Source organism: Musca vetustissima, unplaced genomic scaffold (genome assembly GCF_032173495.1).
Source record: "Musca vetustissima isolate MV318-11 ecotype Yass unplaced genomic scaffold, APGP_CSIRO_Mvet_v1 utg27727, whole genome shotgun sequence".
In the NCBI taxonomy this organism is placed as follows: Eukaryota; Metazoa; Arthropoda; class Insecta; order Diptera; family Muscidae; genus Musca; species Musca vetustissima.
In genome coordinates, this window is record NW_026880928.1 from 172,491 (window position 1) to 244,399 (window position 71,909).

The 71,909-nt window shown below is 32.5% G+C and overlaps 10 protein-coding genes across 11 annotated transcripts; 4 read left to right on the forward strand and 6 right to left on the reverse strand.

The window, feature by feature from the left end:
• Positions 1-11,065: 11,065 nt before the first annotated feature.
• LOC133326919 (ATP synthase subunit beta, mitochondrial) lies at positions 11,066-13,237 on the reverse strand. Its single transcript, XM_061535532.1, has 2 exons — positions 13,075-13,237; positions 11,066-12,961 (listed from the first exon to the last, which is right to left on the reverse strand). Exon 2 carries the CDS (start codon positions 12,903-12,905, stop codon positions 11,385-11,387), a length of 1,521 nt encoding a protein of 506 aa, XP_061391516.1. The 5' UTR covers positions 12,906-12,961; positions 13,075-13,237; the 3' UTR covers positions 11,066-11,384.
• A 2,708-nt stretch (positions 13,238-15,945) lies between these two features.
• LOC133326928 (augmin complex subunit msd5) lies at positions 15,946-16,716 on the forward strand. The gene has a single exon (XM_061535542.1). It carries the CDS (start codon positions 15,946-15,948, stop codon positions 16,714-16,716), a length of 771 nt encoding a protein of 256 aa, XP_061391526.1.
• An 18-nt stretch (positions 16,717-16,734) lies between these two features.
• On the reverse strand, positions 16,735-17,254 carry LOC133326929 (augmin complex subunit msd1). The gene is made up of 2 exons (XM_061535543.1): positions 17,209-17,254; positions 16,735-17,150 (listed from the first exon to the last, which is right to left on the reverse strand). The coding sequence occupies exons 1-2, from the start codon at positions 17,252-17,254 to the stop codon at positions 16,735-16,737; spliced, it is 462 nt and encodes a 153-aa protein (XP_061391527.1).
• Positions 17,255-19,539: 2,285 nt separating this feature from the next.
• On the reverse strand, positions 19,540-20,977 carry LOC133326924 (acyl carrier protein, mitochondrial). Of its 2 annotated transcripts, none has more exons than XM_061535536.1 (4): positions 20,859-20,977; positions 20,631-20,778; positions 20,019-20,144; positions 19,540-19,881 (listed from the first exon to the last, which is right to left on the reverse strand). In XM_061535536.1, the coding sequence occupies exons 2-4, from the start codon at positions 20,766-20,768 to the stop codon at positions 19,702-19,704; spliced, it is 444 nt and encodes a 147-aa protein (XP_061391520.1). In that variant the 5' UTR covers positions 20,769-20,778; positions 20,859-20,977; the 3' UTR covers positions 19,540-19,701. The 2 variants fall into 2 exon arrangements, with proteins under 2 accessions (XP_061391520.1, XP_061391521.1); XM_061535537.1 differs by lacking the exon at positions 20,019-20,144 and adding an exon at positions 20,200-20,325.
• A 2,761-nt stretch (positions 20,978-23,738) lies between these two features.
• LOC133326930 (5'-nucleotidase domain-containing protein 1) lies at positions 23,739-25,241 on the forward strand. Its single transcript, XM_061535544.1, has one exon. The coding sequence runs from the start codon at positions 23,739-23,741 to the stop codon at positions 25,239-25,241; it is 1,503 nt and encodes a 500-aa protein (XP_061391528.1).
• Positions 25,242-27,118: 1,877 nt separating this feature from the next.
• On the reverse strand, positions 27,119-28,720 carry LOC133326918 (acetyl-CoA acetyltransferase, cytosolic). Its single transcript, XM_061535531.1, has 6 exons — positions 28,662-28,720; positions 28,380-28,501; positions 28,206-28,318; positions 27,714-28,143; positions 27,463-27,648; positions 27,119-27,408 (listed from the first exon to the last, which is right to left on the reverse strand). Exons 1-6 carry the CDS (start codon positions 28,705-28,707, stop codon positions 27,127-27,129), a joined length of 1,179 nt encoding a protein of 392 aa, XP_061391515.1. The 5' UTR covers positions 28,708-28,720; the 3' UTR covers positions 27,119-27,126.
• Positions 28,721-30,224: 1,504 nt separating this feature from the next.
• LOC133326920 (ras-related protein Rac1) lies at positions 30,225-31,159 on the forward strand. The gene has a single exon (XM_061535533.1). The coding sequence runs from the start codon at positions 30,247-30,249 to the stop codon at positions 30,823-30,825; it is 579 nt and encodes a 192-aa protein (XP_061391517.1). The 5' UTR covers positions 30,225-30,246; the 3' UTR covers positions 30,826-31,159.
• A 5,152-nt stretch (positions 31,160-36,311) lies between these two features.
• LOC133326917 (probable E3 ubiquitin-protein ligase HERC4) lies at positions 36,312-41,686 on the reverse strand. The gene is made up of 15 exons (XM_061535530.1): positions 41,596-41,686; positions 41,362-41,527; positions 40,071-40,307; positions 39,434-40,011; positions 38,936-39,096; positions 38,600-38,861; positions 38,219-38,533; positions 37,978-38,151; positions 37,793-37,912; positions 37,596-37,730; positions 37,059-37,519; positions 36,911-36,998; positions 36,706-36,843; positions 36,527-36,640; positions 36,312-36,464 (listed from the first exon to the last, which is right to left on the reverse strand). The coding sequence occupies exons 1-15, from the start codon at positions 41,662-41,664 to the stop codon at positions 36,312-36,314; spliced, it is 3,171 nt and encodes a 1,056-aa protein (XP_061391514.1). The 5' UTR covers positions 41,665-41,686.
• A 6,355-nt stretch (positions 41,687-48,041) lies between these two features.
• On the reverse strand, positions 48,042-49,013 carry LOC133326923 (calumenin-B). The gene has a single exon (XM_061535535.1). It carries the CDS (start codon positions 49,011-49,013, stop codon positions 48,042-48,044), a length of 972 nt encoding a protein of 323 aa, XP_061391519.1.
• Positions 49,014-50,568: 1,555 nt separating this feature from the next.
• Positions 50,569-52,564, forward strand: LOC133326931 (membrane-associated tyrosine- and threonine-specific cdc2-inhibitory kinase). Its single transcript, XM_061535545.1, has 4 exons — positions 50,569-50,824; positions 50,892-51,875; positions 51,942-52,342; positions 52,411-52,564. Exons 1-4 carry the CDS (start codon positions 50,726-50,728, stop codon positions 52,562-52,564), a joined length of 1,638 nt encoding a protein of 545 aa, XP_061391529.1. The 5' UTR covers positions 50,569-50,725.
• The last annotated feature ends 19,345 nt before the right edge of the window (positions 52,565-71,909 follow it).

The following is a 71,909-nucleotide window of genomic DNA, read 5'->3' on the forward strand; positions in this document are numbered from 1 at the left end:
TATGTTATATTTATGGAAGGAACATTTTTGATTTTGCTAATGCTACACAATGATAATTTCTCGCAAATTCGAACAATTTACAAAATGTTTATATTTGACACATATTTCGTTCTGTAATAATCCATATTGGGTATCAGCAACAAATTTAACTTCCTCGTTTTTGCTTCAATAATTTTCAAAACAATTCCACAAACTTTCTGCCAAAATTTTCCATTTGTTACAATTTCAAATATTGGCGACATACATTATATGTTGGTATGTACTAATTTGTTAATTGCAAATTTAATTTTTATTAGGTGTTTAATTTAAAAATGTGAATAGTATATTAACGTTAAAACTTATGGCAATTATAATCATTAACAAATTGTTCGTTCGTTTGTTTTTTTTTTTATTTTCAATATTGTGACTCAACTAAGTATTACAATTAAATTATAAATTGATGTACGTGTATATGGTAATAATTTTCACAAAAAACTCCCGTAATTATAATTATGTTGTCTGTCATTCTGTTTATATTTTATTTAGTTCGCCCATTAAAATAGTTCCTAACATGTGTCATATTTTTTTGCAAATTATAGAAATAATTAGTAGCAATACAAACTATTTCTAAATACTAAAAACTAAACACTAAAAACTATTTATTTCTAAATAAAAATACAAGGTATTATCGATATTAGAAAATAAATTCTCTTCAAAAATATGTCGTTATTTTTGCATGTTTGTGAAAAAAACTTGGGTCTACTATTCAGTTGTCACATCTCGAAATAAGGTAAATATTCATAATGAGAATAATTGATTTTTCATCTGGTAGAGCTTTAAAATTTGGTACATTTGTGGTTAATACTCTTAAGATGTTTGGTATAGTGGTTATAGTGGTGGTAATTTAGCATTCCATGCTCTTGGAGTCTGATAAATATCTTTGTGCTACAGGGTATTATACCTTTGTGCATATGTTTGTAAGTTTCGTAAACATCGTTCCATATTTAGATATAGCTCCCATATATATTTTCGTCCGATTTAATGAAAATGGTGTACCAAAGTCCCCATATATCTTTCGATTTGCACGAAATTTGGCATAGCATAATGAATTAGGTCTATAATGATGTGTGTTAAATTTCCTGAAAATCGGTCCAGATTTAGATATAGCTCCCATATATATTTTCGTCCGATTTAATGTAAATGGTCCACCAAATACCCTATATATCATTCGATTTGCACGAAATTTGACACGGCGTAATGAAATAGGTCTAGAATGATGTGTGTTAAGTTTCCTGAAAATCGGTTCAGATTTAGATATAGCTCCCATATATATTTTCGTCCGATTTATTGTAAATGATCCACCAAATACCCTCTATATCTTTCGATTTGCACGAAATTTCACACGGCGTAATGAATTAGGTCTAGAATGATGTGTGTTAAGTTTCCTGAAAATCGGTTCAGATTTAGATATAGCTCCCATATATATTTTCGTCCGATTTATTGTAAATGATCCACCAAATACCCTCTATATCTTTCGATTTGTACGAAATTTGGTATAACGTACTGAATTAGGTGTAGAATGATGTGTGTTAAGTTTCGTGAAAATCGGTTCAGATTTAGATATAGCTCTCATATATATTTTCGTCCGAGTGTATGTAAATTGTGCACTAAAGACCCAAAGTTTGTCTGATTGCCACACAATTTGGTACAATGAACTGTATTAACATTTGTTAATCTCTGACAAGTCTCATTGAAATGGGTTCAGATTTTGATATAGCTTCTACAAGTATATTTTCGTCCGATTTTACACACAATTGACACAAATTTTGCACAACGTACTGAAGTTAGTATAACCTAGAAGTTGAATATAAATGCTTCGTCAACGTGGGTCCAATCGGAACAAAATTTTGCACTACGTACTGAAGTTACTATAACATAACTTGTGGCAAGTTTAGTTGAAATCGGTTTAGATTTAGATATAGCTGAATTTCTATGTACAGGGTGGCCCAAAAAGGACTGAAGAATTAAAAATAATGATAATTTTTTTAAGTTTGTAAATATTTAATTCATGGAAATTTTTACATTTAAGTGTGAAATATAACATTTCTCAAATGGTGTCCATTTTCTTGCAAACAAAAATTGACTCTTTTAACCGCATTTTCCATTACTGCCCGTAGGGTTTCTGGTTCCAAATTGCTTATTTCTGCTTGAAAGTTGTACTTAAGCTCTTGACTTGGTTGAGGTTTATTGATAAACACAACTCCCTTCAAATAGCCCCGCAAAAAAAGTCTGGAGCGGTCAAATCTGGTGAACGTGGAGGGCAAGCAAAATCACAATCTCTGGAAATTATTCGAAAAGCACATTGCAGGCCTGATGGTCTTGGGGCAGTTGCTGTGCCATTTGAATTTTATACGGAAACATTTTAAGATCCCGCTTCAAAATTCTTTGCAGGAATGTTCTGGAGATTCCCATCTGAGTACAACGACGACGAGTAGAGATGCTGTCGTACAGCATCCACAACTGCTTCATTGCGCACAGATCGATCTCTTCCTGGAAGATCTTCCATGTTCATCAAAACGGGAGACTAAGTTCCTAATCATGTTTGAGTGGGTGCTGGTCGGACATTAAAATGACGACGATATTTTAGTTGAGTTGTAATAATTCACCTTCCAGAAGAATAAGAAAAATTCAATGATTTTGACGCGTTTCTGCACAACATTTGTAGCCATGATTTATCACCAAAAATCAGTAAATAACTCGCAAGAGACAATTTTTAACCCATTTTTAATCCTTCAGTCTTTTTTTGGCCACCCTCTACCTTTTTGTTAATTTATATGTGTTAATCTTATCTATATATATGTGTTAATCTTATATGTGTTAATCTTATCTATATATTAATTGATAATAACAATAAAAATTGTATTAAAAAATATATAAAAAGTACAATCGGACTGAAAAAAGTACACATTTTATTGAAAGCCAGTACAATTTGAATAATTTCATTTCGCATCCTTGCATTGCACCCATATAAATCTCCCGTCCCTTCTTCGCACCGTTTTGGTTGTAATTAGGAATTCCTGCTTTTTGGAGGGTTTCGGATGCGTATAACGTAAGCATGATGCAATAATAAGGTGATGTATCAGAACAAAAACCGTTGTTTTTGTTTCGATTATCTGTCAAAATTTTCCATATAATATTTCAAATGATTGGCAACACTGCACATCGAATTCAAGTAGAAATTACCCACTACCTATTCATTGTGCCATGAACCTAAGTTTCTGTAATTCGGCGTTTCTTTGCTTTTTCAGGAAATAAAAACCTTCCGATAGACCAACTTAAAGCCGAACAGAAATATACGAACTTCATAAATTGGATATCTAAATGAACATGCATCATATTATTTCTATCAGTCAGTCTTACATGAGAGTGGCAACAATAACACAAATATGTTAGACTAAATAAAAGCATACTTTAGGGAGCTGCAATTAAAAAAAATATTCTCTACTGTTCTACCTAAACACATTTCGTTGTAGCTTGCAATAAAATATCGTTTAGGAAAAAAATAATGAATAATTTTTGCCCTGTTCAAAAATGAAAGTAATGTACAAATTCCTACTACGATTACACATTTTTCCTTTATAACACCGAAAGCAATAGTTAACATTCTTGCAGTTCTGGAACATGTCAATTATGAACCTCTATATCCGATAGTTGCATTAATCCACTCAATGTTTCTGATTTACAACTCTTGAAGAGAGTAACTAATTTCATCTAAAATTTGCCCATCGTAAGATTTCTTTTTAAATTTAAATTATGGTCATTCTAGTAGCTCCCTCATAAAATTGTCAAAAATTTTCTGAATATAAATTTTATAATAATATCCGACCGTATTATATGATTTTAACCAAACATCGCACAGAATAATATTTTAGTCTAATGTTTTTAGTACCTCAAATGAATGAAGCAATGGAATATTCAAATTCGTCCAAAAATGTTTAGCTAGCATAGATCAAATCCGATGAACCTTCTAATACCTCGCAAAGTGTCAATATTTATGCTATTTTATTCAAAGTTTGCAAATCATAATACTTTTATCAAACCTAGATCAAACCTGAAGAAGACAAGTAAATACATTTGTAAGCCACATTGCCCAATATGCCTGATGAGCCGCTTAACAAACGTCGAAACACGTCGCATAGTGGTGGGAATGTAGTATCTCTTTGGCTTTCCTTTTCATTGCAACTCCGATCATGTAGCTGATCTCGAAAGAGACATTAATAAAAAATATTTACATGAATAATGACTTCGACCTAAAAAGGAATAAAAACAAAACTCAAAAAATTCGGCTGGGATTTGAACCCTGGTTCCCATGGCATCTGCTGATGTCGGGCGCCTTATAAAAGTTGCATGTATAAACACAGACTAACTCAGCCAATTTTTCCGATCATCCCATAATATCGAAAGACTGGAAATCAACAAATCGAAGTGAATAACATATAGGTACGTGTAGAGGAGACTGTAGCACATTCGGCAATACGTTTTCGGTATGAAGTTCCCATTGTACATCACTAGGTTTGATCCATAAGTATCGAATATCGAAACAAATAACTGTCGCAAACGTTTGAAATCTCTAGCCAATATTTTTTAATTCAAGTTTTGTTGTATTTTTACAGATGTTTGTGTAATATTTCCATTCTTTTTCGTAAGTATTTCGTGTATACAACATTTAAAATTTTAAGGCAGTATTATTAAAAATTCGTTGATTACAATGTATATTCCTATGAAAATAATTTAAACCAGTGAGCAGTATAGTCGGACGGAGCCGATCATTTGATACCCTACACAACTTCCACGAAAATCTAACTTTATGTGGTTGTATATTCTGAGCTTGGGCAATAGACTAAATGTCAACAAATATTTCTAATATTCAATAGACGAGGGCTCTTTACCGTGGGTTATGTTGTGATGTTGGGCTTTCAATTGTGGCCTATAAATCGACTCGAAAAAAACACAAATAAATTAAGTTTTCGGACCACTTCATCCCAAAATTATTATCTGATCATCACCGAAAATTATAGACGTTGTCCTTGAACATAACTGGGATCTCATGGAAAATTTCAAAGCGATCAGCGTTATATTTCCGCCATAGACTAATGAAGATTTGACGACGAAATACTCAAAAAATGCGCGGTCAAGTGACTCAAAATAAAAAACTCAAAAATGTTAAAAGACTTTTTTGGGGAAAATGGCCTATTTTTCTTTAATCTTTTTATCTGAGGATATAGTTTTTGCTTAAAACTAACTATATTTAGTGGGATTCCAAATTAAAAAGTTCAAATATTTAAGTAAATCAGCATTTAAAATTGAGTAGCGCAATCAGCAGACTCAATTCAGAGAGGACTGGTGAGAGCATTTCGTCGTCTATATTTTCATTAGTCTATGGTGTAACTCCTACATACGTGTACATACGACCATATACTTGCTATCAATTTAAAGGTCAACCACTCCTCTTGAGCATACTACTTTATACGCCATACTGTGGCCACAAATTTTGTACAAATTTTTCAGGACAAAAGTCAGGGTCTATTTGATCTGCTAAATATGACAATCTATATGAAGGTGGGTCTAGGACTAATATTTGGCGGCGTTACAAACTCATGGGGCTGCACAAAGCTATAATACCCTAACAACATAGTTGTGTAGAGTATAAAGAGCCTAATTTCCAAATAACAAATCATTATTATCGGCCAAATACGAAATATATAATATACATACATTGAAGGGTAAGTACACCAATAGTCGGCACTTTAAGGATTTTCGCATTTTAAACGTTTCACCATTCCGAGACAATTTTTTCCACTATATTGAAATTAGGATCATATGTTTCCAAATTTTGTTTACTACCCGATGCAATTAAAATTTGTTTAATGAATTTGTATTATAGTAGATTAAATTGATAATTAGGTCAAATAGTGCCTTTGTGCCAATAGTAGGCACTTTTTTCCAATTGTGGGCATGTCATGCTCCAATAGTCGGTATGTCGTATTTTAGTTAAACAAAAAATATTTATTTAATTGATTTTTCTGTTATTTGGATTAAGAAATTATTATTATCTGACGATACCATCAGTTTTGTATTGAAAAAGTTATATAAAATAATTTTATTTATTAAATTATTACAATTGTAAAACATGGTGCCGACTTTGGGAACCTCTCATCCAATTATCGGCATGGCTAAATTAAGCATTTCAGAGGTTAAAAGAATTTAAGATTAAACCTAATTTTTCAATTATGTAAAATCACTTAAAACAGATTTTTTTATAAATTAATCGCTATTTAGAGCACTTATTTGACATTTTCCAATTTTGAGCCAAAGTGATCGAAAAGGTGCTTATTATTCACCCATATGCCGATAGGAAAACCTTAAAAATGTTTGTTCCTAAGGGCGGCATTAATAAAAATATGATAATTACAAATATTTTTTAATGATTTAAAATTCTTTACAATTACGAAAAAGATCCTGGTGAGAAATATATTATTTTAATATATTTACAAGTCTTTTGAAATCGACATGCCCACTAATTTTTTCTCAAGAAACTTGAGTTATCGCTAGTGATGACAGACCTCATTGACCAAATACAAAATTTTGACTTATGCCATGTTCTGACGGGCATCCGAACAACGTAGTTCGCTCTCAGAATTACGTACATGAATTAACCCGTTCATACAACACTATTCATAATTCATATCATCAGAGTTTTTTATTTCAAACTTTTTGTTTCTTGTTTTACACCAAATATGTAACATATTTTAGTGAATTACATAGGGATCTAAATAGAAAAAATAATTCTCTTTCTCCTGACTATAGTATGAACCCATATCTATTTACTTTTCATTCATGTTTTCCATTTTTTCTGAAAATGTTGTTGTTTTTAATACATTTTTATATTTTCTCAATTCAAATGTCACATACTGTCACAAATAAAATTTTGGGGAATTTTTTGTTTGAGTTGCCCCACATTTGTTTCTTGTTTTGTACGCTAATTAGAACCAAGGGAAAAGAAATGCATATTGCATTATATAGAAAACAAAATTTACATCCTGCTGCATATATAAAATCTATACAATTTTTTACTTTTCATTCATGATTTTCAATTTTACTGAAAAAGTTTGAAAATTTCATAAATATTTTCAAACTGTCAAAATTAATTTATTTTCGATAAATACTCTCAATTGTTAGGGATGGGACAAATTTATTGGTTATTCAGAGAGTGATTCGAATTGAACAACGTACAAAAGTCGGTGTTCGCTCAGACAATTTTGTATGGGGAACTAAGTAATTCCTTCATAATTAAGGGTCGAACAACGAATGAGAGAGCGAACAACGCTCGTCTGGACATGGCATTAATAAATGTAGTTAGCTCGATTAAATTTTATACAGAGAAAATTGAAATCGACATGCCCACCAATTTTTTCTCAAGAAACTTGAGTTATCGCTAGTGATGACAGATCTCATTGACCAAATACCAAATTTTGACTTAATAAATGTAGTTAGCTCGATTAAATTTTATACAGAGATAGATAGTTATAGAATTTTTTAGTTATTTGAAGTTATATAAAACATATGCCGACTATTGATACATGCCGGAATTAGGTTCGTTTACTCTATATAATATACAATGCAAAATAAAGCCAAATTGTAAATTCAATGGCCAATAGTTGCAACATATTCTCTGAAACACATGCTTATTTAATAATATGAACATGTTGAATATTAAATCTGCATTATTCCATGGCTATTAAAATATGAAAAACACTCTATAACTAAATTCTTATAAATAAACTTATAAATTAGTTTAGTTCTAGCCGGGATTATATATAAATATATACAAAAATATTTCGTCAGTAAGATTTTATATCAAATTCATAATGGAATGAAACCCTTCCTGCAATTCCACATTTGGAATTGACTAATTCTGAAATATTTGTGTTAAGGTCCGTAAATACATAACATTTTTGTATTTGTATAGTAAACTAGCTGGCCCGGCAAACGTTGTTTTGCCTTATCAATATTGCATCAATATAAGGTTGGTAAAAACCATTTGCCACTAAGTTTATGTCAATAAAAAGTATTAACTACTAAATTATTATGTGCTTAATTTAGTAGAACTTATTTCACCAAAGGTTTTCTTCAATAGAAGATCACATTTTATTATTGCTCCAACGTTTTTACATTATCTTATTTGTCCCTTCTTGAAGGATTCTTAATTACAATATCATTTTCTTCATTTCCAACTGTTCTATTGATTTGTATATTTCTCGACTTTTTGATGTTTTTCTCAACATTTTCTTGGAAAACCCTTCCCAATGCAATTACAAACAGCCGAAGGAAAACTTGAGTGAAATCGGTACAGTCAATATACCATGCAAACGTTATTCACATCTTTAAAAATACATTTGAGGAACCATAAAGGCACATATAGGTTAGACACAAACAGCATGTAATGCGGAATTGCCTCCATGTAGGATTCGAATTTAAATGTATTATTCCCGAATATAAGAAAATGTTCAATAATACCTTCGTTTCATTGAACTGTATTGAATACTTTGATATACGTTTTCGTTTACTAAAACATAAAAACATATGTCTATGTATTGGCAATTTCCTCAAAAATATTCCTGGTGGTGTTTCCTATTAAGGACACGATCACGTTTCGGTCAGTGGCCCAAATTGCCTTTAATTCGGTATTCCACATTGGGTAAGAAACTTCCCTCATAATTGCCGGTATAGTTTTTGGTACAGGCTCCACATAATGGAACCACTTAATCGGTTCGATATAAAACGTGTGGAAAAGCTAATATCTTTCAAAATATATTTTGCAAAATTTTCGCGGATTTTTCTCAAAATGTTCTTACATCAAAACCTTTCAACTTCAATTACAGACTACTAACAGAAACTTTAAGGCAAATCGGTCCAGCCGTTTTTTTAAAATAATTTTTTCGCGGATTTTTCTCAAAATTTTCTTTCATAAAAACCTTCCCACTGTAATTACCGGTCCAGTCGTTCTCAATTGATGCGTTAGTATACAATTTTCTTACTCCATTTTTATATATAGATTAAATTTTAACTAAATGGAAAAAATATTGAAAAGGCCATTTAAATTGCAGTAATATTAACAATTAATTTCCAAAGTACCTACATTTGTTATATTTTTTTGTTATCACTTTTTGCATTTCACGTAACATTTGACGCAAGAAACGAACATCTGTTGTGTGCGTGTGTGTGACGCTCATGCAAAACAGAAAACATGAAAATCAATTTGTTTGATAGGAATTAAAGTAACAACACAACAAAGAAATTAAATAAACGCATATATTTACAACATTTTTAGTTAAAATATCTGCAACGCTCCTACTACTATTAATGTATTAGTTCTTTGCAAAATTATTAATCAATCAGATTAGCTACAACTAAACTGTCAGTGTTCATTATTAGTATATTCCCCCTTTTGACGTAACCTTTTAAGGTTATGTTGAAGAATGTGAATATACTGCAAAAGAAGATGAAAAAGAAAAACAATGCTAAGATATATTAGCTACAATGAATTTTGTAATCATTTGCATACATTGTATGTACAATGGATTCTTTATATTTTAGAAATTATCAATAAAGCTGCACGGATTTTCCCCAATATTATTGTTCCCATAACACTATCATACAATTAGGAACATACATATGTACATACAAATCAAATTGTTACTACCAATGTTTTTAGTTAGTAAACAAATAATGCCGGATGAGTATCTAAAAAACAAGATTTTTTCCTGAAAATGTTTCAACTCTTCCCTAGAAAAACTCATGTTCTTATAAAGCCTACGGCTTATTACTTTTTCATATAACAGCTTTAATGTATTTCGGAATCTGCAGTATGTATGCGGAAAATAACTTCACTTGTAGGAAAACAACTTTGCTGTTTCTTCAACAATATTTTCGAAAATTCAATTTAAGTAAACTATATGTTTTTAAATCCAATTAGTACATACATAAATATATACAAGCCGAAATGATTGCCCCACTTTCCCCTATCCAATAACAAATTGCAGTCTTGGTTCATGGGAACTTCTAATTTCTGCAAACTTTACTTATACTATATAAATAAATCCTATTATTGCTGCTTTAGATTCCATTTACTGAATCACTTACGTATTTGCCTACAAACGAAAAATATTTGTGTAATAAAAATCTGTTCCCTTTAGTAAAAAAATCAATCAATAAACAATCTACATGTGTAATATTGTCCACATTTATAGCAGGGTATAATTTCAGATTTAAAAAAAATCGCCTTTAATCGCCCGCAAAACAAATTTAGGCCAAAAGTTGAAAATTAAAAAAAATAAGACTTTAGAAAAAAATATTTGTAAACATAACTATTAACCCGACTTTAACCTAACATTGTTAAAATTATACGCTTATTTCCACGATTGCTTCCTTACTATCCATTCTTTTGCATAATAAGTGCTAGTAAGTTCTACTAATCACGTAATAGGCATTTCATTGCATGATACCCCATCATAATTAAAGATAAAAAATCTACTCGTTGCAACATTTGGAAATGTACCAAAATTGTTCCTACACCGGCTTTATAGATTGAAAAAATAACAATGCCGGATACGCCTTTGTTACACAACAACTAAATTTTGCACTACTTGTAATTTGAAATAAATTGCATTTTTATATAAAAGATTCAACATTCCCTTGTATTTTCTTCAGAAATACTAACTGAATATTTGCAATCGAATAAAAAATATATATTTTCTTTAATATTTATTTCATCAAAAATTCTATTCATCATATGATTTCACATGCCAAGTCCCAGTTTTACCATGTTCGTTCACTTCTAAATTCATCAACACACACACACACATATTTCCCCCATCACGCGTACACACACTCACTCACACATGCCTGATACACACAAATGCCGACGACAGAAAAGAAAAAGTTCAAAGTAGTTGGTTATGCAACACCACATCTAATATGTAATCCACAATGAAAATTTTTTGGAAAAATTAAAAGTCCAGGAGGATTTTTTTTTGTTTTTTAGTTTTTATTATGATTTTCGTTTTGTTTTAGCATACATTTTTTCTGTTTCCGAAGATATTATAATCATGTTTTATCAGCACTTTAAGTTAAATAACATTTCATTTTTCTCTTACGAAATCGTTTTAAACGAACAATTACAGATTGAGGAAGGTTTTCCAATTGTCTGATGGCAGCAATCCTTCGGGCTATGTTGTATTTTAATTCAATTATTGAATTATAACTGTGTTGTTGGTTGTTTTTTGTTCTAGAACTAATGTTGATTTTATAGGTTATGTTGAAGAAGATGGTAATGGTGACGACGCTTAAGCGGCTTCCTTGGCGAGACGCTCGGCCTTTTCGACGACTTCTTCAATGGGGCCAACCATGTAGAAAGCAACTTCGGGAAGGTGATCGTATTCACCAGCCAAGATTTGGCTGAAGCCCTTGATGGTTTCTTCGAGGGGCACCAATTTACCGGCATGACCGGTGAAAACTTCAGCGACTTGGAAAGGTTGGGACAAGAAACGTTGGATCTTACGGGCACGGGCGACAGTCAATTTGTCTTCTTCAGACAATTCATCCATACCCAAGATAGCAATGATATCTTGAAGGGACTTGTAATCTTGCAAGATCTTTTGGACACCACGAGCAACGTTGTAGTGAGTGTGGCCAATGATGTTGGGATCCATAATACGTGAGGTGGAATCAAGAGGATCCACAGCTGGGTAGATACCCAATTCGGCGATAGCACGGGACAATACAGTGGTGGCGTCCAAGTGAGCGAATGTGGTGGCTGGGGCAGGATCAGTCAAATCGTCAGCAGGTACATAAATGGCCTGGACAGAAGTGATGGAACCCTTCTTGGTGGTGGTAATACGTTCCTGCATAGAACCCATATCAGTGGCCAAGGTTGGTTGGTAACCGACAGCAGATGGAATACGACCCAACAAGGCAGATACCTCAGAACCAGCCTGGGTGAAACGGAAAATGTTGTCAATGAAAAGCAATACATCTTGGCCTTCTTGATCACGGAAGTATTCGGCAACGGTCAAACCAGTCAAAGCGACACGAGCACGGGCGCCTGGGGGTTCGTTCATTTGACCGTAGACAAGAGCTACCTTGGAGGTCTTGTCCTTAAGGGAAATGACACCGGATTCAATCATTTCATTGTACAAATCGTTACCTTCACGGGTACGTTCACCGACACCAGCGAATACGGAGTAACCACCATGAGCCTTGGCGACATTGTTGATAAGTTCCATAATCAATACAGTCTTGCCGACACCAGCACCGCCGAACAGACCAATCTTACCACCCTTGGCGTAGGGAGCAAGCAAATCGACGACCTTGATACCGGTAACCAAGATTTCTTGTTCGACGCTCATGTCCACGAATTCGGGGGCTTCAGCGTGGATGGGGGCGGTCTTGTCGGTGGGGATGGGACCACGTTCATCGATGGGTTCACCGATGACGTTGATGATACGGCCCAAAGTTTCAGCACCGACAGGAATACGGATTGGGTAGCCAGTATCGTTGACCTTTTGTCCACGAACCAAACCTTCAGTACCGTCCATAGCAATAGTACGGACAGTGTTCTCACCCAAGTGCTGGGCTACTTCCAACACCAAACGGGGAGAGCGGTTGTCAACTTCCAAGGCATTCAAAATTGGGGGCAATTGATCCTCGAATTGGACATCGACGACGGCACCGATAACAGCCACAATTTTGCCATTACCAACAGCAGCCTTAGCGGCAGCCTTGGCGTACTCGCGTTGGCTTTGGGCAAGTAGTGATATAACTTTCTTATCTGACCTGCTTAAGGCCGTACGTGCGGCAGAGAACATTTTCTCGATTTTTTTATAATTTGCCCGTAAAGAAAGTAATTAAGGTGAACGCGCTCCTGAAACAGATAATTTTCATAAAATAATATTAATATTTTTTGCAATAATTACTTCAGAAAAAATCAAAAGAATTTTTTTCACACAGCAGCTACCTCTTAACTTATGCACTCACCGATTACGAAACAGCAAATTTTTGCAGGCAATGTGGCCGTCTTCGTTTTCAACTTACAGGGCAGTGTTGCCGAATGTAAGAACCTTCGTTGCGGGTACCGTTTTTCTTGTTCGAAAAATGGCTGCCAATTCACAATATGATGACATTTGGAAATTTGGCCAGATCGTTACTAGACTTATTAGATAATCAGTTGAGGGGATTTTCGGATGGAATATTTTAGGGGATATTTCAGTGACCACGGATTAGTGTGTGGCAAATAGAATATATTTAAAGAAATATAATTTGCAAATAATAACAAATGGGATACATTTTTTATTAATTTAATAAAATGTTGTGAGATTTTAAAAATTACGATATTGGGTGAATATAAATTTTACAACCCTGTTCCATATTCAAGATTTAAAAACACAATTTAAACATCGTTACGTTCGGGACGATTTTTTATGCCCTCCACAATGAATTGGAAGCCCAAAAAACTAAAATCGAACGGCTTATTTATATGTGTAGGAATATTAGATTATTCAAACATGCAAAAAAAAACAACTTCAAATTACTGCTACCGTAGAAAGTAGACCAATATAGATAATTTTTGTGGACCCAAATCGAATCCAAAATATAAAATTGGGTAAAAATATTCCAAACTCCCAAAATTACCGAAAGAAATGTACCGTAATACACTGCGTATCATAACAATAGCCGCACCTTTAATTCAATTGGTATGTTAGTTGACAAATAAAATGGACCCATTAAGTTATGGTTGACAATAAAACGATCAAAAACACATATTATTCAACAAAAATAATTAATTTATTCTTTGTGGTTTCGCCGAATTCTGCACTTTCAAAATTACTGGTGTTGCATAACTATAGACGCACTTTTACAAAATTAGAAAAATTTATTTTTTTAAACTTAAATAAAATAACTTTTATAAATAATGGGTAGGCCCTCCCTTATTTTGAATAAGTTCAAAAATTTTATCCATCACACTGTTGATCAAAATTGTTCGCAAGTTTGCATCGATTGACCGCCATTTATCGATATCACTTCTTGGAGGTAAAATACAGTTTGGTATTGGCGGTTTTCTGCATAGACACGATGAGTCAAGATTCCACACATGTTATCGATCGGATTCTGGTCGGAAATTTTAATATTTTTCGCTTTTAACCATACTTGAGTATGGCGACTTTTATGAACTGGTGCGTTGTGCTGCTAAAAAACGAGTCCTTCATTGTTCTTGCTTTCCCAAAATGGCAATAATTTGTCTTCTAAGACTTGAACGTACTCCATTGAATTCATCCGACAACATGAAAATGTCAAATAAAGGCTTCCGTGGCTATAAAATGCTCCCAAGACTGATTCACGATATTTCTTAAAACGATATTTCGGTGGCGGTTCCCTTAATGGTCTTTGAAGCATATTATAGCCACGGAATGCTTTATTAGACATTTTCATGTTGTCGGATGAATTCAATGGAGTACGTTTAAGTCTTAGAAGACAAATTATTGCCATTTTGGGAAAGCAACAACAATGAAGGACTCGTTTTTTAGCAGGACAACGCACTAGTTCATAAAAGTCGCCATACTCAAGTATGGTTAAAAGCGAAAAATATTAAAATTTCCGACCAGAATCCGATCGAGAACATGTGTGGAATCTTGAGTCATCGTGTCTATGCAGAAAACCGCCAATACTGAACTGTATTTTACCTCCAACAAGTGATTATCGATGAATGGCGGTCAATCGATGAAAACTTGCGAACAATTTTGATCAACAGTGTGATGGATAAAATTTTTGAACTTATTCAAAATAAGGGAGGCCCTACCCATTATTTATAAAAGTTATTTTATTTTATTTAAGTTTAAAAAAAAATAAATTTTTCTAATTTTGTAAAAGTGCGTCTATAGTTATGCAACACCAGTAATTTTGTAAGTGCAGAATTCGGCGAAACCATAAAGAACAAATTAATTATTTTTGTTGAATAATATGTGTTTTTGATCGTTTTATTGTCAATCATAACTTTATGGGTCCATTTTATTTGTCAACTAACATACCAATTGAATTAAAGGTGCGGCTATAGTTATGATACGCAGTGTATAAGCGCTACTCTACTTACAACCAATTCGGTTGAGATAGTTCTCAAAATAACAAGGGGGCTATACAAAACCGAGGACCGATGACATTCATTGTCTGGTTCTGCTTCCTCTACCTCAAAATTCAAACAAGTTTCTACATGAACGGTTGCGTCCAAAGAGAATTCGGCGATAGACGAGTGAGCTTAGATGGGCGCAACGTGTCGTGTGGTCCTAGTCCACATGCAGGACATGATTTAGGTATCGAGCCGTCAATTTTTGCCCAATATGAATTGTGCAAGATTACCAATTATGGTATTTACGCAATATTCGTCTTCTCATGAAGATGGTCCACGGGAGTCATGAGGAGATACCTTGTTGCAGTTCTCAGGGCAGTATTCTAGTAGGTCTGGATATTCTTTTACTGCGTATCACGAACATTCTCGAACCATCGCCATAGAATTTTTCTAATCAAGAATATATACTTTATGGTATATCCGGAATTGTTATATATTTTTTATATCCCCCGCGTCTTAAATATTTCTTCCACTTTTTCTGCAGATGCACTTCCTGCGTTCTACGTAAAGTATTTCCTAAAGGCGGGGAAAAGTGGCAACTCCAACATTCACAATAGTATCTTCGAAATCATAGCTGCTGAAAATTTTCGACTGAATTAAAATCCACATATTTGGATACAACACTGCCAATAGAGTTGATTCTGCAAGATGCCGACTGAATTGACGCCGTTAAATACCAACCATTCAACTCCGTATTTCTCCAATAAATTATTCGAATTAGCCGCAAAATGTCTTCGAGTGATTTTGATAAAATTGATTTGGCATTAACTGAAAAATATGAAGCTGTAGTTAAAACTGCTCTGGAGCAATCCACAATTACAGACCTCAAAGATTTCTACAATGTTTATCACGATGAGAAAAAGGCTATCGATGAGGAGTGTGTCACTCCCACAAAGAAGACACCAAAACTAGAGAATTTTGCAGAAGTTTTTAAACTTTTAGATGTGCACCCCCCTAATTTGCAAAAATCTAAACCTAAAGCTCCACCAATGCGCGAAAGGGCCAACTCCACAATATCGCGGTCTTCAACTTCCTCTCTCAATGATTTGTCATCGAGCTCAAGCCAAAAGGACTCGTCGACCAGTTCATTGAATCTGGTCACCAAATATGAAGAGCCGCCTACCATTAAACCATCGGATACCTATAAAAATTACATTACATTCCAAAAACAACTTAAGCAAGTTCAGCTGGAATTGGAGCAACAATCCGTGGAGAAGGGATATGAAACAAAACTTAAGCAGTTGGGTCATTTTTCACAGCAACTGGAAAAACTTTTACCCTCGGACAAGGTGGGCCAGGCAGCACTGACCCTTGAAGAGGAAAAAATTCTAAGCGAATTGGTTGAGAAAATGGATGATTTGAATTTTATACGTACAAATCATGGATTGTTCTGCCAGGAAAATAATCCAATATTTAACAATTCACAAAGATTGGAAAATGTTATTGATATATTATCTCATTGTTTAATTGCTGCCAATTCTTTTAATGTAAATATGTAAACAAATAAATTACTACCTCTAGCCATAATTATTTTCTTTTTCCTCGTCATCATCGTCGTTATCCATTTCCATGTCCTGGTGCAATAGCATAGTTCTCATTTGCTGCACCGTATCCCAAATGGCCAATAATTTCCGAACATTGCTGCCCAAATATTCAGCCCTTTGGCTTGCAGTTTCCAGATAGTCTTCAAAATTTGTCCCTGTATCTGTGGTATTACCGGTATTCGATATACTCAGCAACTGTGTGAACTTATCAACTATTTTTGTTAGATCATTGATAGTTTCTTTGTTGTATGTGTATGGTTGAGACTTCCCATAGTTTTGCATGGGTTTAATTGTGCGAGATGCTTCTATCTGAAGTAATGCATTATTGGATTTCTCCAGGACGTCAGCCATTTGCTGTGACTGCATTTCCATGGAACTACGGCTTGTTCCTATAACGATTACATTTGGTTAGACAATTAAGGCAATCGTATAAAGTCTAGAACATACTTAGCTCTTGCAGAACTTTATCAATTAAACAATTTTGCGTGGACATAATTTCTGAATCTAATTGGTTGGGCGGGTATTTAAAAAAAAAAAAAAAAAAAACAGGGATACCTAGGTCGAATAATAGATTGTCAAAAAAGTACCCAAAGCTGATAAGCAATCAAGTACTCGAAATCTTGGTGTCTATGTAAACGCTACCAATGACATAAAATCATAAAGACCAATATCTATTAGTGTATGTGACCTTATTAATAGATCATGGCCATGACCCAATAATAAAATCGTCCGATAAGGCCAGATGATTTCACCCGAGCTGTCAAAATGCTTTCAGTTTTGACTTAGTAGTGACATGATATAGTATTTTTCGGTTAATTGGCCCTACGGTTAATTGGTTTCCACGCTTAATTGAACCACATGATGGTGCAAAAAATATTTCATACGAAAATACATGTAAATTTTCTGAGATAATTAAACCCTGTTAATTGATTTTCCCGCATAATTGGTTCAAAATTCATGTCATCAAAAATAAATTTTCCTTTTATTTTTCTCCGGTTAATTGCACAACAATAATTGAATAATAATCTGCCATTTTTTTACATATATATTTGACATAATTTGTGAAAATACTATGTTTATTGCTAAGGAAAAACTTCGAGAAAGCGTAATTTGTATTTGACAATGGATTTTTTTAAATCATTAGTAGTTCCAATTATACGTGTATTACTGTAATTCAACTACTATTCAATTAATTCAATTTTCTTCAAGGAATAACTCGCTATTCCCAGCATTTTCATATGTGTTATACATATATATGGCAATGGCTCAATTATAGGAAAGATGTGGAATAGATAGAAATATAAATTTGATAGATTTTCATTCATGTTTTTCAATTTTTGTTTTGAGGATTCGAAAATATTTCATTTTCAAAATAAAAATAATTTGATGATAATTTGTTTGTTTATTTACATTTTTCTGTCAAATGAGTTGACAGTAGTAGAACTTACAAAAACAAATTTCCATGTGGTTGTTGTATCGTTTTTTGTACAACAACACTTGCTGTTACCTTCTATTATTATACCATGACCATGGGTAGTCTTCTAGGCCCTGATTGCAACGGGTCGTAGAGTAAAACATTTAAAGTTCTGATTACAAAAAAGTAAGAAGAAGATATAAGGGCTTAACTCTAGTTTAGTAAAAACGATCAGATTTTTTTATGTATTTTTACCCTAATTATGGGGATATCTTTTTGTCTGTTATTTGACCCGGAAGTTCGGGTACGGGTACCCGATTATATCCGGTTTTACGGATCCGGGTATATAATTTTTAAGCTTGTAAAAATACTTTTATATTGAGTGGTGATATAATGGATTATCTGAAACCGTTTTGTAGATACAGGCAAAAAACTGAGTTTTTGGCCCCGATTTTTTTAAAAACCCTAAAAGTCGATTATTTTTTCCATCTCAAATGATAGACCACAATTTGCCCTTTCCAAAATTGTGCGATATGTGGCTGTATCTGTTGTGGATCAAAAGATATGGGCTATAGAACCCTGTCTCGTAGTCGATGTTTATATCTGTCTATAGGAGAAAGTCTGAGTCCATCATTCCTGGTACTTTTATCTTTTAATTAAAAGTATGTGTGGATTTAAGTTCTCTTCCTATGGACAGATGGCAATTCCAGCTACGCGAAGAAACTCCTTTTGTGGTAGTAGCGCTATTCAATGGGCTGAGGTAACAGTCGTTGGCCGAGAAAGACTCGAGTCGTTTCGGATCTTAGACATCTCTATTGTGGAAACGAAGAATATCCTTTATATTAGATAGGTGGCCGGCCTTCATAATGGAGGCCCATATCTCTGTAAGTATGGTCTTCTTCGATAAGGAAATTACATTGTTGTAATCAGCATTTCAACCGCTTAAAATTGATAACCATAGTGAATTTAAAAAATCATGGACAAATACAAGGGTCCGAGCGGAAGTTTGGAAATACGGATGCATATTTTTAAATAACAGTAATAATAAGCTCTTTTCGACATGATCCTAGTTGTATATTTCCCATTCTGGAGTAAAAATTGTAGCCGCAGCAAATGTTCGGTATTGTTGTTCCATTTCTGACATAGACTCCATTCCAAACATTCTCTCTAACTTGATTTTAAGCACAATACACCATTTTTGAGGATAGGTATAGAAGTAGTAGGTTCTGTCCCAAACTTTTTCGGCAAAATTTTAGAATATTTTCGATTTCTTTTTGCTGTATGTATTTCACTTTTTGTTTTAAACACCACTTGATATTACAAAATTTTCCCACAAACAATGATTTTATATAAAATTAAAACTATTTGGTTATATATTTATGTTTTAACATTTAGAAGTAATTTTTACATGCTGTATTTTTCGAATAAGCTTTCTTTTGCCAGAAAAGTTCAAATTACATTTGCCTTCTAGTTTAAATTATTTATATTCTTATTGATGTTAAATTATTGTTTAACAATAAACACATTTATTCATATACATCTTCCTTGTCGGCGACGTACTTAATAATATCGGCAGGCCTCAAAAGTTTTTCGGCATCAGAATCTGGAATTTCAAAACCGAATTCATCTTCCATGGCCATGATAACTTCCACATGATCCAAGGAATCTAAACCCAAATCATTGATGAAATGAGACTCAACACGGAGCTGTCAAAAAGAAGTAAAAAACAAATATATTAATAACACTTAATACCGGTAAAAATTAATACAATATTCTAAGTCAATAAAATATTGCAATAGGAAGCAAAAAGTTGGCCTGGCAAAGGCATGGAATTAACATTTACCTTGCTAGGATCAATCTTGTCGTAGAGTTTCAAAACTAGCAAAACTCGTTCGTTTATCAATTGCAGGGTTAGTGGGGGTTTTGCTGAATAATTGCGTACCATTTGCCATTGCCAGCTTTTGCTACCCTAATAACAAAAAGAAAAAAACAAAACATTAGTAAAACTCAGCAGCATAAATTACCTGTTCTTTAGTGACTTTATCGTAAGAGGCGACCACTTTCAATACACGATCTTTAATATCCTCCATGGTCAATTTGGAGGAGTAACAACGCACCTGGGCTGTTACTGATTTAGGCTTCAAAATGCTCTACACAAAAATAAGTGATTACATATTAATACAATCTCAAATATATGTAGGTGCTCATGGACTGAATGTTCGATTAAAATACAACAAATTATAGCATCGTCTCCTTCGAATAACTTGTACATAACAGATGTCTTTATTATTGAACCTTTAACTGATAACACAATTTTCCAAACATCAATAATTGCCAATGTAAGTAAAGATGTTCGGTTTCAGATTTTATAGCCGAAAGTGAGGTTATGAAATTGTGTCTAGTATATTCTTGGAATGGGATATTTACAAATTGTTCTTTCCATTTAAACACTTACTTGTGTCACTCCATTGCACATGGCTGGTGCGACCAATCTGTGCAATAAACGCATCTGTGGTTGGGCAGTGATAGCACGGATTCCATTGGCTCTGACGGCCATACGGGCACAGTTACGGGCGATTTGAGTCAACGACATTTTTGTAGACCTACAATACAAAACCGGCAATAAGTAATCAGTTTTTAACGTCTATCAATACACGGCATAGAAAATTAACAAGAATTTTACCCGAAATTTACTAGAAGAATATTATGTAAAAACTTCTGCAAAACTTGTGCCTCCGCAACTGAAATGTCAAAATTAATGGGAAGTTCTTCTCATAAATGTTACCAGTATTTCATGTTTTTGGCCATTGTTACCAGATTTTTTCGAAAATATTACCATTATAATCATATGGTTATTGTTTTGTAAACAATGTTTACACGATGCCATAAATTCATAATTGGTAAATATCATAAAATATCATATATCTTATGGTGTTTTTACACGATATGTATTTTACATATGTGCTGTCACTTTTTCATCCATATGTAATTCCTTATGTGTGTCAAAATTAGCAGTGTACACAAAACATTTATTTTTGTGTTCAAATCGGCATATGTATTTTACATATGACATAACCTATAAACAAAAAAACACTTTTATTTTTTCTTAAATCAACATCATTTTGTTTATTAAACACCTACAAACGAAATAATAATTTGTAATTGTTGCCTTTTCATCCTTTTTTTTTGAATTGCAATTGAAATATTTTCTTCCAACAATGTGTTTCATTCAAACAGCTGATTTCCTTATGTTTCACATACGAAAATAGAGCGCGTCCTATTCGGAAAAAAATACTTATGTAATTGCATATCGTTTTGACACATTGAAATTTCCGTATGTTTCACATGACGAGTTCGATTTCCATATGTAAAAAAGTGACAGCACATATGTAAAATACATATCGTGTAGAAACACCATTAAATGGTCTGTTTTTTCGATATCATATTATAAAGGAAAAATTGTGCCACATGTCTCACAACTTGGGTAATAATTTTGAACATAGTATTTTTGACAGAAAGCGGACACAGCAGTAGTTTAGTCATCTGTTGTGTTATTTTTTTAAGATTTTATTTATTTAAAAAATGTAGTATTTTCGAATACCCATAATAAAATTAAAATACATGAACATGGTATAATAATAAAAGAAGGTAACAGTAAGTGTTGTACAACAAACGATACAAGTCGAGCATAATAAAATTAAAATACATGAACATGGTATAATAATAAAATAAGGTAACAGTAAGTGTTGTACAACAAACGATACAAGTCGAGCTTGATGATCTAAGAGTTTTGCAATGACTGGCTTTCCTTTTCATTGCAAAACTTAGATCATCAAGCTCGACTCGAAAGAGTATAAATAATCACTTAAAAATCACTTTCAAATGATCACTGCCCTTACAAGGCAAAATTCAAATAACAAAAATTAATTTCAGCCGAGCACGGCTAGGGCTCGAACCTAGGTCCTCGGAGCAACACAATTGCGAGTTATTTCACGAAGAAAGATTTGTTTCCTCAAACTTTCCCAGCAGGCAGATTGAGTACATTGAATACGGGTGGACATTTAATAAAGAAAAATTTCGAATTGTATGCGTTTCCAATATTCCTGTTGGTTGATGTTTAAAAACATAATTTGTCATATTCATATTGACACTAGCATTACGTTGGAATCAAATCAGCTGGGTTTTGCTGTTACCTTCTATAATTGTATCATGAATTATTCTATGAAAAAAGTTACACTGCTTCAAACATTCCCTAAATTGAATATAGGATGACATTTAGGGTATGTTCCCGTACTGAAAGAATTTATTGCTTTTTACACCGATAACGAATTTTCCTTTATGATATCGAAGAAAATTGTAAAATCTAGTACATTCTTTCAGTACGGGAGCAGACTATTAATAACGAACAATTTAGAATTTTATTCGTACCATGGTACAATTATACAAGGTAACTGCAATACTCAGCTGATATGATTGTATCGTAATACTCGTGTCAAGTTCGATATGACATGTTTGATTTGTGTAGAACGACCCATCAGGAAAATTGTGTACACTTCAAAATCTACAAGATTTTACTATTTTCTTCGATATCATAAAGGAAAAATTCGTTATCGTTGCAAAAAGTAGTAAATTCTTGCAGTACGGGAACAGACCAATTATATTTGAGATGAAAAATAGGCTAATAGGATTTCATCATTATAGTATACGCATTTAATTTTTTTTGTTCTGGCACGAGAATTCCATTTATATTAATTTGAAAGAATACAAACTGCGAGTTAACAATTTACATTCTCAAATCAACGAAATCGCAAGAGATGTTCTATGGCATAATTACACAAGGTAGTCTCATGCAGATATGATATGATTCCATTTTTTTTCATAATTTTACTTTTGACAACATTAAGCTTTCAAAATTTAAAGGGAAATATCCTCCTTCGCAGCCTCTATGTAACATCTATAGTTATATCTTTTTTTCCTCTTTAATACTGGAGGCAGATCCCCCTCCAGCTAGTCCATATTCTATTAAAATAGAAGGTATAGGACCATACACCATATGTAACGAAGTCTTCTTATATTTTAGTTTAGTTCGATAGTATAGAAATAGAATATATTTTTTATTCTTTTCAAAACATCACATGCACATTCACACACTTTGCATACGACTTTGGCATAACAAGCTACAATATGAAAAAAATGTATTTTATAGTTTTCTATGGCCTACCTTGGATGGGATAAGCATATAAAAATTAAAAAATCTGGTCAAAACTTGACGTTATGCATATTTTATATGGTTTACACATCTTCAAATTGACTTTAGACTGAGAAGTATCGATATTTAAATTGGGTTGCCACTATCATGGTATTCTAATTAGAATGTTGCCAATTTTGTTTGGCTTTAGTGACGTGCAAATAGTATTCGATTATTTAAACATGACGTCACAGATTTGTTTACAATTTTTTGTTAAATGAAAAAAGTGAATTCTAGAATTTTATTCTAATCGTAAATTAGAATTTGTATTTGTAGTTTAGTGTAATAGTACAATTTATTTGATATTTAATAAACATGATTAGTTCAAGTCTTCGTTGTGTGCAATACGGTAGCAATGTAGATAAGTTTTTGTTTACAGTTGTGAAGTTACGTAATAATGTTAGTTTGGCAACAGCTGGTCTGGTCCGCCGTAGTAGTAGTATTGTAAACAGTGACCTCCAACGACATCACCATAGGCCTAATCAACATTTAGTATCGCGGTTCAGTAGCACAATGTCAAGTTCGCAAGAGTTCCGTATAGCAGACTATGATATCATAGGCTTCGATCTGGACGGTACCCTTCTCAGGTACAACCTGAATACCATGGTGCCCCTGGTATACGAGTTGCTGGTTAAGTATTTAGTTGAGGAAAGAGGCTACCCACGTGTCATGCTTGAAAAGCCATTTAACAGTGATTACATGCAAAAAGGTTTGATTGTGGACGCTGAACGTGGAAATATACTGAAATTGAGTGCCGATGGTGTGATTTTAAAAGCTGCCCATGGTACGCGTTTTCTACAAGACTCGGAAATAGAAGCCATCTATGGAAAGGCGAGAACATGGAGTACAGCCATTGAATACATCGATGATCCTTTGTCGGCATGGAATGGCCCCGTATCAGAAAAATTAAGAAGTTTATTGGACTATTTTGATCTTGCAGCATCTTTGGTTTTTGGTCATGCCGTTGACGCTATTGACGAGGTATCACAGGCCAATGAAAATATTCTAGAAAAGAATAATTATAAAATTTGGCCAGACCTGTTATCGGGTTTAATAAAAATCTATACAAGGGAACATTTCGCCAATGGAGAAAGCCCGTACTTTAAAGCTTTAAAAGCCCAGCCAGAAAAATATATTATGAAAACTGACCGTAGCGTACTTAATTTGTTGCGTGACCTTAAATCTTCAGGCAAGGCTTTGTATTTATTGACTGGTTCTAATATAGATTTTGCAAATTTAACTGCCACCTACGCCTTGGGGCCCGACTGGAAAAGTCTTTTTAATGTGGTTGTTTCGTTTGGCAAAAAACCAGGATTCTTCTTTATGCAGCGACAATTTTTGCAGGTAAAGAATTTAATGGAAGTAGAGGGCAGTGAAATATCTCTGCAGGATACACTTACAACAGACGGTTCGTGCTTTAGTCAGGGAAATTGGCAACAATTGAAAGCTAGTCTAAGCAAAAACGTTATTGGAAAAGACGATCAGCAGACTCGTTGTCTCTATGTGGGTGATAATTTAATACAAGACGTGTATGCACCATTTACCAAAGCATCTATGGATACAATAGCACTGAGTGAAGAACTTCTAGAAAATGACGATAACTATGAATATAAAAATATTGTACATTCCACCATGTGGGGTTCATATTTTAGCGTAAATGGTACGGCAACTTTGTGGTCAAAGAATATAGAGAAATATTCTAGATTGTGCGTTTCGACTATGGATGTCGTTGCTGGCGTACCTGTTACCGATAAGATAATATCCGAAAATAAGCAAGGATTTTATCCGACAGCTCCTGAAAGTCTACTCGAGAGATAGAAGTATATTGATTTCAGACAAGACAAAAATATAACTATAACTGTATTAAATTTGAATACACAAAATTAATATATTGATATTTTTCGTACAAAGAAATAAATTAAATGTTTTTATCATATATGTAAATCGATAGTTCCCTTTATTATTAACACTGATTGAGATCTTTTATTTTATATATATAAAACAGGTATTCATAGATAATATTTTCAATGAAACAAACTAGTACAAATTATATTGATGTATTTGACACCTTTTTTAGTTAAAGTAAATATATCATCGTATATTGTTCCTTCAATTAAGTAGTAATAATTGTAAGTTAATTTGATATTACATGTTATAATAAAAACAATACATGTTTAAGTAAAGCCAACTTTAATTTTAACTAATATTCAAGCTATTATCGAAAAAATAAATAAATTGTTATGTTTCTGTACTCAATAGTTTATATTATAAACTTTATAAAAATTTTTAATGGCTTGTGTAAAAAAGATAATTAACATCACCAATAGAGATTCTTGGCTTTTAATGGAAAATACAGTTATTTTATAGTCGATGTAATCAACAGTTTTACTAACTGTCTTATTAAATATTTAATAAAATAAGTTTTCGTTTAATTTTTTGTCTTTTATATAGATGTTTTTGGATGAATCAGTTTTAATTGTTAAAATGTGAATGTAATCGATTTCTGTTCATTTTACACTTTTTAATGGATATATAAATATATAATGGGTAATAAATGTTAATCATGTGTAACATGTAATTTAATTCATATTCTCTGTTTTTGTGTTTTAATACATAACATTCATAACGACTCAAAACATATATTTATTAAAGGGTGTCAATTACAATTACCGCATATAAAAACAACTCTTTTTAATTTAATTATATTTGATTATATGATATATTTGATTGGTGTAAAATCTCAAAATAATATAAAAACACATATTATACGTCAATCAATAAATTATGTAAACGTGTTCATTAAATATCTATATGTACTCTAGTGAAATATTTCCTTTGTTACAGATAACAATAGTAATGTAAGCAATAGAATCTGTAAAATAAACTAAATGAATAACAACAATTAAGATTCCATAATGGTATTTGTTGTTTCCGTTGTGCCTCACATTGATAATATTGCAATAGATGTGATAAACAGATCTCAAGTTAAGTGTATTGTATTGAATAGACGTCAGTACACGATTTGCATACAGATAATAGGTTATTAAAAAATACATTGTTTTCATAGTCGAATGGTTTTTCGGTTAAAACTAAAAATGTTCACGACTAAAGAGGAAATTAAAAAAAAAATCTTTGCTAGGATTTTTCTATCACCATTGGATTTTTAAAATGACAACATGGACTATTAGATAGCTGAAATTCTTGATTGATAACTCAGTTACCGGGTGTGACTACAGATGATACTCCTGGAGAAAAAGGCTTTTATTTATTAAGAAAATTAGGTATATTTTTAATACATCATCACCACTTTGAGTTACCCAATACAGTATCCAGAAACTCGCCAAGGAGAAACGTTTTTCGTCAAACTGTATTGTTCCCTTAAGGACCAGATATTTATGAACAGACGATATTCCCCTTTTTTCAATTATTTACAGTACAAAGGCTTGATTCATCCATAATATTATAATTCATTAAGAATAATTCCACCAGCTATTCAAATTATACACACATGTTGTTTTCATATGCATTATAAATTAGTGTTTGGTTAAGTGTTTCTATTTATTGTTATGACACATTTTTATATTATTTAAATACATTTCCACTATTAGCAAATAAATATTGATCATTGGGCATATGGGCAAATTTGTAAAAAATAATTTTTTTAACATATTGATAAATTACTTATAACGTATTTGAATTAATCTCAAAGCCTTTCTACAGCCATTGCAATTCCCATGCCCCCTCCAATACATAAACTGGCCACACCTTTGCGACCACCTGTTCTTTCTAGAGCATACAATAATGTAACCAATACACGAGCTCCAGATGCTCCAATGGGATGACCCAAAGCAATGGCACCGCCATTTATATTAACTTTATCTTCTTTCAAGTCAAGACCCTTCAGAACTGCCAGTGATTGGGCAGCAAATGCTTCATTGAGTTCATATAAATCCACATCATCCTTAGACCAATTAGCTTTGGCAAGCTAGAAGATACATTTCATTAATATAAATATTCTATTAGAATTTATTATACATACCACAGCATTAACGGCAGTGACGGGTCCAATACCCATTACTTTTGGTTCTACACCTGTTTGAGCCCATGCCACAATTTTTGCCAAAGGAACTACATTACGTTTTTTAACTTCTTCCTCTGACATCAACAATACAGCAGCGGCAGAATCATTAATACCCGAGGCATTGCCCGGAGTAACGGTACCATCCTATACAATTTAAAAATAGCAGAACATTATATTTGTTATCTCCAAAAATATTTGCAGATATGTACCTTAATAAAACATGGTTTTAATTTTTGTAATCCTTCTACGCTTGCTCCATACTTAATATATTCGTCTTTGTCAAATATGACAGTACCTTTGCGATCAACAATTTCAACTGGTGTAATTTCCTTATCGAAAAATCCACTTTTTTGTGCATTTTCAGCTAAATTTTGTGAACGTACAGCATATTTGTCTTGTTCTTCTCGGCTAATATTGTAATCCATTGCCAAATTTTCTGCGGTAATACCCATATGGATATTTTCCATGGCATCGGTAAGACCGTCGTGTATCATAGAATCTTGCATTGTGGCAGGACCCATTTTTACACCTTGGCGTAGATGCATTGTATGTGGGGCTAAACTCATATTTTCCTGACCACCACAAACGACAATAGATGAGTCACCACAGCGTATCGCTTGGTAGCCCAAAGCAATTGTTCTATGAGAAAAACAATTTGATTACTACCAATACTATTCTTTTAACAAATTTTGTACTCATACTTCAAACCTGAGCCACATAACAAATTAATGTTGTATGCGGGAACTTCTATGGGCAAACCAGCACTCAAAGATGCTTGCCTAGCGGGATTTTGTCCTTGGCCAGCAGTCAGAGCCTTTTAATTTGAATTTTTATTAGAATTAAAAAATTCGATGTTATTTACTAAATGTACTTACTTGGCCCATTATGACTTCGTTCACCTCATTGGGTGCAACATTGGCTCTTTTCAATAAATCCTTTATCACAATTCCGCCCAAATCGGATGCTTTCAATTTCGACAACGTGCCATTGAAATTCCCTACATCATCACAATGAAAGTTAATAAGTGCATGTGAAAAGAGAAAGTTATCTAACTACTAGAAGTACTTTGACCAACTGCGTGGTGGACACGTAAGATATAGTTTTCAAATAAGTTATGATATTGGTATCATTATCGGCCGTTTGTTGGGATAACATACCGATGGGTGTTCTGGCTGCAGCCACAATATACACATTCTCACTCATGATGATAGTTCTACGTAGATGTAACTTAAAAATATATGTAAAAATAAATTAACCCGCGCACGGAAACGTCGTTTATGACGATCGAACTCACTATGAATTGAATGAGCCAATATAAACAAATATTTATTTACCTTTTGCGTGGCTGTCAATAGTGTGTGTATGGTTAGCGTTGCCAGTGTTGTGGATTTTTTCTCCAAACTGGTTAGATTTTTTTCGATCTAATTAGAAAAATTGTGTTCGCTTTCTAATTGGGAATATTGGTCAAGATCCCCACCATATGTTTACTGACAGCAAACCCACAACAACTATACTCTCTGTGGCTATAGGAAATAAGTGCACCTAGTATTCATTTTATTTAAAATTAAAAAAATCTCAATTTTTGATCAGCTGCTACATTTTTGTTAGGCGACTACTTTGAATTTTAATTTATTTTCAAGCATACTTTTAGGAGAAGTGATTATTTGTTGGTGCAAAACTGAGTTGAACTCAAAATTATCCCGAATTAGCATATAATTTCGAGAAAATCAAGATATTGAGTGGATTCAATATCGAGGTAAATTCAGTACCAATTTTGTCATACATATGACATTTGTAAACAGCTTTAAATATTGAACAATAACCGGACAGAATTCTTTTTAAACAATATTTAGACACACTGTATATTTAACAGTAATAATTTGCTACGATAACACTGACCTGCACCGGCCTGTTGCCTAACGCCGTCAAGTGTGCACCGACTTCGTATTTATTATAACTAAAGATATAGTCGAGAGTAATAGTCGACTTTTCGATTTTTGCCTCTGAACATAAAGTCGACATTTCGGTTTTTGAATCCGACTAAAAAGTCGACTTTTCGATCTTTCGATTTTATCTATTACCGACTAATGCAATTTATATTGTACAACTACATTCCAATCCAAAAATCGGGATTGTTGCGTCTTTTACCATACAAAAATAAATGACGATTCCAGCCAAAAAACCATACTATGCTATACAATCCTGTTTTTGTGCCATAAAGTACTAAAAGTTGCAACTGTTCTCATTGAATATTAAATTAAAGTCGCTGGATGTATATAGGTTAATTAATTTATTTATTAATTTAATTCATATATATATATATATATATATATATATATTCACAATAATGAATTTTGACAGCAAACTCGAGTGGCGGAGATATCCAGCTGCTCTCCCTGGATGACCTTATTTATAGGCCATGGCTGCACGTATTTATAAGAAAAATCGAAAGTCGACTTTGCGATTTCCTCAAAAATCAAAAGTCGATTTCGATATTTTGACTTTTCAATACAAAAAGTCGATTACTCGAAAGTCGATTTACTTATCCCTACTAAAGAAAAGTGAAAAATTTCTATTGTGCAAAAAAAGAATTATTTTTTCTATTAAGTATATCAAAATAAAGTACTGTTTATTGCAAAAACTATTTATTGATAATATTATATATCTAGGATACGCACACAGTTTTTTTATAAATAACCTCGAGCACAGCCCAGCAAAAGAAAAGAAACAGTAAAAAGAAAAATGCAGGCAATCAAGTGCGTTGTCGTAGGGGACGGTGCGGTTGGTAAGACATGTCTACTCATCAGCTACACAACGAATGCATTTCCAGGAGAATACATACCAACTGTATTCGACAATTATTCGGCCAATGTTATGGTCGACGCTAAGCCCATTAATTTGGGTCTTTGGGATACAGCCGGTCAAGAAGATTATGATCGTTTACGTCCATTGTCTTATCCACAAACAGATGTATTTTTGATTTGTTTCTCACTTGTAAATCCGGCTTCATTTGAGAACGTACGAGCTAAGTGGTATCCAGAGGTACGCCACCACTGCCCAAATACTCCAATAATATTGGTGGGCACAAAGTTGGATTTGCGAGATGATAAGATTACCATTGAGAAGCTGCGCGACAAAAAGCTTACGCCCATCACCTACCCGCAAGGTCTTGCTATGGCTAAGGAAATCGGTGCAGTCAAATATTTGGAGTGTTCTGCTTTGACACAGAAGGGCTTGAAGACTGTATTTGACGAAGCCATTCGTTCAGTGTTGTGCCCCGTCTTGCAGCCCAAGTCGAAACGTAAATGTACGTTGCTATAATTTCACCATAAACCCGGAAAGTCTGGAAAATCTTAAGCACATGGAGAGGAGAAAACCAGCAGAATACCAAATTGAAGCGTTCTTAAACACAAAAACAAATACAGCCAATTCTATAATTTTTGTATACTGTAGCAATAGTAAAAAAACAAAAACAAAATATACACACATGTAAAATGATACAGAGTGGTCTTCCAGACCTTGAGATTAATAATGTGTTATTGTCACCAGGTCAACGTGTTTTAACGTTTAATTCCATCACTAATGACATTTTTTAAAACACCACCCGAAGGATATCATGTTGCAGAACTAGTCAATAGACGATACGATTCGCAATGTAAAATTTCCGTTTTGAGTTACACAGTATTCCATGTCTGTACTCTATTTTCTAATGGTCCAGTTAATTTATATTATTTATGTCATCGCCATTGCTTTTTGTTGCTTGGATAATTTTTTATTTGCAATTAACTCGAGCATTAATTTCGTAAACTTTTTATAAAATATGTGTATTAAAAATATGATTTTATCAAACTAAATGTGCATTAATAAAAACTAAAAGTTGTTTTTCTTTTTTATATGCTTTTATGAAAACGATATTGTGAAATGTACCATTTTTTTGGCTTTAAGTACTACACCCCATAATCATTTGTATTTCGGAATGTTAAAAATGATATTGAGATGAATATAAAAGTATTGCTAAGAAAGAAGTTAAATTTTTTCTGTAAAACAGTTTTGGATAGATTTTTTTAACATCCCAATTGGATAATTCTTTAAATGGAAATAAAGTAGAAATATATCTTAAATGATTCAGAAAATTTAATATAAATGAGTTGAGCTATTTCATTTTTAATATTCTATACGAATTGTATAGTCTAGTTATTTAACATTCCATTTCATTGCGTTGGTACAATTTTCATTGCACGAATCAATCCTAATTTTCCAATTAGTTTTTCTTTTAATTTCCTGTATTATTTTATTTTTTGTATTGCGAATGGGGTGTATGCTTGGCTTCAATTCCATTTCTTTTGAATTATTTTATTTTACTACCAAAAAAAAAAATAATTTCTGATAATGGAAACGTTTGAATGTTCGAATATCCTTGCTAATAAACCAGTACATACTCATGATATAGATATAAACGAAATAAGCTAAACAAGTAATAAATGATGAGGAAAAACGTTAATAGTTTATGTAGTTTTGCTGTTGTTCGTACAATATTTACATTCTCCTTCTTGCTAAGCTATAAAAAAGAAACAAAGAATCAAATACACACATACACACACATTTGAAATATCAATCAATCAACAACAACAAAACATCTTTCTCTTACCAATAAATACTTTTCATGAACAAGAAAACAAACAAACATACAAATGAGTCAGAGATCGCCATAATATGAAATCGACACATGAACTAACACTTGAAATCAATTACAATATGGAAAACAAGGCATTTAAGTGACGAGCCTGTAAAATTTAGTATATTTGTGCTAATCAAATTTTTGGAAAAATGAAAATCTTACTACTACTACTATTTAATAATTATATATGTATATGTATTAAAACAAGCATAATTAAACTAAATATTGTAATACATACAAATGAGAAAAAAATAAATTTTTGTGTGGCACTTAATGTCAATATGATGATGGTTTTATTTACTTCATTGGTTTTTTATTTACTGTTTAGGTAAATTAAGGGGTATAAGGCACTTGTAAATATAAAAAATATATATTTTTATGTACATATAGAATGACTTGCAAGAAATTTCGATCGTACAAAAATTGGCTGAGATATGAGTATCCAAAGTAAGAAACCGTTATGTTGCTTTCCTCGAAATGCCATATTTGAAAACGGTTTTTTACGATTTTTTCGTTATAATAGACTTGACTTTCACAATTAAAAAAATAATATATTTTTCTTAATGATCTCGCCGAAAACATTTTATCCATTTTCGCAGATTTTTTAATAAAAACAGTGTTTGGAAAAAAAACTGAAAATATGAATTTTGAGATGACAATTTATTTTTATTTTAAACTCTGGTATATTTCTTGTAAAAATTTACGTTTTTGGTGGTCCTTTTTCAGCACTCTAAAGAATTATAATAATATCATTTCACTAAAAATTTATAAACTAAATAGGGCAAGTGCACCAATAGTCGACACTTTAAGGATTTTCGCATTTTAAATGTTTCACCATTTTGAGAGCATTTCTTCACTATATTGTATATAGGTTCATATGTTTCCAAATTTTGTTTTGTCCCCGATGCAATAAAAATTTGTTTAATTAATTTGTATTAAAGTAGATTAAATTGATAATTATGTAAAATAGTGCCTTTGTGCCAATAGTCGGTACTTTTTTCTAATTGTCGGCATGTCGTATTTTAGTTAAAGAAAAATTATTTATTTAATTATTTTTCTGCTATTTTCACTAAAAACGATTCCATCAGTGTTGTATTAAAACATTTATAAAATAATGTTATTGATTAAAATATTACAATTATAATACGTGGTGCCGACTTCGGAAACCTTTTTTTTATCCAATTTTCGGCATGGCTAAATAAAGCATTTCAGAGGTTAAAAGAATTTATGATTAAAACCATGTCTTACATTATGTAAAATCACTCAGAATATTTTTTTCCAATTTTGAGCCAAAATGATCGACAAGGCGCTTATTATTCACCCCGATCACCCATATGCCGACTATAGGAAAACCTTAACAATTTTTGTCCCTAAGGGTGTCATCGATAAAAACATCATAATTACAAATATTTTTTTTAGATTCTGATGTTCTTTATAATTAAGATGGTCCTTGTGAAAATGTATAATTTTAATATAGTTACAGGTCTTTTGAAATCGACATGCCCACTATTTTTAGGAATGAATGAACTTTAGCCTATTAATATCTAATCTAATTATTTAAATTATCCTATTTAATTATTTAAAAAGGTCCCGCAAAATCCCAAATTAGAATTGTAGGCTCAGACGGACTATTGAATAGATTGTGTGTGTCGTAAGGGCTTGGATGGCATGAGCGACACCTGTTTAGGACAATGCGCACTCGATACGAATTGAGAACATTGCTGTACCCGGATCTTAGTTGTGCCAGAATCGAATGGATTTGCCTAGGAAGAAGCATCCCACTGTCCGAAATTGCATAGGATGTTGGAGTAGGACTCTATTGCATCTGTAGCCATTTATGGCTTGCGAGACCGCCAGTTGGTGCATGGATTTCATCGAGTTCGCTATAGTAAATCTGTTGACGTCCAATGGAATGACGTATTGGATGCCTTCATGATAGCACCTGAAGTCCTGACGAGCATAAATAAGGATTGAAATACCTATGGTCTTGTATGTCGTTACCAACGTTTCTTTATTCTTGTCCCAGGAGGTGCCAACCAAAGCTTTCAGAACATTATTCCATTATTTATTCTTTTCCGTAACCCCAACCCAGACGGATGGACCCACACATAGATTGATTTACTTCAAGATATGACGAGGGATACGGACTTATATTTCGTTATGTTAAATACTCTGTGTATATAAGAAATTAAAATATACTATCAACATAATTGTGTAGACTATAAATATCCTGGGAAAGTTTGGCTTTATTGCCAAGCGACAGCCGCATATGAGGTAGCTGGGTCAGTCAGACACGAAGTCATCGTCTTTTTGGGTGAAGGTTGCGGACATTCTGATGAGCGAATGTTCTTCACAGATTTGCTCTGCGGGGCAGCATTTGTTCTACCAGGAGACGGTTTCTTGCCCGCCTTGCCCTTCTTTCTATTACGACCACTGGTGCATCCACTTAAAGCTTTAGCACCAACCACCTCACCTTTGTCGCTAGACGTAGAATCGGGCTTTGAGATAGATCACCCTTTGGATGACAGTTTGTGTCGGGATGTTCTCAGTAGCCGTTTCCTTTGCCTTTTGACTCGGGTTAGGCATAGGGCTAGGCTTCGGATCAGAAGTCGGCTCGCTCTCTTGTCAGAGACACTGGGCTTCGCCTCGATGTCTTCTTGAAGATTTTTGATCGAGCAGTTAGATTCGGGAGGGAGATCCTCTTCATCTGGAGCCCACGATGGAGAGCGTGCGGTAAATTCTTTCGAATTTCCTTACGAATCTCATTTTGCCCTTCATAAGGTGAACCTCCCTCTCGCCACACGAATTTGCGAAGATACGAAACAGCACGCTTGTAGTGCTTCGCATCAGATACTTGTCGGGCATTTCCGACCTTTGAGCCGCTGTCCGTTGCTGGGGTCTCGATAGATTCCCCATCGTCGGACATCGCCTCCGTCGTAGTTTGGCTTTCAAGTTTATTGTCGGCAAGTGCCGACACAGGACCTGATGGAGTCAGACTTGAAGTCGGTCGGTCAACAAGGTCTACGCTTCCTTTGTTGAGGCTACAACAATCCCCCTGTGTAGACTTGGCCGGAATCACCGTGGTGTCCAGCTCATCATCAGTCAGGGTAAGATATAGTAGCAGTTCCTCCGGAAGCGACAAGCCTGTCTAACTGGTCGAAGATTTCCATACTTTGCTCCTCTAAATTATCGCGGATAGCGTTAAAGGTCCCGTGTAGGTCGTCCTTTCCCAGAACTGCAGTCATAGACTGATTTGCATCAGTCTTGACTTGCTCGTTTTCCAATTGAATTACCAGTTCGTCAACGTTATTTGGGTTTGAAATTGATGCGCTTGTAACAGATACACCTGCAGGTGCCAGCCGGAGCAGCCGGATCACAATCGCTTGATCTCGATGACACGTGGGTACTGGTTATTAACTCCCTGCACCGTAACTTTATTCCTTTTATTCTTCTTAACCATCGTAGTTTATTAGTTTAAGGGCACTACCCCGATCCATTTTGGTAAACGGGGGATCCGAAGATCCCAATTTTTCCACGAAGTGCAGAGAAAAGTTGACCTTGGTAAGTTTTATCCTGCACATCCGCCACCTGGGAAGACGTGCCTAGTAGGAGATTGGCAACTCCCCCAGCCTAATTTACTTTAACTGTAAATTCTTTGATGCTCATATGTAGAGATTGCTTGTAACGTCGCAAAATTATTTTCTCGCCGGAACTTTTTGTGTTCCTTACAAATATATTTCTTTTTATATAAATCCACATACCACCTTCTTCAGCAATATTTCACACAAGTGTAAATAAATAATTGTTATTCCTTTTTTTAACATTCTGTATCAGTCATGTTTGAATTTATTTATTTTTTTCTTTTGTTCCAAGGCATTTCAAAGTGAGGTGTCTTCCTTTATACAATCATATATAGAATAGATTTTTTTGTAATATAGTTCAATTCACATAATTTAACAATTTAATCATACAACAAAAAAATATATTTTGCCAATAAAAAATAATAAACAATTTAACATGCTCTAATAATGATATTCTTATGGAACTAAATGAAGTTAGTATTGAGTGCAAAATAAAACCCTAATGATAAACTATAACCGCAACAAATTTCCTATAATCCTGAGATAGATTATACAAGACTGAAACCCTGAGTTTGTTGTATGGCTTGCATTAACTTGTATTTTAGTCGTTCCTTTGTTTTATATCTAGGCAGGTCAAGGAGATTGAAGCAGGTGTGAGCCACGGGTAAAAATTTGTCATCATTTGTGGGCTGTATTATGATCTAAAGGAAAAATTATTAAATATAATGGAATGGAAATAGAAATATTGTATCAGATGATTTACCTTAATTGCTTTCATTCCTTGTATTGGAATGCGATCACTGCCTGTTAAATACAAAAGAAATTTCTTTTTATCGGCAAGTGGCATTTCGTGGAAAATTTCCCAAAACCATTTAATCTGTAAAGTAAAGTAACTGAATAATTGTAGAACTTTCTGTTATATAAATAATGTATAATAAATACCGTATCATCGCTAACAGAGTAACCGTTTTTATATTCACAATTCAACTCCAAAGCTTTCCAATCATATTCTTCATTGCCTACAACCATGGCCATTAGCTCTTCAGGACGGAAAATCTTTAAGACACGTCCCCAACAAACCTTTATAAAAATATTTTTTTTGTAAATCATTGAATCAGATAAAAATGTTGCTGACAATTTGGAGTACCTTCATAAAACCTTTTTGAAATGCTTTAAATTTGTCACACACAGCCTTATTGAATATGAAATCCACATACAAATCAACAAACTCTTGTCTGTAAATATTATACAATGAGGACTAAAAAGTTATTGGAATTGAAATTGGCGGTAAATACCTGTTCTCTTTAGTTACACTTATTTCTGAACCATTCGGCTTAAGGGGTTCGGTGGTGCTCTCTCCAAAAATATCTCTTGATATTTCGAAATGTAGATCAAATGTTTCTTCAAAATCATCACCATCGTAGTCGAGTATTTGCTGCATAGAATTAGCCAAAGTTGGTGACAATTCACGCAGGTCACTCAAGTCGACTTTTTCATCCAAAAGTTTCTTATACAGAGCCAATGGAAATGGTAAATTAATAATGGTGAAATTATAAATAGCCAAACCACAAATTATGCCAATCAAAAAGTACATATCGTCTGTTTCAAATGTTACATCTGCAAACCATACAGATCTGGAGTCTTCGTACTCTTTGAACATGCCATATTTGGGATCGATGAGATCTTTTAGTAGTAACATGAAAAATTCTTTGCGCACACCACCAGCGTCTTCTGCTTCTTCGCCGCAAAATTTAACCTATAAAAAAAGTATTTAATTTAGTGTCATTTGTATTATATTAATTTTTATTATTTGTATAAAGGCAGGCACCTACCTTAAGAGGTTTCTTTAAATCAATTTCGTTATAATGCATAATTTCACGCAATGTGTCTTGTACAAGATTTTCTCTTGAGACATTTAAAACAATAAATTGTTGAATGGGTTGACCCGTTAGTAAACTTAATATGCTCTACAAATAAAAGAAACAAATCAATACATATGACACTAACTAAATATCATATCGAATCTTACATTTGAAGTAGCAGTATTCATTGCATGATGCATTTGTATGGCTTGATCCGTTTGTAGTAATGTAGTCTTGGCAGCTGCATTAAATAACATTGGATAATTACAAATGTTAAATGCATCAGGCTTTATGGAAAGAAAATCGATTAGTTGTCTATAGGAAATATGAATATTACATTTGTTCAGCTTACGGTTTTATCAAACAACCAATGAATATAATTTTGCTGGACATCAACAAAATCGGATAGTTCTGGCCAATGAAAAGCTTCGTAATTTAATTTTTCTTTGCGTTCCTTGTTATTTATACCATGAAGGAAAACAATAATGTTTAAGGCAGCAATTAAATTACTGTTATACGTTACAAGCTATTTGGAGGGCAATAAATGTTTCTTTAATTTTACAAGTATGAAATGTTATAACATTTTTAATTACCCTCTTCTCAGATCCACTACCCATATTTGGAGGTATTTTAAAACTAATAATGTATGCTATAACATCTTTGTAGCTTGAAACCAAATGCTCAAACCAGTCTACAGGGGTTTGTGACCACCATTTCGCCACAATTTTCCGTGGAATCTCGTTTAGTTTAATCACAGCATTGCTGAACGGTGTATGTAGTTTTTCATAGTTTTTGGCATTTACAAATTCATGATAGAGTGGTAATATTAGGAAAATTCGTAATGTTTCTACATCGGCAGGTGATGATACCAAAGAACTTAATAAATCGTTTGTTATCTTTTCCCAAATCTGCAAAACAAAAACATGTACATGTACATTTTTTACTTTTATATTGGATTTGAATTCAATTATTACCAATGTCTTAAGGGTTTCATGTTCGATTTTTCGTAAATAATTAAATGCACTGACGGCTGTTTTTATGTTTACACCATGATGTTTAGATGTGCAACAGAAATGTTGATCATCCTCAAGTAAAAACGAACCATTTAAACAGGCTTGGCTTTTAAATATAACCTCAACAAATGTCAGCAAATCCATGTCCATGATACTATCACGTTCAATATCTGCACATTTCTTAGCAGTTTCTTCAGTTAATGTAAGAACCTGAGTCTTTTCACTTTATAATATGTAGTATAGATAAGCAGATGCTTTATATTTTATATTAAAGTAATGAAAACCAGCTTTACTTACTCGTATAGACGACAATCTACGGCTGGAATTTTATCTTCGTAAAATGTACAAGTGACTAGCGAATGATCACCACCAGAGAATATCTGTTTTATTAAATAGCAATTATTGTCATTGTTTTCCTCCATATCAGTTTGTATTAAAGATTGACCACTAGGCGAGACCTGAAACATGTTCAAATATATATGTTATTATTTAAAGGATAATGACATATTAATTCTATTGTGTGAGAAAATAAAGTATTCTTCTCAGACTATACTTCTCAATACAATACTTATATTTACGTCTTTCTACTTTGTAGAATTGAATTAATAATCACTTACCCGATCATATTAAATAGATATGTTATTTTCAGGATATTGACATATTTATTCTATTGTGTGAAAACCTTAGTCACTTATCTTAGAAATAAGATATTTATCTCAATTGTTTTAAGATAAATAGGATATTTATACTTATAATGCCTATCTAGATTGTAGAATTCAATTAGAAATCACTTACCCATGGTCCCAGAACCACTTGTGGCGTTGGAGAGCTGTTATTTACCCGAATGCCCAACTGACCAGCACAACCTAAACCAAAACCATATACACGTCCACGTGACGGCACCAATGCCAACGTGTGTCTAGTACCACAAGCAATTTGTGTCACTGTACTGCCCATAAGTTCCACAACCATGCGGGGCAAAACCTCATTGGAATTACCACCATGTCCCAATTGACCATATCTTCCAGATCCGCAAGTAAAAACACCTCCATCGTTGGTTAGGAATACAGAAAACTCATCGCCACATGTTATATAGCGAACGCCCAAGCTACGCAATGTCTTCAACTGCGTGGGATAACATCTGTTGACATAATCATTTAGCCCCAATTGCCCACAATCGTTTCGGCCCCAACCGAACACAGCACCAGATTTTGATATTACAAATGCATGATTGCCACCGCATGCTATAAATGCAATTGGTATGCCATTGAGAGCGGACACCAGACGTGGTGTATTCGAGTGTACAACATCACTGGGAGAACCTACACCCAATTGGCCATAGATATTTGAACCCCATGCATATAATTCTCCGCCTGAAATTTTGGATATTATTATTACATCCTTGCCAAAAATGTCAAGTTTCAATACTTACAATTTGTCAACGCCAAACTGTGATTATTTCCGCATGCTATTTGTATAACGGTTTTCGATACTAGATTACGCACAATTTTTGGCTGTGTTACCACATCTAGACCATTGGCTAAACCCAGCTGACCATAATCATTATGACCCCAACTGAAAATTTGACCCCATTCATTTAATGCCAATGAATGTCGAGCACCACAGCTTAAACGAGTTATATTATAGTTTTCCAATTCTTCAATCAGTTCTATTTTTTGGGAATATAAATAAAGATTATATAGTCGAAAATGGTTTTTTTTGCAAAGCTAAAAGCACAACAAAATCAATCCACCATGATTTGCTACAAAAATAGTACCAATGATAAAACCCAAGAATAGTATTATACGAACATACAAACTACTAGAATAAATAAAATGTAATATAATAAGTTTAAGCCAAGTATGGGAACACACAAATTAAATATTGTATATTTTTCGTAAACGGTCTGGGCCCGGTAATGGAATTTTGTTCTCATTCCACGCGCAATACGCAACATCAATATTCTAGTTGTTCCTCTTTCAAAATTGAACGATCATTTACGGTTAGAGTTGCCCGACTCTAGAACCATTTCCTTAACTTTTGCGAATATTTTCGTACCCAGTAACAATCTTTACAGACAAGTACATTGCGTTGGATATGAACCAAGTTTTTTGCAAAAGACTGCATAAATTGTAAATTATAGTAGTTTTTTGCATTCATTCGTATTAATATTTACATTATAATTATACATGGGGAATCAGTTAACTCTTTTATCAAGTTGTCAAGTTTTTAAAAATATTTACTGATTGAATTTCTTATGTTGTTGCTTTATATATGAGTATTTATTATAATGTAATTATTTGGCTGAAAACAGCTTTGGCATTACCAGAAGAACCAACACTGTGTCATGCTTTACAAAAATATGACTTTTTATTTATATATGTACGTATACACTTCAATAGCTGTGTAATTCCCCGTTATGTTACCTTATATATATATATATATATATATTCTAATAGGTATAAAAAATTGTCCCATGTTACTAAATTTATGTGTTGAAAAAATGCATTCCCTGAATTAATATTTTCGATGGAGTATTTATGTTGCCTAATGTTAAAGGATGAAAATAAATCTTTGGATTCAATAAAGACCATAAACACTACTTATGCATTGCGTGTTCCCAAAACAATTGATCCCTGAACCGAACTAAAAAATGATGTTAATGGGGTAAAGCACATTGCTGATGAGTTTTATGTACATACTAAATAGAGATAGCGACATACGTGGCCTTTTCGTTGGCAGTTCATGTCCCAACTGGCCGTTATCGTTGCTTCCACAGGAATACACTTTTCCACTGGAAGTTAAAAACAATGTATGCCAACGGCCGCAGCTTACTTGTACTACACAGGAGTTTGGTGGACTCCATGTCATTTTTCGCGGTGTTAAAATCTGTTGGAAATATAAACAAATATTTTGTTAGACGCACTTTATCGAACGTACTTCGTTCCGAACCTCACCTGTTCATCTTCAATGCCACCCAACCCGAGTTCCCCGTGCGTAGTGTTGCCCCAGCAATAAATGGCCATTTCACCTTATCGCACACTTCGCCGTCTATTTGCCTCTGTATAAATGCGGTTTTACAAAAATATTCTTGATTTCTTATATCACGGAGCATTCGTTGGTTTCGATATCGAATGGTATGTTTCTAGAATGACTAAAATATATTTTATATCTTTCTTTTGGAACAATGATTATTGTTCTTATTCTCCTTTGTCGTTATTGTACGAGTAAAGTCCACCTATGTATTCATTCTATAAACTATGAAATTCGGATAGTCCAAATTTACAATAGTTTAAAATTACAAACAATAATAACAAAATGTATATTTTGCAAAAATATTTTTTGCTAAACTAATTAAATTTTGACGTATATGGTGTGTTTACAAAAATGTTTAATGGTGTTGCCATATTAATTATACCACCACTGTAAGGTAGCCACATCGGTCAACATCATGGCAAAATTATAAAAGCGTTCCATTTGCTAAATCATTGATGGTAATGCTATTACTCATTTTTGAATAAAATTTGAATTTGATATCGCAACTTTTTACATATGGTGTGTGAAGTATTAAAAATTATGTTAAAATTTTTACTTTATAAAATGAAAGAAAAGCACCTATGGCACGAAGCTCCAGTTTTCTTGAAAAATTATTAATGTTTAAAATACTGGTATTTTTAATATGGATTTAAATATTCATATTTTTGCCTTTTTAATAACATTTCAAAAATTTGAAATGAAATTTAAATAAAAATATTAAAAATTTCTGTCAAACTTTTTGTACTCTCCGCCATGTGATGAGCATTCAGAACTTCTTAAAAAAGTTGAGATCGTTATTGGGTTTATTTTGGAAATATGTTTTCACCCTACGAGAATCCGGAATACCAAATGTTAGCCATTTCGGCGGGATAATGAATTAAGACTTCAAAATACAATAAATGGAGAGTACCGTTATATGGGGGTTAGCCCGAAACATTGACCAATATTACTAATTTTAGGTACGAAACTCTTCCTACAAAAAATATTAAATTATAGACTATTTGCATAACAAATAACAAATTTAATATACATTATTTTACAGTGGACAAAAATCAAAATAAGTCAAAAATCTTAAAAAGTCGCAAATCAGGATAAACATTTTTAAAATCTAGACACCTTAAAGTAATTCTGGTATTTATTATTTTGCTAAGCAAAACCTAAAAAAAAGTTGATAGGATTACTCAATATTAAGAAAATACATTCCAAAATTGTTAATGCTTTTGGTAAAACTTATCTTATTTTTAAAGTATTGATTTTTTTAAATATTTACAAAATAATATACTTACCATATACTTAAATACACTTTGTTTTAGGGTCAATTCCAAATTTGAACACGTTATTCTGGACCCATATTGCTGTCGTAGGAACTAGGATAAATGTAATCGATGAAGATCTTGCTTATCATGCCCGCCGTCGAATAATGACTTTTCCTTAATTACAAAGAAACAACAACTACACATTGTGTCAGTTTATTCACTTCTTCAAATACATGTATGCAAAGCTACAATATTTAAAAATAATGTATGCTCATTTGCCTGCCGGTAGATATTAGTCGAAATTCGAAATGAAGAATAGGTGGGGTCTCGCTTAAGCAAAATGTGTGCATTAATCTTGCACCTATTACATGTTCAGTATAATGTTTAACAACTAATTTTTCATGTAAATAACATTTTCTAATGATATTTTTATATGTAATAATATAAAAATATTATTAATACAATATTTTTTCCTTTATGACAGTAAGGGAACATACAACATTTTTGTAAAGAATTTCATCGGAAATGTTACCGTCCTGTTATTCTTATTAATATCTTCGATAGTCTCGGTTAATACTACATCGACAAATACAGTCAAAATACTTTTGTACGAAATACCATTTTTTTGTCTTTTTATTTTTTGTCTTTCGAAATACCATTTTTTGTCTTTGTTCATCTTTTGTTAAGATGTCCATGAATCCGCTATTGAGATTAACTTCACTTATTGATATGGTAAAAATAAATAAAAAAAACTAAACCTGTTTATCTGGATGCTAATAATTTAGAAAACTTTACTTCATCTAGCCCTTATGTCCCTGAGATTTGGGCCTTCAAAGTTCTGTATTGAATTCCCTCATCGTTTTATCGCCAAAAGTCCATGCAAAGTTTTTCTTCTGAATAGAAAAGATGTGGTGGTTGAACTGATTTTAACACAGACTGCGCAATAGAATTGGAGCCCGGTCTTCTGACGTATTAAAGTCAGAATTTCTTTTCGTAACTTAACGTAATATACGGGTTAATATCGTATATTTCCCCCCCAAATTCGTTCCTTATTGCCCTTAGAGGTACTAAAAATAAACCGTTATATCAGCAAATTCTTTTATACGGACATCATTTTCGTTTTTATTAATAAAATAGGACATTAACAATAATTCAAATTTTATTTCAAAATTGCGTTTGACAATTTGCTTCACAAACAAAAATTAAAAAAAAGTTTAAAACCATATGATTGTCACTTACACCTTATTAAATACACTTTGGGTAGTACCATGGTACAATTATTCAAGGTAGGCCATAGCAATCTACAAATTACAATTTTTTCATACTGTCTTGTTATGCCAAAGTCATATGCAAAATGTGTGACTATGTAATGTTTTGAAAAATATAACAAAATATATTCGAACCCCGATTTGTTTGAAAATGAATTTTAAATCATTTGTAAGAAGAAATGTATGATTTGTGAATGAATCAACATATAAATCATATCCCCAACTCGTTTTTGAAAAGAAAACCTGACATTCCAATAATTTTTCGCGTTTTTGGTGAAATGTTAAAAAATATGTCAAATAAACAGAATGACTTGTTGAATTTCTTTTCATTTATTCTGACATTATTGCCCATAAGGTAGCTACCATCCATTCCAATAAGGTGTTTTTTCTTGTTGAATTTCCTTTCTGACAAGAGCTACCATACCTCGTATAATTGTTCCAAGGGTAGTAAATTTTATTTCAAATATTTTGTAGAGGTTCATATGCAGAAAATATATTAATTATTTAGATTGGTTTAAGAGTAAATGTTTTCATTCTCATACATTTTTTAATATATTCTAAACTAAAACATAAATCATAAAAATTCTAGAATTATTATGAGCCACATGCTGATACACTTATCGTTTTTCGTGGCCCTTTGGGAAATGGGAACACACACATACTTATTTATTGTGAAATAATAATACTAAACATCGAATAGGGAATATGTTCTCTAGAAAATTCCCTAATAGATGTGACGAGATATGGGAGTTGTAGTATATACACAAATATATTTTTTTGAGCCGGCTTATCAGTTTTTGGAAATCATACATTCATAGTTTGATGCTGCTAGTTTTATTTTAGACTATTGTCTTTAAAAATATTTGTTTCTTATCATAATGTTGAAAATTTAAGTGTTTTAGATGGAAAAAGAAAAAATAAAGACATAACCAATTTTTTACAATTTTATGCTATAATATGTGACTCTTGATAAAGAGTTGATTAAAATATTTATTAGGAGTTCTAGAAGAAGCGCCGTTTTTTTTAATACGCAAGAGACTTTATATTTCAAAAATCAATATTGGTATGTTCCCGTACTGCAAGAATCTACTAGATCTTACTATTTTCTTCGCTTAATAAAATTCCTTTACAGGTTCTAGTACACAGCAATAATTAGGACATTTTTGGTAAATTTATTTTTTTAATTATCACTAAAAATATATCTACTTTTTATTATAAATTTATAGTTTAAAATTGTAATAAAATGTGTTATTATACATATTTTGTTAACTTAAAAATTCATTTAATTTTATTTTTATATATACATTTTTTATTTGTTAAAAATGGTTCAAATTATGTTTTTCTATTTTTGTAACGTATTCGGCAATATTAGCTTGGTTACCAATATATGAAATAAATTAAATATTAATTTTAACTAATAACTTGCTTTTAATAAAGTTAATAGAATACAGTGAGGAGATCCAAAATTACATTATAGTATTTATGTTTGTAGTTAGTTTTTTGTTAATTTTTATTTTGACTTATAAGCTTTTAAATTCATTAAATTAATTAAAAGTGAATTTATAAAAATCAATACAAAATCAATTATTAAAAGTTACAATACTGGTATTTTTAATATGGATTTAAATATGCATAATTTTGGCATAATGTAATAATATATTTTTTTTATAAACATTTTTTATCAACATTTGAAATGAAATTTAAATAAAAATAATCAAAAATTTCTGCCGAAATGGACTTAATTTTATTTAGATTATAATATATCTTTATAATACATAGAAACATATTTATTAAATCAAATCAATATTTAGAAAATTATTAATTTTTGAATAATTATGTAGAGTGCTTTCTATACATCATTCGATTAATATGATGTACATACGTATAAACAAAGTTTGTATTCAATTTCATCGTTACCCAGTTGTTCAATAAATATCAATTGTCTGCTTATGTATAGTTATATAACTAGTTACTATGTTATCTAGTTACTTTATACCCAAAAATGGAACACAAAATATACTATTGACTTCATTTTATGATTGAAAACGTTTTCTATTTCTGTAGTTACTGGTAATGCGAAAAGTAATGAATCGAAAAAAAGCAAAACAGAAAAAACAATTGTCATTTTCTTCAGACTTTATAATTTTTTGAATTGTGAGAGCAAATATTTAATAAAAATGTGTGTTTTATACAAAATATAAGCAATCAATATTCACGATGTTGAAGATGAAGTGCCGTTTAAATAAACATTTCAAGAATCTAAAATGCATATGTTGAATCTAAGGTAAGTTCTGGTTTTGCGACACAAAAAATATATACGTAATTTTTTCAACAAAATTATTTTACAGATTTTCAACAGATGTAAATTCAGAAGCATCCAACAGATTGGAGGAACAAATAAAAGTTTGAAATACATAGGTAAATATTCTCCAAAAGCTTCTACTTAAGAGACCCATATCTTTAGTTATATTTTGTAATATTCTATTTCAGATGCTTCAATATTTCGTAGAGGACAGATGCGAAAAACAGTCGAGAGACAAAAGAAATATCAATAGCGGTGTGAAAAATCAGATATGATTATGCTCAAAATATATATTGTACAGCATAATTATGAAATAAATAAAAAAATATATATTCAAAATAACTTTTATATTTTCAATTTTCCAAACTGTTATAATAGCTAATTTGCTATGTATATGTAACTAGGAATAATACTAAACAATGGTATCTACCGAAATTGCTGGTTACTGGTAACGCAGGTAGGGGACAATTGACTTCCACAATGACATACCCATGTTAAATTCACCAGTCTAGGGTATGAAGTGGTAACTACTGGTAGTTACAGGTAATTAGTAAAATATCTAGTTCATAACTAGTTACTCGAACTACTGGGTATGAATTGAATTGCATACAAACACAATGACCCATAAACATATATGTATATACAATTGTAATGCATTTGTTTTTCTTAGCACTTAAACTGCATTGAGGGAATTCATAAAACCAATACAAACCGGCAATACTATCATATTGCTTGCACATTCATAACAAATACAATCTGTACATACATCGTACACCAAGAAATACATGCATATAAATATGGGTTCCAAAATTTCTGCTTATCTCAGCAAATGATTACAACTAAAAATTCGACCTCTCTTTACCCTACATTTCCGAAACTACTACTCAGCCAATTAATTTTAAGGCTTATCAGAATAGTCCAGAAGAATAAAAACAAAAGAAAGATGATTTGTTTAAATGCACACATGTTTATATACAATGGTACATTGTGTATGCTGTGAGCATACATACATACGTGTTAATAACTCTAGACTTTGGGCATATGGTTGGTTGTCCAGTAAACATAACACACACACACAAAAAATCAAATACACAAACGTAATAAAAATGCATAGCCAATAGGATTCAATTCTAAAAATAGAATATATTTCATTATTAAATGCATCCAAAAAGATTCACATACATCCATTAGACGTTACAAAAACAGAATGACTTATATACTAATATATTACTTAATAGAAAAATTGTCCGTTAGTTTAACAGATTTCATTGGTTATTTGGTATATACGATATTTCACTAAGAGATTCAGATTCAAACAATGAGAATATGTGTTGTGTTATACATACGTGTCATCTGCGATGATGACGTACATCTAAGTAATAATATTCGCACTGAAAATACATGATACATGTTATGTGTGGAAGAAAATGTGTTTCAATTCAAATTGAGAATAATGGAATTTATAATATAAACTAAATTAAGTAAAGCACATATAAAGCAGAGTATTCGAAATTAAGAAGTATTATTTATACAAGTGTTAATTAGAATTCGTCATGACGTCCAAGTGCCTCCCCGAAGTCTGTGGCTTTAGATCCAATGAAAACATCATATTTGTCAAGAATCTCATCCTTTGTTAGTTTTTCATCATTGTCGTTGTCGGCTTCATAGATTAAATGTCTAGCTTCAGTTTCGGCATGGTCAAAGTCCTTGGGAACAATCCAAGCTCTAACCTCTTCGCGGTCTAGGAAACCATCACCATCGGTATCACGGAATTTGGCAAATGTCTCTCTTTCGCTAATAATCCATTCGGGTTCTTCTTCGCCTTCATCGACGGGAGTGTACATATCGCCAATGTATTCATCAACGGAGATTTTACCATCCTTATTCTTATCAATGTCTTCGATAGTTTCGGTTAGAACAACATCGGCCATTACGGGACTGTCGACAGGATGCAAGAAATTAGTGAATTCTTCCTTGGTCAGAGCATCGTCCAGATTTTGATCGGCCACTGCCCAACGACGACGGTCACGAGTCAACATACTCTTGTACGAAATACCATTTTCTTCGTGTTCTTGTTCGTCTTTGGTTAAGCTATCCATAAATCCGTACACCTCCTTGCGATAAGCTTCCCATGTAATTGTATCATTACCATCTGGATTATGTTGACGCCATTGACGATCTACATCTTCATCGATATAACGTCTCTGTGTATATTCGATCCATCTCTTCAATTCAGATGGAGTCACAAATCCATCTTTATCCTCGTCTATTCTATCAACAATGAGGCCCAATCGTCTCTTACTCTCCTCGGGAGGCAATTGGTCGAAAGTTTTCGCCTCATCTTCGCCTAAGAATTGTTCATGGTCATATTGAGCGTTGTGATGGCCATTGGCAAAGTGGTCAACATGTTTGGAGTCATGTTCAAGAGGATTATGTTTTGGTACTTCATCCGGTTTCGGTACAGCGCACACAATTGCCGCAGATAGTAATAAAACTGTTGCTATTTTGAACATATTTCTTCCAGCAGCCTTAGACTTATAAAGACAAATCTGGTTGCACACTTCCTTTTTCGTTATTTAAGCAGGAAACGGAATACTTTGACGACAACTTCGATATACGTGTACTTTACGCGAGTGCTCTCATTTAATTGAGAAGATGATGCTGGTCTCCAATTTATTTGTTTTGTTCTAGACAGGGATCTGTAGTTCGTTAATAGAACAATCGATTTTGTGTCAGATAAAAAACCGATTACATCGATTATTTTCTTTAAGTAATATTTTCATCAAGGAGGTTTAAATAAAACGCATGATTTAGATAATCAATTTCAGCTTTTTTTATTACATTTTAAATAAATTACAATGGAATGCACAATTTTTATTAAATACTTAATGTCTGTTCCAGTACCTGCAATATAAAATTTTTTTTAATACGAAAGCAATATTTTTTTATGAAATCGAATAAAATAGTTAAAACCATGGTACAATTATTCAAGGTAGGCCATAGGAACATACATATAAATTACAATTTTTCGTAGCGTGACTGTGTGTGTAATGTTTTGAAATATATAACAAAATTTATTCGAGAATCTATTTCTTTGAAAATGAATTTTACAACATTTGTAAGAAAAATTTATGATTTGTTAATGAATCAACATGTAAATAATATCCCCAACTCGATTTTGAAACCTGACATTCCATTCATTTTTCGCGTTTTTGGTAAAATTTTAAAAATATTTCAAATGAACAGAACAGCTTGTTGTATTTGTTTTCACTTAATACGACATTATTGCCAAAAAATATTTGTTTGAAAATGAAAAGAAGAATTACAATAAATTTATTATTTCTGCAATGTTGTATTCATACGGAAAGTCAAAAAATCACCTAAAAACGCAAAAAAACAAAATTAGAAATAATTTTAAATATTTGATATGTTCCCGTACTGCAAACAAATATTTTTTGGCAATAATGTCGTATTAAATGAAAACGATGCAACAATTGGTCTGTTGCATCGTTGCATCTCATTAGTATCATGGTTTAAAATAAACCTTGCAGCGCGATGATTTAAATGTGTATGATAAATCATGGAAAATTCAGCCTTAAGAAAATAAACCCTGATTCCGCGTCTAATCCTGATTAAATGTTATATGTAAACCCACTTTAATACAATTCGAAGTATTAACTGCATTTACATTGCACTTTTTCGAGTTAACCTACTTCATGAGGATTTATATGACATATATAAATGGAACAGTTTAAACAAAATACCATACAATATAAACGTACTATTAGTAAGAACGAGGAATCTACTAGATTATACAGTTTTCTTCGATATTATAAAGAGTTCCGTTGTTTTTAAGTTTATCAATGTAAATTTTGCCATTTCCTTAATTAAGTCGATTTACAATCGTATATGTAAATGTACTTTAATTCTTTGAACGCCAGCTGTCCGCAAACCGCATTGTGTGCAAACGCTGACTCACGTAAACGCCCATCAGAGTTGCAGTGTTACCATATCGCTCAAATCTAGGTACAAACGAAAAATGCAACACTGCGTCAAACAAACAACGCTGTTTGAAAAAATCATTCATCTCACTCCATTCCTGTTGGATCCTTGTTGACATTCTCTTTGTTTTCATTTAAAGTTTATCTTCCTTAAGTGGTTGATGTACATTTTTCTACCGAATTAGAATAGGAAGTGTATGTTAAGTTAAAATTTCAAAGTTAATATGAAAGATTCGACAATGCATTTGATGGAGAATGAAATTTTATCCCGCTTACCGGTGCCCGAGATACGGGAGGAAACATTTCAACATTCCTACAAGCAGGTAGTGTTTACAATGCGTTTTATAGCACAATATCTATATAAATATTCTTGTGTTTTCTTTTGTGCAGGCCCACAGACGTGAGGATATGCGTATAAAACCTCCGAAACTGAAGCCTCGATATGATTCGAATTTCAATCGTGACCACACAGCTCATGCTATATCGTTTCGCGGCGATGATCCAGAAGGTGTGGCAGACTCTTCCCTACTTGGCTCTACGTACAATTGTTCGTTAAATGAGACCTATTTTGAACAGTGTTTCACCAGAGTGGCGAAAATTGGCGAAGGATCTTTTGGTGAAGTATTCAAAGTACGTTCCAAAGAAGATGGTCTTCTGTATGCCGTGAAAATGTCGAAGCAATTGTTTCGTAGTGATTTGTATAGGCAAGAACGTCTGGAAGAAGTTCGAAGATACGAGCAATTTTCAGGACATAAAAACTGCTTAAAATTCTATCGCGCCTGGGAGCAAGAAGATCGTCTTTTCATGCAAATGGAATTGTGCCGGGAGAGTTTAGATTCTTATTTGCAGCGTAAGCGCAACATACCCGAAGAAAAGATATGGTCAATACTCTTAGACCTGTTGTTGGCTCTGAAAAGCCTACATGATCGCAACTTGTTACACTTGGATATTAAACTGGATAATGTTCTGATTGGTGACGATGATAGCTGTAAATTGGCAGATTTTGGTTTGGTTATTGACGTGGACCGTGCCAACAAAAATCAGGCAACGGAAGGTGACTCTCGTTATGTGGCGCCAGAAATAATGCAGGGCAATTTTTCAAAGGCTGCCGATATATTCAGTTTAGGCATTGCAATGCTGGAGCTGTCGTGCTATTTAGAGCTTCCAGCTAATGGTCCTCTGTGGCAACAACTACGAAGTGGTATATATCCTGATGATTTCTTGCAAAAGATATCAGAAGAATTACAAAATATAATTAAGGATATGATGACACCTGATCCCCATAGGAGACCAACTGTGGATGAGTTGCTAAGTAACAAACGCTTTGTGACGATGTTGCAGAGAAGGCGTCATTGGGAGCTAGTAAATAATATTGTAAGTATTCAAACATATCTCATATTACCACGGTAATAGACATTTTAATTATTACTTTCGTTTCAGAAACAAGTTCTTCGAAAATCACGTCGTCTGGCCTGGTCAAAACTGTGCAATTTAAAAAACACTGTCTTCAAAATATTTACCAGCATACTTACAGTTTTACGACTTCATGAATCTCCCGCTGACCAAAGCTCAGATACATATAGTGCACCAAATACCGTTGAAAAGAAACGACCACCCACATATCTACGTTCTCATCTAACAACATCAACTCCAACTATGAATTCCTCAAAGGCTAAGGCAAGAATTGATTTCCATTTCGATGATGATTTTGATTTTGGCCAACAGCATTCCACGCCATACAATCATCATTCCTCTGACAATAAAATGGTAAATTCTACTCCAGTTATTCACAATCACAGTGGTTTCCGTTCTCGCAGGGATTTAACGAAAACCTGTTTTAAGTAAGTTTAAATAATTTTGAAAATTTGGATTCTTTATTAAATTGACCATTTTTCTTTTTATGTTACAGTGATAACTCTGAGGTCACAGCATTGGATAAATCAACATTTCCTTATTTAGATGATTGTGACTCGGATGTATTACCCAGCATGCGTAAACCCCTAGATGTGTCTTCGGTGAGAGGCAAGAAGCTATTCAGTAAATTTGATGATGATACCGATTAGGCACTTAAACATTCCCCATGTAGTTCCTAGATCTTTTCTAGATTTGTTTGATTATTGTGTTTTTTATGAACTGTTAAATTGTATTTAGTTATTCTTTATCGCCTCCATTTCCTATCCTAACACATACCTACATATATTTTACTTATAGAATATGTTTATATTTAAGAATTATTAATTAATTTTGTTTTTTATCGCAATTTTTTCCTTTATACTTTTCATATATATATAAATTATATATAACAGTTAAATATGCCTATTATATATACGAGTGTATATAACACATAGGATTATATTGCTATATATGTGATATGTTATCATCAAAAGATATATATTTTTAAATAATATTGAAATTTGTATTTGTAATTTAAACACAAGCAGGGATTCTATATCAAATATCTTCCCTCCAAGTAATAAATGTAATCATCCCCCTATCGTTGATTAGTTAAGTTTTATGTTATTGATTTGATTAATCAAATTTATTCTATAAAAAAATATTTTTTTACCAAGTGTTTATTTCTAAAGCTAACAATAAAAAAGGATGTATAAATGAAACTGAAGATTTTGTTTTCTTATTGCACATATGATGCATATTTTATTATCAATAATGTTGAAAATTCCTATGAGAAATTGTAGCCAGGAAATGTCTATGTAAAATTCAGATTAAATTTGCTCAAATATAAAGGGTCAGATATGTTCACATACAGCCTACAATTTTCATTTAATTTTTATGAGATCGGTTTGTAGTATTGGTATTGGACATCTCACCTCTCTTTTGATATCGTTTTGAATTGGAATATGTAAACATCGATATTGTACGATATACATTACGATTTCAAAGCCTACTAATGAAAACTCCTTAATGTAGTCGACAATTTAATATTTTTCATGCACATTCTCATTTGTTTGAATGTGAGTTTTCTATTATTCTGGGAATATAACAGAATGAAATTTTGTCAAATTATAAACAAATCTCCCAAAACAAGAAAACATACAAAAAACAACAAAATACGAACATATTTTGCCTTGTATTCCTAAATACAAGGCAAAAAAATAAATCGTCAACTATAGACAAATAAATATTTTCCAATACAATTTTTTTATGATATTTACATTACCAATTTAATACATTTTATATATTGTAAGAATTGTTACTTAAATATAATGAACATATCATAACGGAAAACTGACTACTGTACTTGAACATGCTTGACAATTTCTCTACGTAGAAGAAATATAGTCGAATATAAAAATAACACACTGAATGATGGATATAGTGCCGATTAAACCAAAAGAAATCAATCAATCTATTTGTCATTAAATAATACAAACATGTGTTTTTTTGATAGAACATTTAAATTCCATCAGAACTCACGTAACCGTAAGTCATTAAATAATCTAATACGTGTTTAAATAGTTATTTCTTATTGTAGGATCTATTATTTTCAAATTGTCTAGGGTTGTTGTTATCACCCATGTTACAGGTAGATAGAAGGAAGACAAAGACTTCATAGACAAAGCAAAGTCATTTAAACGACATCACAGTCGCATTGTTACTCAAAAAAAAAAAAAAAAACATTACCTCGCTGAGTTGGTGATGACTGAACCAAACAACAATTCATTCAGTCAGAAAGACATGGAGTCGGCCAAAAAGATAGTTTAAAAATGTTTCGTTTTTTGGTATATTTCTGTGCAAAATTCACTTTCACTTAAAGGTGATTCAACTCAACAACAATAACAATAAAAAAAACTATTTAATGTTGTATGTACTTCAGTTTGGTGCTGCATACATATAAGCATTCTTTTTATTTATCATTGTATGAGTTTAGGCTTTTAAAGTCTAAATTGCACTTTTATCTTTTGTTGTTTGTAGAATTATAAAACGTTAATGGGATTTGGGGTATTTATGTACATACATAGTATGTATACCCTACATTTAATATTTTCGAGAGTTTCATGTGTTTTGTTTGCATAAAATATTTTGGGGTGGGATAACATTTTATATAAAAAATAAGGAAATTTTCTCTAATGAGTATATTACTTTTAACTTAATAAAATCAATAATATATATTGAAGAGTTTTATGTGTCTTGTTTGTCTTGAAGTATTAGGGGGTGGAATAACATTTTATATAAAATACTTTATCAAACGGATTATATTCTAATATTTGTTCTTTATTTAGGGTGGGATAGTTACTGTTTAGATATAGAAAATAAGCATCTGCATATGTTTTAAATATGAATTTTAACCCGGACACTACAGTATTATAGACAGGTATCCTAATTTACTTGCATTATTTTCCAATTTGTTATAGTTGATGTTTTCCCTAAAATGGCAGGGATTTTCCAGGGATTTGAAATATATTTTAATTTTGTAATCCCAGTAGTTATTATGTTTCGATGTAAAAAAAAAACAGACTAAAGTTGCAGATATTTTGCAGGTGTGTGCGGTATCAAATATTCGGCAACGCCAAAACATTGTCTTTTTTTAACTTGTTGTTTTTGCCTTTCGCGCTAATTCGCCTAAGCCTTTATCACAGTGACAAAGTTGCAGGTAAATGATAATGACAAAACAATTTGGTGCCACCAGTTTATAACATATTGTGTAATATGGTTTTGTTGTTGCGGGTAACAGTGCTGTTATTTTTCCAACTCCGCGTTCTCAATACTACTGTAAAGTAATTTGAATAACCACTAGATTCCCAATTTCGAAAACTGTGACAAAATATATTCCGTTTCTGTTTTGTTTCCAGATGATATTTTAATTAATTTACTATTGTCTCCAATATTCATGATCATGGCTGTAAAAAAGCACCAGCATAAACTCCTCGCCTTAGTCATACAAACAAGGAGTGCCCGCCCAGTATAACAATCAACCACCAAAGACGGAATCTTGCAGATGATGATAGCGAAAGTAGTTTGACTATGACGACTAGTAGGATACGTACATGCATATGTATGGGTGTGTTGTTTTGATTGAAATTGTATAATTGTGTGGGCGTTCTGTTTGCAATGGCCTGAAGCAAAAACGAATGATTTAGAAAACATGCGTTCAACATTTTATGGACCATTGTAATTGATGAAGGTAGAGTAGTAGTTATTTTTAATATCATTAATCAAATATTGGGAGGTTGGGCAATAAACGCCATACTACAAATAAACTAAAATAAAAGAAAAAAAAAAGAATATCGTAAAATAAATTTCGATATATATATATTTAAATGATATACTCAAATATTTTAGAAATCCTTTTATAAAATTAATTAATTATAATTATTTTTTTATTGAATTTATCATTTAAGAATTAAAGGCGTCAACTATTGATACAATTAAAAACACCCCTCTGTGCATTTTAACGGACTTATGTTTACGATGTGGGTTGTTAATTAACCCTTATCACCCGAAGATCTTTTAATAATTTGAGGGAACACCCCATTCTAAATTTTAAAATTTTGTCGATTTTTAAATGGCTTTCAAATTTGAAAATCGCCAAATTAGTCTTATTATCCCATTTGCAATTTTGAGAAATCGAAGCCAAAAGTTAAAAACTTCCTTTTTACTGGTGTTCACTGGGCATGTTAATGTAAATTTTGTCGACAACTGAAAAAGCTAGCCAAAATGGTTTAGGCAGATAAAGAACACGATTTGCATGTAAAAAAATTGCTTGCGGACGGGAAAATTTTTAAATTTAGGATCATAAACATCGCCCAAAAATTAACAAAATGCCGGGCCTAAAACAATTTCACTTTTGGAAATTTCCCTATTTTTGACTATAAACAAGGTAAAAAAAGTAAGGAAGATATTGACCGATTACATTTACCCTAGCTATGTATGCATATACAGAAAAGCGTGTTAAAGGTGTTTAGCACGGATTGAATTATTAGTTTTTGAGTTATCGTGGCCGCCATTCGTAAAAATACTATTTCGAGAAAAAGGGTTCAAAGTTTGAGAAGCACTCTTGCCGTCACTTGAAGCTAACACAAAAAATTGGCTATATCATTAAGAGTTGTTGAGATTTTGACTTGACTCATTTTGACTTGAAAAACTCATTTTTTAAATCGAGAATGGTCAATAGCCGATACGCCAGTGGTTCACTTACTGAGAGCTGAAGTAGAGTGGGATCTCCAAAGAGATTTTGAAAACCAGCGGCATCTGCCTAGTGCCAAAAGTGCTAAGTACAGAGAGACCCTGGATAGGAAGGCATGCATAGGGCCATCTGCCACCTTATGTCATCTTAGCCCAGTGTTTGAATGCAGTATTACTGCTACAACAATAACATCAATGGGAGCTGTTCCAACTGGAGCCAACCTTGCTCAAAGCAATGACAATGAAGAGAAGACATTGAGAGGGAAACAGCAACATGATTCTAAGAAGCCATTGTTGTTGCCGACTGTCCATCCATCTGTCTCTTATGTATCGGTAGCGGCTATGAAGTGTAATGGGAAAGCTACCACTCGAAAGATGAAAGTCGAACAAGTCTTCGCTGCCAACACACCGAGATGATTCCTTGGAAATGTGATATATTCGTCCCATATTTTTTTACTGCCCACACAGCTCCGGTAGGTTAGGTTAAGGGATAGATGGATGTTTTTTACAGACCAAGTTTATAACAAAGTAGAAAAAAATATTTATTTTAGCCATGTCAAAGTTAAGGATCTGCTTGGGATCTATTCCGGAGAAGAATGCTAGATTATTATTATCATATATACCAAACTGTCTGTGTCTTCTGCTAGTAAGCGATGGACACCTACAGAGTATATGTTCAGTTGTTTTCAGCTCTTCCTCATCCTCGCATAGACGGCAATAATCCACTCCGTTAATGTCCTATTTAGAAGTGAGACATGTAATACTGCAGTGACCTATTATGATTCCCATAATGATTTCTATCTCCCTCTTACTACGAGACAACAGCGAAGAAGTTCTACGGCAAGGAAATTAAGGCCAGATGATTTTTGAAATCCTGCACCAGGTCCTGTTGACCATCTATCTCGTAGTACCGGTTTTGAATTAATAGTATCTAGTGCCTTAAGGGCCGGTCGTCTGACTATCGACATATATAGTCATCGGTCCTATGTTGTCGTCAGCCGCTGCGGTACGGCCAACATTTTTAAGGGTTTTATCTAAATTTTCTAAACAAATTTTCTAAATTTTCTAAACCTGGAAGGTGAAATACATATATGGAGAATTTTCTCAAAGTAGGTCCATCTTCCAAAATAGCAGTAATTTGGCATTTAGTGTTATTGTTGGCTAAAACTTCTTAACAGAACACTTCGGCATGGTCCCCATATAAAGATCCCGACATATTTTAAATATTATAATTCCCAAATTAAGGCCCTCCCCTAAATATCTAAGGCTTATTTTCTGTCTGTAATGCGCCATTTTGTTTTTTAGAGGATAACCCTCTGGTTCTATTTTTTTTGTCATACGCCTAAGAAAAGTTTCACGACCTATGTTTGATATTTTGAATGCCCACCTCATGATGAAGGGTAACATTTTTCCGGTCGAATATCACAAATTAAATTAGGGCTATTTAAAGGTTTTGTTTTGTTATTGGTCAGATCTTAACAAATTAAATTAGGGCTACTTAAAGGTTTTGTTTTGTTATTGGTCGCATCTTAAAGGTTATTTCGATTTTTTTTTTGGAAAATGAAGGTTTTTGATCAGATATATATAGCAAGATCATTGTAACCGAATTCAAATAAATGAAAACTGGAAGATAGGGCCGTATAAGTAGATCGTTATAAAACATAGCCGAATATGGTCTTTCAAATTTGAAAAACTGCACAAAAGACCGACGCGCCTGGAAATCTTTTCTAAGCTCGGCCTCTGGAACGAAAGATCTGTCACAAGTCAGCTAAGCAAGTAAGTAATAAAAAGAAATTCGCTATAAGATTAAAGATTCGTATGAAAAATATGTATCGACAGTACATTCTTACATTTCATTTAGTTTAAAAAATATATTCCCATCTTGTTATAATTCTGAGAGCGTTATTAATTGTTACTATTATCTATTTATAGGTGTTTTCACACAGTTTGATTAAAATTCAATCCACACACACGCCATGACTATAGTCACCGGTAAACCGTAAAATGTTTCATTTTTAATAAATCTTGGAAAATTGTTCACTAATGACATTTATTTATTCAAAATGGGTGTTAAGTAAGGAGAGATCATTAAAGAAAATTAATTTTTTTTTAAATGAACGTGCATTTTTTTTTTTTTTTGAAATTTTGAATGGAAATAGACCACACAAAGTTCAATGGACGACTCGATAAACAACGAGAAACAGTTCACAGGTTTACCTAGTGTATATAGGAGAGTTTTGAATGTTTTGTAAAAATCTGGTAATTTTTAGTGTGTATTTCAATTTAAAACTATGTCCGATTTTGCACTAATTTGGTGTAATTGTTTTAAAGTTGAAATTAATGTGTGGGAAAAAGGGGCTCAATATGACGGCACCATTTTCAGATTAGATATTAATTTGAAAATTCAATTTGATTTTATATGTGTTATTTATATAGTACCCTATACATATTATATGGGCACATTGGTTACTTTGGGTCTACCCTCGTCAAATTACTCCACTTTTTTTTTGGTAATTTCACAAGGCAAGTGCATGCACTTTAGTTATGGCCTATATGAACTGCATGCACACACATACATATATTATTTTAATTTCCAAACACACACACACAGACACTTTGTGAGGAAAACGAAATGGAAAGTGTCGGAAAGTCACTGTATGTATGCATACGTATTAGGCATTAGATAAATTTTTGTTAATAATGGCGAATTATATTGAGCGTAAAAAATCATAGCAAACTTTCTCTATAATTTACAGTTAGGACAAACAATTACCAGAAAATCACCAAAAAATGGTTTTTATTTTTTGGGGGGCAAACTTTGCTTTGTGTTTTTGGCATTTTTTTATGGGAAATCCATTCATTCGTCGACTAACGAAACCTACTCAAACGCATAACACATGACCTGATCTTAACGATCGTTTTTTCTTATTTTTCTTGCTCAGATATATTCATTTGATGTAGTTTTGAACACACACACTCTCTGTTAGTCATTCAGTTAGCTAGCTATTGACTAACATCAATGGGATTAAAAGATTTCAAATAAATTTACACTGAGAGAGATTTCATTTCCAAAAAAAAGTAGGTAAATAAATGAAATAAGCTAAATGTTAGAGTATAGATTGTAGAATATTGAAATATTTGTTTACTATCCCAATTCGTACATTTCCAACCTGAGTGCCAGTAATTTGCCAGGTAGTTAGAGGATAAACGCGCCCGGAGTGGTAAACATTAAACATCACTATGTAGGTAACGAACAAGTTCATATATTTTGAAAGATTTTTTTATTTTTCTAAGTGTACCATTGTAAGACGATTTCATGTGGATATTATATACATTTTTTTATTTTTACATAATTATAAAATATGTGCTGAGATTCAAGTGTTTATGTGTGTGTGGTATTAATCATAACCTATGGCAATCCATTTAAATAAATTAACGCAATAAAAACGATTCGGATTTTATTTAATAAATGCTTAAAAGTTGTTAATAGTTTTTTTATTAACGATAAAAACAGAAATGAAAAATGCATAAAAATAACAGATTCAAAATTTCAGCAAGAAGTTAGGGTTTAAATATGTTTATACCCTACAGGCAAAAGGAAACGAGATAGGCACATGGTTCCTTTAGAGAATATGCATAGAATCACTTTCTGAGTCGATATAAGCACGTCCACAGGTCACATTTATGATCCGATTTGGATGATATTTGGCATACGAAATATAAAAATCTATTCGAAAATTCTACATCTTTGGATCAGTTTGTCCAATCTCCGACTGATTCCCTGCGAAAAAGGAAGAAGCCATCATATACTACTGCCAACCCTAAAAATACCCTTCCAATACCGGAAATTATAATACAAGATAACCAATCAAAAGTATCATCTGGTATTAAAGACAACAATATGGAAAAAGTATTGGATGAAGCCACACCATCAGGATCGAAGCAATTTTATTCGCCGATAAATTCACCAAGATTAACTACCCAAATACTCCGACCCCAAATTTAAGAGTTGTTGAACCTAAGAAAACTGTATTTGCAGCTCGTTTTGCAGCTGAAACTTCGGAAGAAGATATTAATTACTACATAAAAAATAAGTTAGACTCCGATATTGAAATTAAAGTCTTTAAATTCAGGTATGCAGAACAACGTAGTAAAGCGTCGTTTAAGATAATTGTTCCGGAAAATATTTTCGAAATTATAGTAAATCCAAAGTTTTGGCCGCCTAAAGCCATCATTCATGAATATATATATAGGAATGTGGCAAAGACAGATATCGTATATTTAACAAATACAAATTCAAAAAACTAAGTTTGCAGCCTGCTGTCGATGCTATTAATATTGCATACCAGAATGTAAGAGGATTAAATACTAAATTGTCAGCCTTATTTGTAGATAGTTTTGATTTTAAATTTGATGTAATTGCATTCACAGAAACATGGCTTCATAGCGGCATATATGATACTGAAATTCTTTGTAACCAGTTTCAAGTCTTTAGACGTGATCGAAAATATTGTATTAAAGGTAGAGGAGGAGGAGTTTTATTAGCTGTTGCTTCAAAATTTTCTACAGAAGAGATAATCTTTCCCGTATCTCTAGATATTGAAATTGTAGCTGTTAAGATTCGGTTGGGCAATATAACGTTGTATATAACATGCTCATATATTCCACCTAATTCAAGCGTTGACATATACATTAAGCATACATCATTCATTCTTGATTTATATCAATCAGCTAAAGATAATGATATTTGTATAACCCTTGGCGATTTTAATTTGCCTAATATTAAATGGTCTCACAGTTCCAATTCTTATGAATTTATGCCAATTACAAGTTGTGATCGTGTTAACCAATGTATTAGTCCCTTATTTAACACCGGCCTGTCCCAAATCAACAATATTCAAAATTCCTTTGGGAAGCTGATCGACCTTATATTTGTGAGTAATCCTCGTGATATCTTGCTCTTTCCTTGTCATCCACTTGTACACCCTGAAGATAAATATCATCCCACTATTCAGCTACAGTATCCTTTGGCAAATAATCCCCCTAAATCTTCTGCGGATCAGATAAATAAAACTATATACTGTTTTTCTCGTACAAACTACACTAATTTAAATTCCTTTTTAAGTTCTATTGACTGGACACAACTTCAATCATTAGGCTCCCTAGATGAAATGTTAAATATGTTTTATTCGATTCTAGAGAATGGTATTTCTAAAGCTGTGCCTAAAGCGAAAATTGCGGAAAAAACTGGTCCTCCGTGGAATTCAGCTATATTGTCAAAATTAAAGAACAAAAAGAACAAGTTATACAAAAAATTCAAGAAAAGTGGTACGCTTTCTGACTTTGCAAATTACTCCAGCATTAGGTCAAAATACAACATCTTAAACAAAGAGCAATATAGGAGATATATCAATAAAATTAAGAACGAGTTAGTAACGAACCCGAAATCGTTTTATAGCTCTATTAACACAAAGCGACGATCTAGGTTGTATCCAAAAACCCTAAAATATGGGTTAGATTGTTTCGATGATGATACTGGCATTTCAAATGCATTTGCATCGTTTTTTAAAACAACATATTCTAATAAGTTCCTCACTGATGATTTTCAATATCCGCACACAATTCCTGAGTTTTGTTCAATAAATACGCCTTCATTAAACGTTGTGACAGTTTTAAATAATTTAAAAAGTTTGAAAAATATTACTACGCCTGGTCCGGATGGAGTTCCTGCATGTATATTAAATCATTGTGCTGATAATCTTGCATACCCACTTTATTTAATGTTTAAAAAATCTATAACAACAGGTCATTTCCCCACTATGTGGAAGGAATCATTTATTATTCCATTATTTAAATCTGGTAGTAGAACAGATGTATCAAACTACAGGGGCATTGCAAAACTAAATGCAATTCCAAAACTCTTCGAAAAGATGATAACAGAGTCATTATCCTTCCAGGTTTCATCAATGTTGTCAAAATACCAACATGGTTTCCGAAAGAATCGATCAACAATAACAAACCTTTTGGAACTAAGTACACTTGTCAATGAAGGATTTTTAAATCGTAGTCAAACTGATTGCATTTATACCGATTTTAGTAAGGCATTTGATAAAGTGAACCATATATTAATGTTACAGAAGCTATGCCTCATGGGGTTTTCAAATTTGTTTTTGAAATGGATAAAATCGTACTTAACTGGTAGGGTTCAGATGGTTAAATTTGGAACAGTTGTTTCAAATAAAATATGTGTTAAATCCGGTGTTCCGCAAGGGAGTCATCTTGGTCCAATCTTGTTCACATTATTTATAAACGATTTACCCAGTGTAATAAGTCAATCTCATGTGTTAATGTACGCAGATGATGTGAAGATTTTCTACTCATTAAATAATATTACAAACCAAGAAATTTTACAAGCTGACGTAAATAGTTTCAATAAATGGAGTGATACAAATTTATTAGAACTAAATGTATTGAAATGTAAACATATGTCATTTTTTAGGATAAAACGGATTGAAACTATTTACTATTTACATGATCAGAAAGTTGAGTATGTTGACTCTATGACTGATTTAGGAATTCTTTTAGATAATCGTTTGGATTTTAGAGAACATATCTCCCTTATGACCTGTAAGGCTTATAAAGTATTAGGATTTATTAAGCGATGGTGCAAAGAATTTGCTGATCCATTAGTTACAAAGCAATTATATATATCTTTTGTTCGTTCCATTTTAGAATATGGTTCAATTATATGGGATCCGGTTTATACAATTCATTCAAATTCAATCGAATCTGTACAAAAGCAATTTCTTTTATTTTGTCTTAAAAGTCGTGGATGGACTCCACTATCTTTACCATCTTATAAATTTCGAGTTATGCTAAATATTACGTTTATATTAAATGTCATTCAAGGTAAAATCATTTCCGACTTTATTTTAAACAGAATTCTTATAAATGTGCCTTTCAGGTCAACTCGTAATTATCAGCTACTACAAATAAAGTATTTTTGTACTAATTATGCAAATAACGATCCCCTCCGCCGCCTTTTTGTTGAATTTAACAAATTATACAATATTTTCGATCTTTCTGATAATCGTGATAGCGCAAAAAGAAAAATTATATTACACTTAAATGCCTAACGTAATAATATAATATTGTAAATATTTGTAGTTTTTAGTTTTAGTCTGTAAGGATTTTTGTAATCTATAGACTTAATAAAAAAATATATATCTTTCGATTTGCACGAAATTTGGCACAGCGTGCTGAATTCAGCTTTAAATGACATATATTAAGTTTCGTGAAAATCAGTTCAGATTTAGATGCAGCTTCCATATATATCTTCGTCCGATTTTATGTAAATGGTGCACCAAAGTCCCTATATAACTTTCAATTTTCACGAAATTTGGCACATGATAATGAATTAGGTCTAAAATGATGTGTGTTAAGTTTCCTGAAAATCGGTTCAGATTTAGATATAGCTCCCATATATACTTTCTTCCGATTTAATTTAAATGGTGCACCAAAGTCCCTATATATCTTTCGATTTGCACGAAATTTGGCACAGCGTGCAGAATTGAGCTTTAAATTACATATATTAAGTTTCGTGAAAATCAGTTCAGATTTAGATGCAGCTCCCATATATATCTTCGTCCGATTTTATGTAAATGGTGCACCAAAGTCCCTATATATCTTTCAATTTTCACGAAATTTGGCACATGATAATTAATTAGGAACTAAAATGATGTGTGTTAAGTTTCCTGAAAATTTGTTCAGATTTAAATATAGCTCCCATATGTATTTCCTTCCGATTTAATTTAAATGGTGCACCAAAGTTCATATATATGTTTCGATTTACACGAAATTTGGTACAGCGTAATGAATTAGGCCTAGAATGAAAATCGGTTCAGATTTAGATATAGCTCCCATATATATTTTCTTCCGATTTTTTGTAAATGGTGTACCAAAGTCCCTATATATCTTTCGGTTTGCGCGAAATTTGGCACAGCGTTATGAATTAGGTCTGGCTCAGATTTAAATATAGGTTCTATTTAGTATAGGTTGCAGAATGACATGTTTATGGATCCAATTTCATTTTACTGGTCCTTTAAAAATGTGACGTCTGTTAAGATTCATCTGTTGAATATACCCAAAGTGGTGAAGGGTATCATATAGGTTTTCCTTACAGGTTTTATTTCTTAGAGGTTTTCTATAAATACAAATTAAATAGAGAGAGCTTCTTCTGTTATGTACTCGAATTTTAGTATTAAGCAATAAGGAAAGCTTGAACATCCATGTTGCTACTCCTAGGATGTGTATACCATAGATCCCTCCTTGTTGTATTGTTAACAAAGTACAGGTCGCATTTATGTTTCGAATGAGATCCGAATAAAATTTGCACATAGCTTTTGTATTTGGCTCAAGAACGAACCATGAAAAATCGGTTCAGATTTAGATATAGCTCCCATATATAATTTCGTTCGTATAAAATGTAAAAAAAGTAAATGTAGTAAACGTAATTTATTTTCGTAATTATATTTTCACCAGATACTGTCATTTTCAAAAGTATACAATATTTTTACATATTCCTGATTATTTGTAGTAACCAAATGTTATTCAAAACATTTCAATTGCAATTCGAGAATTTCATTTGTAATTCGAAAACCCAAATTGCAATTCATAACATTTCAGTTGTAATTCCAGAATGTAATTGGTAATTTACAACATTTCATTTGAAATTTTAAATATTTCATATGCAATTCAAAAAATTCCATTTCAAATTTAAAGAATTTCATTTGTAATTCGTATATTTCCATTTGAAATTCGTAGAGTTTCATTTGAAATTCAAAAAATTTCGTTTGAATTTCAAATTAAAAAAATTGAATTATAAATTCATAACATTTCACCTGTAATTCATAATATTTCAGTTGTCATTCGTAACAATTCATTTCAAATTCATACATATTTTTTGTGTGTTACCAATAGTCTTTTCGGAATTTAAAATTAAATGTTCATATGCAATTCTATGAATTTCGAAACGTATTCTATTAATTACAAATGAAATTCTCAAATTAAATCTGATATGTTATGAATTGCAAATGAAATTCGCTGATTGAAAAATATATGTTGTGAATTAACTTTTAAATTTTTTTTTAATTAATATCTTCTGAAATCGCGATAGAGCTCGCAATATTATAAATAGAGCTTTGACAATGCTATTACCACTAGAATGTTTGGTATTCAAAATGAGACGTTTCGGTCCACGCTATGGTATAAACTCCCATATAAAGGTACCCCTCAATATTCGGGGTTTTAGAGTTTTTTGGCACATTTTTCAGCCGACTTGGCTGTAATTATATAGTATTTTGGGTTCTCATTAGGTTACACACCCCATTTTTCAACCAAATGGAATTTAATTTTATATTCTTACAGTGGTGTGGTAGTAAACCTTTCTTTTAAAAATTATGAAAATTTTAGGGGAGCGCCATATAACACTACATCCCTGTTATTCGAATTTTCACGGTGTGGCAAATCTTGCCACCTACCCTGTATCCAGACGTCATGGACATTAAAAAATAGTCTATGGTTCTACATAGACCATCTGGAATTATTGTATCCAGACGTCATGGACATTAAAAAATAGTCTATGGTTCTACATAGACCATCTGGAATTATTGAAACTATTTTTAAATACCTACAAAGCCACCTGGAATTTTTAGTAAAATCTGATTCTGTTCTACGTAGGGGTCTAGTATATTTTTGAGAATATTCAAAGACCCTCATATAACTTAAGATTTGTTAAAACTAATTACATATTAGAATCTGTATTAACGTCCTTGAATATTGTACCATCCCAAGTTGACCAACTTGAGTGTCTGTAATTTGGCACACTATTTAAACATAATCTCAATATAAATGCCACGATCGACTTAAGGAGTTTCAAACGCACGTGGTGAAGGGTATAAAAATTTCGACGCGGCCGAATACAACACAAAAATGGATCCATAAACATGTCATATGGGCTATAAAACGCAATTACGTCATCCTATGCTCAATTTTGCACTTTTTGTACCATTCGACCTAACCTTGAGTCTTTGGTGCACCATTTACTTAAAACCGGACGAAACTATATATGGGAGATATATCTAAATCTGAACCGATTTCATCGAAACACTTCAGTACGTTGTGTAAAATTTTGTATCAATCGGCCTAACTTTGGGTTTTTGGTGCACAATTTACCTAAAATCGGAAGACAATATATAGCTCCTATATATATTGTATATCTAAATCTGAACCGATTTTCACGAAACTTAGACCACATCATTCTAGACATAATTCAGTGTGCTATATAATTTCGTGCAAATCGAAAGATATATAGGTAGTACAAAATAAAAAAATTCACTGTTGCAAACAAAAATTTACTGTGAAAAAAATTTACTTTTTACCTTAAATCGGACGAAGTTTTATATGGGAGCTATATCAACATCTGAACCGATTTTTCCCAATGTCAATAGTGATCTATGCCAAGTTTTATCTAATTTGGATCATAAATGCGACCTGTATTTTGTTTACAATTTAACATGGACAGACGGACGGACATGCTTAAGTAGGCTTAGAAAGTGATTCTATGCAAAAAAGAACCATGGGTCTATCTCGTTTCCTTTTGCCTCTTACAAACATAAGCCCAAAGCCATATTACTCTGTACTATCGGTTGCAAAGTTTAATACGTTAGTGTAAACCTACATTGTTATCGTATAAACTGGGATAAATCAAATCGGTAAAGGTTTTCCAGCTTGGTTTTTGTCGGAGATTCGGATGTTCCAGCAATCACGCCCGTCATCGTATAGAAGGAATTTTCTTTAATAACAAATAACAACAACAAGACAAAAAACATCTTGTCAATTTATTTTCTTATTCTTTAAGTCTGAAAATACATCGAGCCATATTCGACAAAAAAGCGTAACCCTCAATTTTGAAATTTTACAGTAGAAGGATTCTTTTAATAAATGCAGATTTAATAAAGCTATTGTTTTGAAATTTAGAACTATAGTTTAAAACAAAACTAGTTTATAGCAAAACTATAGTTCTAAATTTCAAAATAATATCTTTATTAAATCTGAATTTTTGAAAAGAAATCATTCAATATAAAATTTCAAATTTGAGGGTTACGTTTTTTTGGCGAATATGGCTCGACATGTATGCAACGTTACAAGTCTTTAATATGCTCATATTACAGGATGATTGAAAGTCGTCGAAATTTGAATTTTTTTCTTTCGTTCTTTTAATTATGCGAGTGTTTCGAATAAATCTTTTTTTGTTTAAATTTTGCTCTGAATATTATAGCACTGTGTTATTAATTTTAAGCTTAAAAATTGGTATATATTTTGAGGTCTTATGAAATCAATATTAATTTAATTTTCAAGGAAAGATCACAGTGATATAAGAATTTATGAATCCAATAAACCCACAATCAAAAATTGCATTAAACATAATATGACTTACGCTAAAATAACCTTCATAAATTTACAAGAAAGGCGAAATCAATTAACTTTTTTTCATAATAATTTGATAGTTCAATGTTCAGTTCAGTTAATGGTAAAATAAATCCGACACAACATTCGACAATATTGACATTTCAATGAATAAATGTGTATAGTTTGAATAGTGTAATAATAAAATATACATTATTATTATTTGTATATGTGGGTTAACAGTTCTTATAGATATATCAATTTATCCTCTTAGTTTCACGTCATGTTGTATAAACCCCCAAATTGTTGACATTGACATACTTTTTCCTCTACGTTTTTTTTTAATGCCACATTCTTAACCTGATTTCGAAATCATTTCACAATGAAAAATTCCTAGAAATGACTATGTGACATAATGGCCAAAAACATAGACACAGACAGACACTGACACACCTTATTAATGTTAAACGATGCCATCATCATCATGAAATAATTTCAATTTCTCCCCTAACCTGATGACTACCGCTATATTAATACGATTAATTTACATAATAAGATGTATCGAATAAATTAGCATTCCGAATGAGTTTTGTTGGTCTGTAAACACAAAGTATATGTGTGTGTTTTTGTTTTCATTCCTTTGGCATGGCTTATATGTTATGACCAAATTTAGTTCCATTATTACATAATCATGACCTATACCGGTAAAAGAGTAAGGTGTCAGCATGATATCGAAAGAAAGTAAAAGTAAATATAAAGAAATAAAAAATATAATGATGATGATTATTATCATTATGATTTGAACATAGTTCCATGCCCATACTAGCAAAATCATTTGAAAAATAAATCGGTTATTAATAAATGGGCGTTGATTGCCAATTTGTCTAATTTAGAAACAAAGTCAAAATATGATAGCAGTTTTAAAATTATACATATTGCACAACATTTATTTAGATCAAACAATTCTGCGATTTTACTTATCTTTCTTTCTTATCTATTTAAAATTTTGAGATATAAGTGTGAAGTTACTTAATCAGTTGCAAATTTCAAAATGTTTCTTATTTTTTAACATATGATACCCCACACGATTATTTGTATATAAGAGGGTTTCCTAGGATTCTTATTTTAAGTCCCTATTTAGATTAGGTGAGTTTACTTGCGGCAAGTCAAGAGGGGAATAGAAATGGACAAACATTGCTCGTACTGGTAATTTTCTGGCAATTCGTTTGTGTATTTTGTATTGTAGTGTCACTAATTTGAAATACCAATACCAATTCAGAACATTTTCGATGAGGGTATTTTTATTTGCTGTATTCATATTTATAAATATTATCGAATGCATTTTTTATATCCAAAAAAATTCACAAAATGTAAAAAAAGTAATCTTTTTTTTAACCTAAATGCCTTGTATAGACACATGGAGATCAAAGAATTGCCGGAATTCAACTTGTGTAATCTAAATCAGGACTAACTTTCTATAATATACAAACAGTTTGTCGAGGGAGAGTTTACACATGTTTTTTTTTCCTTTAATCATTTTCAAATGTAAAAACTTGAAATAGCTCAAGGTGTATTTAATAAGGTGTAAGTGACAATCATATGGTTTCAAACTTTTTTCCTTATTGTTTGTAAACTAAATTGTCAAAAACATTTTCAATATTATATTTAAATCTAGGCTTTTTAAAAAATAAAAATTCAAAAAAAAAACCCTTGGTGCTTGTCACAATTCTCGGCGGAGGTTAAATACGTTTATGGAAAGATTTTATAGGTCAGCACAATTTCCATGATTTAGTCTTTGGCCGGGAATTTATGCCCTTCAATTTTCTTTAAGAAGGCAAGATTTGAAGCCACTCCATAGAAAAACCAGTGAGCGGAGCAGTATAGTCGGGCGGGGCCGACCATACGATACCCTACACAACTAGCAAGTAACTCTAACTTCCTGCGGAGTTTTATACCGAGCCTGGGAAATATTTCGTGATAGTTGCACTCTCTTGCCCGATTAGAGGTCAACAACATCTCTTCCTTACACTGACATATTTTCCGAATATTTCCAATTACTTATCCAGGTTCCCTTCACAGTGGGTTGTGTTGTTATGTTCGGCTTTTGGCAATTGATCGACTCAAAAACACACATAAAAAAATAAGTTTTCGGTCCACTTCATCCCAAAATTATTATCTGATCATCCCCGAAAATTATAGGCGTTGACCTTGACCATAACTGGAACCTTAGCGCTATTTTTGCGCCCTCCAGTGTGGTAATGGGTTACTAAATAATATCTGAATAAGTAAGCACCTGTAAATACTTACGTGTAACTCCTACATCTTAGTACATACGGCAATATAATTGGTATCAATTTAAAGGCCAACCACTCCTCTTGGATATACGATCAACTCCTCGCGCCTATGTCCTTCAGGAGTAAATATATACGCTATAGAATACAAATTTTGTAATTTTTCACACAAAAGTAAGGGTCCATTTGACCCGCTAAATATTGACCGATTCCTATCAAAACAGGCATGCTATTTCGTTGGCCTGATCCCCTTCTCCATGCAAAAATTCGCAGTGTTTGGGGCATAATTGCGGCCTCTGGAGCGACCAGAAAAACCGACAAAAATAAAGTTTTTGGTCCATTTCATCCCCTAAATATTAACCGATCTTTTCCAAAAACAATAGGTGTCTTCATTGGCCAGAACCCATCCTACATGCATGCCTACATGCATTTCGTGAAGATTGGTCCATAACTGTGGCCTGTAGCGTGTTTACAAATTATAATGGACAGACGGACGGACGGACGCACATGTCTAGATCGACTCAGCTAGTCGAGATATGACGATCGGTATACTTAAAGGTGGGTCTAGGACCAATATTTAGCGGCGTTACAAACTTTTGGAGCTGCACAAAGCTATAATACCCTGACAACATAGTTGTGTAGGGTATACATAAATATATTGTAATCCACAATATAAACAACATCACAAGGAACCATGGGCTACATGTGGGAAACTAAATATTAATCGCGGCCTTAAACTTTATTTTTTACTGACCTAAAACCTCCAATAACCCAAGGATACACAAATTCATTAATTATTCCTCAAATAATAGTTCTTGACAAAAATAAATTAATAATTGTTTTTGTTTATTTTTGTCAAAAACTTATTCTCAGCATGACAATTTAATTTCATGTATCTGATGCATACACCTTATTAAATACACCTTGAAATAGGTCTAATTTGTAAGTTAATGTTTGTCACGAAACAATTCTACATACTACATTAAAAACAATTAACAGAAAAATAGGATGGATCGAAATTTAATTTCTTAAACTGATGGTGACTGGAGATGAAAAATGGATCACATACGATAGCCCTGTGCGAAAACGATTGTGGTCGAAGAGCGGTGAAGCACCTCAAACGGTGGTCATACCAGCACTAACGGACAAGAAGGTTCTGCTATGCATTAGGTGGGTCTGGAAGGGGGTTATTATTTATTATGAGACAAAAGCTAAATTCTGATTTCTACTGTCAACAAGTGGGCCGTTTGAAGATAGTAATTGACCAGAAACAGCCAAACTTGGGCAACAGGAGAGATGTCGTGTTCCAGCAGGACAACGCTAGGCCACACACATTTACAATGACTGGCCCGAAACTTCGGGAGCTTGGTTGGGAAGTTTGATTGTATCCGCCATACAGTCCGGACTTGGCACCAAGTGATTGTCATATTTTTCTTGCATTGCAACATTCATTTAATGATAAAAAATTAATCCTCCCAAGATAGGATTTTGAAAACCGACTACTAGA

Coding starts and splice junctions, on each gene's coding strand:
- LOC133326917 (XM_061535530.1), bottom strand. CDS start 41,664: ATGGCCATTTATTGCTGGGGCAACACTACGCACGGGGAACTCGGGTTG. Junction 39,097..39,433: donor AAGTGGTTCTGGGACCATGG/GTAAGTGATTTC, acceptor AACATGTTTCAG/GTCTCGCCTAGTGGTCAATC. Junction 36,999..37,058: donor AGTGTAACTAAAGAGAACAG/GTATTTACCGCC, acceptor TAATATTTACAG/ACAAGAGTTTGTTGATTTGT.
- LOC133326923 (XM_061535535.1), bottom strand. CDS start 49,013: ATGTTCAAAATAGCAACAGTTTTATTACTATCTGCGGCAATTGTGTGC.
- LOC133326931 (XM_061535545.1), top strand. CDS start 50,726: ATGAAAGATTCGACAATGCATTTGATGGAGAATGAAATTTTATCCCGC. Junction 50,825..50,891: donor TTCAACATTCCTACAAGCAG/GTAGTGTTTACA, acceptor TCTTTTGTGCAG/GCCCACAGACGTGAGGATAT. Junction 52,343..52,410: donor TTAACGAAAACCTGTTTTAA/GTAAGTTTAAAT, acceptor TTTATGTTACAG/TGATAACTCTGAGGTCACAG.
- LOC133326924 (XM_061535536.1), bottom strand. CDS start 20,768: ATGTCGTTGACTCAAATCGCCCGTAACTGTGCCCGTATGGCCGTCAGA. Junction 20,145..20,630: donor TGTGCAATGGAGTGACACAA/GTAAGTGTTTAA, acceptor TTTTGTTATTAG/GGTAGCAAAAGCTGGCAATG. Junction 19,882..20,018: donor ACAAGATTGATCCTAGCAAG/GTAAATGTTAAT, acceptor TCTTTTTGACAG/CTCCGTGTTGAGTCTCATTT.
- LOC133326920 (XM_061535533.1), top strand. CDS start 30,247: ATGCAGGCAATCAAGTGCGTTGTCGTAGGGGACGGTGCGGTTGGTAAG.
- LOC133326930 (XM_061535544.1), top strand. CDS start 23,739: ATGATTAGTTCAAGTCTTCGTTGTGTGCAATACGGTAGCAATGTAGAT.
- LOC133326929 (XM_061535543.1), bottom strand. CDS start 17,254: ATGTCCACGCAAAATTGTTTAATTGATAAAGTTCTGCAAGAGCTAA. Junction 17,151..17,208: donor TAAAGTTCTGCAAGAGCTAA/GTATGTTCTAGA, acceptor TAATCGTTATAG/GAACAAGCCGTAGTTCCATG.
- LOC133326919 (XM_061535532.1), bottom strand. CDS start 12,905: ATGTTCTCTGCCGCACGTACGGCCTTAAGCAGGTCAGATAAGAAAGTT.
- LOC133326918 (XM_061535531.1), bottom strand. CDS start 28,707: ATGAGTGAGAATGTGTATATTGTGGCTGCAGCCAGAACACCCATCG. Junction 28,502..28,661: donor TGCAGCCAGAACACCCATCG/GTATGTTATCCC, acceptor GTGATGATGTAG/GGAATTTCAATGGCACGTTG. Junction 28,144..28,205: donor TTATGTGGCTCAGGTTTGAA/GTATGAGTACAA, acceptor TTTTTCTCATAG/AACAATTGCTTTGGGCTACC.
- LOC133326928 (XM_061535542.1), top strand. CDS start 15,946: ATGTCTTCGAGTGATTTTGATAAAATTGATTTGGCATTAACTGAAAAA.